This window comes from Mus caroli, unplaced genomic scaffold (genome assembly GCF_978045245.1).
Source record: "Mus caroli unplaced genomic scaffold, Mus_caroli_1 scaffold_6, whole genome shotgun sequence".
NCBI classification, from domain to species: domain Eukaryota; kingdom Metazoa; phylum Chordata; class Mammalia; order Rodentia; family Muridae; genus Mus; species Mus caroli.
The window spans coordinates 108,854,558-108,925,396 of record NW_028227261.1 but is presented as its reverse complement, the minus strand read 5'-3'; the positions used below and the strand labels follow the sequence as shown (position 1 = coordinate 108,925,396).

At 49.4% G+C, this 70,839-nt stretch overlaps 2 protein-coding genes and 1 pseudogene across 2 annotated transcripts; 1 reads left to right on the top strand and 2 right to left on the bottom strand.

The window, feature by feature from the left end:
- Nucleotides 1-21,202: 21,202 nt before the first annotated feature.
- LOC147004328 (large ribosomal subunit protein uL29 pseudogene) lies at nt 21,203-23,230 on the bottom strand (annotated as a pseudogene).
- Nucleotides 23,231-42,515: 19,285 nt separating this feature from the next.
- On the top strand, nt 42,516-48,014 carry Aldh1b1 (aldehyde dehydrogenase 1 family member B1). The gene is made up of 2 exons (XM_021159701.2): nt 42,516-42,621; nt 45,866-48,014. The coding sequence occupies exon 2, from the start codon at nt 45,875-45,877 to the stop codon at nt 47,432-47,434; it is 1,560 nt and encodes a 519-aa protein (XP_021015360.1). The 5' UTR covers nt 42,516-42,621; nt 45,866-45,874; the 3' UTR covers nt 47,435-48,014.
- Nucleotides 48,015-54,603: 6,589 nt separating this feature from the next.
- Nucleotides 54,604-69,985, bottom strand: Igfbpl1 (insulin like growth factor binding protein like 1). The gene is made up of 5 exons (XM_021161612.2): nt 69,550-69,985; nt 59,434-59,543; nt 58,614-58,730; nt 56,518-56,675; nt 54,604-54,688 (listed from the first exon to the last, which is right to left on the bottom strand). The coding sequence occupies exons 1-4, from the start codon at nt 69,983-69,985 to the stop codon at nt 56,526-56,528; spliced, it is 813 nt and encodes a 270-aa protein (XP_021017271.1). The 3' UTR covers nt 54,604-54,688; nt 56,518-56,525.
- Nucleotides 69,986-70,839: the final 854 nt, after the last annotated feature.

Here is a 70,839-nt window from a genome sequence, read left to right as displayed (position 1 = left end):
AGGGAGGGCGGAGGGAGCCGGCCATATGGAGCCGGATGACAGAATTTGGCAGTGGAAGCGGCACAGATGGGTCTGCTTATGTCCAGACACAACCGGAGGCCAAGGCCTGAATCATCTCTCTAGCAATTTCTTGTTTCCAAACACGTCTTTTGAAGAATGTGGGGATGCTCCGAGCAGATATCAGAACCCCTGCTGGGCGTAGAGAGAGGGACAGCGGAAAATAGTGTTGTTTTTGTGCAGGAGTGATGGAGAGAGAAGGGACCAGGCTGCTCGCTGAAGTGAGGTGGGGTCACCCAGACGGTGAAAATGCCTGGTGGCTTGAGAACCATCCGGAGAGTCCAGGTCAAAGGCCTTACTATGTCTTTTTTCGGGGATTCTCAAAGTCCTGTACGGGGTCAGAGCAGTAGCCAGTCCACTGACCAGGATGCAAAACAGGGATCCTGGAGCAGATGATTTCTCTCTTAGCGAGGGCTGAGTCCTGCATGAGGGAGAGCAATTGAGGTAGTCTCATGCCTCTGGTGACCCTCCCCACCAAGAGTTAAGATTCTAGAGAGTGCTGGCCCAGTTCCTTGGCAGGACCTTCCAGTCGTTTACTTGGATCCTGATGAGGGTCACAGGACCCCTCTGCCTTCCGTATGAAGTCAAAGCTCTTCTGCCTGGCATTCAAGGCTCCACCAGGATCTTTTAATTTCTTGAAATAGGATTTCATGTATTCCAGGATGGGCTACATGGCCAAGAATGGTCTGAGCATCTGGTCTTCCTGTAGCTACCTCCCTAGCGCTTGGATTACAACTGCAACCTACCACGCCCACTGCTGTTGTGTTGAGGATCAGAAAAGAGTTTCACACAGGCTCAAGCCACATCCCCACCCTCCAGCCTGTCCAGTGTGCAGCTCCCAAGTGGCTCCTAGCCTCCGCTCCACATGGCTCTGCTCTGCACTGTCTTCCAGTGCCTCTGTCCGGTGGCTTCATCTGCATATCTGCTCTGTGAGGATGCACACCCCTAGCCTGTGCCTCTTCTCAACACCGAAAAGATTGTCCTCCCTTGTGTGTTCCACCTGCAGGCTGGCAGGGAGCTCCCAGATATCACGTGGGACTGTTTAGCTCATTATAAACTGAGGTTACAGACGAAGAGGAAGGAGACGGCCCCACCTTTCACATCTGGCTAATGTGGCAGAGGAGGTTCTTCTGCTCCTGTCAATGGCCCCATTTACAGATGAGGGCCTGAGGACAGACAGGTTCTTTGACTTCTCCAAGGCCATCCAAACCATGTCCTCCCCAGCCCGTCTCTGGAATAATTGCAGCCACAAAACACACCCCATGCGCTTAGCATTTTACATAGGATGCTGCTCTTTCCCTCTGCCTTTGTGTCACCTCCTTTGCACAGTGCTTTGGGCTGAGTATAATCAATCCATTTACTCAGAGAGCAACTCGGAGACTCCCGGCAAGCAGCTGACTGGCTCCGGTCAGCAGGTATGTGAGTTAGTGATTACTGTATAACAAATGACCCCCAAACCTGGTGGCTCATAATGGTACGCATTTCTGATGGTCCAGTTTCTATTCCAAGGACTTGGTATAACTTAGCTGTGCCTCCTGCTACATCTCTTCAGTTCAGGTGCCTACCAGGGGCCTGTGGGCCCATCTGAAAGCTCAACTTATCAGCTCAAAGGATCAGCTTCTCGTCATCCAATCCTCTTGACTATAAGCAACACCCAAGTCCATGGCCTCACTGACTGACCAGATGACCCTGATTTCCTTGCTGTGTAGGTGTCTTGTTTGGCAGTGGTGTGTGAACAGAGACAGAGAGAGAGAGAGAGAGAGAGAGAGAGAGAGAGAGAGAGAGAGAGAGAGAGAGAGAGAGAAATTGAACACTAGCAAGAAAGTCAGTCTTTATAACCCTGGAAGTGGTACGGGTCTCATTTCCTGTACAGTATTAATTAGAAACAAGTCACAAGGTCACCCATCTTTGGATACCTTCAGCCCAGGGAAGAGGCCTACCTACAGCTTGGCTCCCCACAAGGAGACAATTGCCTGACCGAAGTAGGGAGCTGGCCCAGCTGGTTTGTACAGCTCTGGCCTTTGCCTGCCATTCTGAATGCTCCACGGGCCGCTGAGGCAGGAGGCAATCAGCCCCTGCATCCTGTGTTCTAGAAAGGCTCTCAGGAAGAGAGATGGCCCCGTTTTAATTACAGTGCTGGCCCCAGGGAGGACCCGGCTCGTCTTTGGATACTCTTCCTTCACCCCGTTGCTGCCAGTCTTGACTTTAAATCAAACTGTTCTCTGTTCAAGGGCTCTGGGCCCCAGGCAGAAAGAGGATTTATGAGTGGGTGACCGAGAAATGTAATATCAGGGATCGGGACCCAGACAGCAGTGTAAGCTGGGAAGTCCTAGCAAGACGCTAGCTCCCCCACCTCAGCCCTGTGACCTCTCAGGCACAGCAGGCTTTACAGCCTCCATCTTTATGAGAATCTTCCATCATCGTCCTTTCTGCCCATTGCTTTGTCCCTCCTAGCTGCCTGCACTTCAGCCCTCAACCTCACACAGTCCGGGTCCCAGCCACCTATACTTCCTAGATCTGTGTTCTCTATCCCTGTCCATGCTGTCCCTTCCCCTGTCCCCAGTCCTCATGACCTCTACTCTTCATTGGCCAGACTCCTGTCTCCATCTCCATAACTGCAATCTCATTTCCCCAGGTCTCTGTGGTCAAGCCTCACCTGGGATCCCTTCCTTCACTTGCTGTTCTGTCCCCTGCCCAATACATGGAACACTGTGGGCCTTCAGAGCAGAGCCATAGCTTGTGTGCCATTCTCTCCCAACTGGACAGAACCTCTTTAGGACAGGGATGGGTTCTAGCACCACCTGCCATCTCAATGACCACAGTCATCATCCTTACCAAGGGACTTGCCTGATTAAAGACTCTCAGTGGCTTACCATTGCCTGCGGAACCTAACCCACTCCTCAGCCTTCCTCAAACTGGCAGTCAAGCCTCCACCGTCTGACTTGCAAGAGGCCACCCTGGCCTCATCTAGTCTTCCTCTTCCCCTGCATCTCTGCTTCCACTCTTGAGAGCCACTCACACAAGACCACCCCTACCTGCCATCCCAGGGAAACTTTGGCTCAAGAAACGGCCTCTGTCCCTTCCCACCCCTAGGCTTTAGGCAAACCAACTCATGATAGTCCAAAGAAACATCCTCCATGAAACACTCTGACCACCATTCAGGAGGCAACTAACTCAGTCCTCAGCTGCTTGGTCCCAGGCTGGACTGATTCAGGTTTCCAAGGATTAAGGGTAGAAAGGTGCAAGGGAATCTGTTCCAACCACCCCTCCTTCAGTTAGATCTCTCTGGTGCAGAGGTGCCACCTTCCAACCCACCCCTGCAGTTGCCTGCGGGTTCTGGAGACAAAAGACATCCCGAGGGGGGAGGGGCGCTCAGGAAATCTCCAGGAGGCGCCTGACGGTCCTGCTCCCCCTACTCAAGAAAGCACCCAGAAGGCTGCACCCCCCCAGGAGGGTTCTCACCAGAAGGCCCTGCTGGATTGGAGCCAGGAGAGGGGGGTAGGCGCCCAGGGGTGTGTGTGTGTGTGTGTGTGTGTGTTGGATGGAGGCGGAGACTTGTCATCGGCTGGGACAGCTTTTGATGGCTCTTGTTCTAGTTCCCAGTGTCTTTGTTTGGATTCACCAAGACTGAGTGGAGACAGACACGGAAGGGATGAAGGGACCCCAGGAGAGCTGGCTCACTTCTTCGCAGGGAATCCCAGGGATAGGTGGAAGCCTTCTTATAAACAGAAAGCCAGCAGGTGAGAATGCTCTCAGAGAACCTGCAGGCCCTGAGCCAGGCCTCCCCTGCTCTCTGGGAGGAGTTACCTTAACCAAAGCCCTCTCAGGTGAGGTCAGACATGCTCTTTGGGTCTGGCTTGTGGTCTCTAGTGTTTGTTTGTCAGTCTGCTCTGACTCCTCAGTCTCTCCTTCTGGACTCACACCTCTTCAAACAGCTCCCAGAAGCCCCCTTTCTACCTTCTGCTTTCTCATGCTCCTTGTGGTCCCCACAGATGCCCCACCAGGCAGTTCAGTGCTCAAAGTCTTCTCTTTGTCTGAGAACCCAGCTCATCCTCTTGTTCACAACAATCCACTCAAATGTCTCTTGTCCTGGCCAGCAAGCTTAACACATCACAGATTTCAGGCCTACCTCTGCCTCTTCCCTGGAAGGTGTTCTTGGGCAAGTCTCTTCTCCCACTCCACTTCAGCTCTCTACTGTCAAATGTGAGACAGACAGTGCCTGTCCAGGTATGGAAGCAGTGGCTGAGTGTGATCCAGCAAGGCCACACAGGTCCTGTGCTCATGCACAGCCACCGTACAGGCCTTTCCTTACAGTGACACACTTTCCTGTCAGTTCTCCGTGCTCTTCCTGGACTCTTCTTCCTCTACCCATCTTCTATATTCTGGCAACTCTACACCCCAACATACACAGACACATACACACAGACACACACACAAATACAGACACACAAATACACACAGACATACACACAGACACACAAATACACACAGACACACACACAAACACATAGACACATACACACAAATACACATAGACACACACACAAACACATACACACAAATACACATAGACACACACACAAACACATAGACACAGACACACAAATACACACAGACACACACACAAACACATAGACACAGACACACAAATACACACAGACACACACAAACACAAATATATACAGATACACACAAACATAGACAAACACACAGAGTCTCACACACACAAGCACACAAATACACACAGACACATATACATAAACACAGACACATATACACATACATACAAACACCCAGAGACACACACACACCAATACGCTTGTGCACACACACACAGACACCACAGAGATACAAGCACACAGACACACACACTGACATGGCCTTATAGTTATCATTTGGCTTAGGCAGCATTGGGGACAACATTAGATCCTAAGCCCATGGCCCAGCCAATCCTCTTCAAAGTGTCATTGGTCATCTCCCAAGTACTTTCATCCAACACCTTGGAACAATGGCAGGCCTGGGCCAGCAATTCCAAGAGGTCACAAACGGAGCACATAACACCTCTGAGATGGTGGAATGGGGAGATTGATGAGCTGGCTGACAGCTGCTAGCTGAATGCTGGGATGGAGGAAGGGATATACATGGACCTTCAGAGAAGATGAAACTTAGAAAATGTATTCATTTCCAGCTGCGTTTCTAGGAGTTCCCACAGACTCCCTGGTAGGAAACAACACAGATTTATTCTTTCATAGTCTGGGGATCAGACATCCAAAATCAGTGTGAGTAGGGCCAGTGTTAAGGTGTTGATGGAGCTGGTTCCTTTAGAAATTCTGGGAGATGACTCCTTCCTTGCCTCAGTTTCTCCAGGCTGTTTAAATACCTTGACTCATAGTCCTGCTTCCTCCCCGCCCCCCCCCCCCAACTTGGCCTTTTGTGGCCAGCAGCACATGAAACACTAACTAGGTTCACTTCACACTCGTAAGAACCCTTCTACCAAGGCTGTAGAGATGGCCCAGTAAGTAAATAGCATTTGCTCCGCCAGCATGAAAACCTGAGTTTGGAGCCTAAAACCATGTAAAAATCCAGGTATGGTTGGCTGTAAGCCCACCACCGTAGTACGCAGAGACAGGAGGATCACTGGATCTTCCTTGCTGGCAGGTGACTTACCCACAGGTTGTTAGAGATTGTATCTCAGAGGAATAAGGCATCTAATGTCCTCCTCTGGCAGAGACACCCACATCCTCTCAAATGTAAGAATAGCCCCTGCCACAGATGTACTCATGACCACCACCACCCTCGGAATCACGTGTGGGCCCAGCCAGATACTAACAGAATAATGTCGCCATCTTAAGATCCTTTACAATCAGCCTGGCAGTGGTGGTGCACGCCTTTAATCCCAGCACTTAGGAGGCAGAGGCAGGCAGATTTCTGAGTTCAAGGCCAGCCTGGTCTACAGAGTGAGTTCCAAAAAAAAAAAAAAAAAAAAAAACAAACCAAAATCCAAAAACCAAAAACCAAAAAAAACACTTCACAATCTCCTCAGCATAGCATGGTCCCTGTGGTAGTCTGAATGAGAATGTCCCCTAGGCTCATGTGTTTCAATGCTTGGTCCCCAGCTGATGGAACTGTTTGGGAAGGATCAGGAGGTGTGACCTTTGTTGGAGCATGTCTGATCTTGTGGGAGAAGGTGTGTCACTGGGTGGGTGGGTGGGGATTGATGGTTTAAAAGCCCCATGCCCGGCTCAGTCTCTATCCCATATCTCTCTCTCTCTCTCTCTCTCTCTGCACCTATGGATCAGGATGTAAATAAAGGTCCTAGTTATTGCTCCAGCACCATGCCAGTCTACTTATTGCCATGACGACCACAGACACAGACTAGCCCTCTAAAATTGTAAGCAAGCCCCCGATTAAATTCTTTCCTTTATACGAGTTGCCCTGATCATGGTGCCTCGTCATAGCAATGGAACAGTAACTGAGACAGTCCCTAGTGCTACATAAGATCACACCCACAGATTCAGGCCATCAGGAAATGCTTGTCTCGGGGAGTGCTAATGGCAGTGTCATGTAGCCCCCACAGTGGGCAACACAGAGATCTTTGTCACCTTGACTACAGTGTTGGACTCACAGACCCTTCACAGGTGATAGAAGTGCTCAGAGTCCGTGAACACTCACAAATGACTTCAGGGACTCAGGTGAATCTGGTAAGAGCTGGTGGCTGCATCCGGTCAGTGTCCTGGTCATGACATCGTGCCACAGTTTTGGAAAATGTCACCACTGGAAGAAGCTTGTCTAAGAGTTCACTCTGTACTCTGTTAGAGTGTTAGTCTGCAGGTATTATCTCAAAAATGTTCGCATGAAGTGTGTGGCTTGAGTTCAGCTCTCCGTGCCAATATCAGTCAGGCAGCTCCAGGGATCTCACAGCCTCTTCTGGCCTCTGCAGTAGAACATCCCACCACACACACACACACACACACACACACACACTTAAAAATAAGATAAACATATGTTTTAAAGTGGTACTAAGCATGATAGTATGTATGTACCTGTAATCTTACCTCCTTCAAGAGGCTACTGTCCGAGGCCAGCCTGGAATACAGAGCAAAATTTAGCCTCAAAACCACAAGAAAAATGACGGAAAGAGGTAAGCTGAGGCTGTGGCAGAGGCTCACTTGGTTACATTACAGTCTTGCTCAGCACGGTGACAGGTGTCAGGAGGTGAGCTCACTCTCCTGCATTCAGGGGACATGTGAGAGAATTCCACAGCATCTGATAATTAAAAATCAGGACACTAGACAGACCCACCCTGGAGATGGCTGCTCTGTCCCATAACCATGGCACCTGGGCATCTGTATTCTATTTTGCAGAGGGAGAGCCGGCCTTGTGATGTGAGCCCCTGTGCAGAGAGAAGCAGAGAGGGCTGGAAGAGGGCACCTGGCTTCCTGCCAGCTCTCTGCACCTCTCCACAGTTCCTCTCCTTCCAGAGCACTGGGGTGAGCCGGGTCCTGGATTCCAAGAAATTCCTTTTGTCCTTTTTCCAACAATCCCTCTCCCACCTCCGCCCTGTGGCTCTCCAGGAGGGCTTCTGTGATTCGTAGCAAGAGCTCTGCACGCCTTGCCTTCCCCAGCCATGGGGAGGAGAGGGCTTGTGCTGGCTCCCTCCAGGGCCAGAATGGGAATCAAGAGGTCCTTTTTATTTCGGATTTGAACCTCACTCCTACCTCTGCACTCAGGACAAGCTAACACTTGTCAGCCTGTATAAAGGAGGAGGCGGCATGCTTCCCTCAAGCCCTCTCCCCTCTTTGAACTCCACGCGGTGCTGAGCAAGCACTGGGTTGTGGTGCCTGTCCCTGGGACTGAGGACAGGCTGGGGAACTCTTAAGCTCTGCTACATCTTAGAGAAAAGGAGAGGAGAAGAGCACTCAGCTCCCCCAGGCAACCAGGAAACAATTTGCAAGGCGGAATTCAACAAGCAATGCCAACAAGATCATAATGACCATATTTATGGGAGAACGAGGAGGCCTGAGCTCGGGTTTTCATTATCCTGTGTACAAATGTGATCGTCTCTGTGCAGCCTGCCTCCCGAGCCGCTCCGGGCGGCAGCTGTTGGCTGGTGCATGGTAATTTGATGTAAATTGCCCCCAAATATGGTAATTCCCTCCTCTTCCAGGGGAGCTTGAAGTCACAAACCTGGAGAGGTTGGCAGCAGATGTTTTCTTACCGCTCTGTAGGCTGCTGGTGTTGTGGAAAAATGGCAATAGACCCAGAGTCGATGTTGCTTCGGCTACTTCCTGTGTGGGAGGCGCCGTGGGCACTCAGTGTCCACGCCTGTGAAATAGGCGCAGCGATTGTCTCTTCTGCTTGAAGTAGCAGAGAAAATAAGCAAGGCTCCACATGGTATGTTTGGCGCCAAGGACTGTACAGTATCTGGTGTTGTTATTTTGGACCTCAAAGGTGACACTCATAGGGGGTGGCAGTCAATGCCCAGTGCCATCCCTTGGTCCTCAGTGGTGGCTATCCAGGGGCAGCAAATAAAAACAGCACAATTATGGTGAAAGTGACCATCTGGGTGTGGTAGATCACACCTGTAATCCCAGGACTTGGGATGTGGAGACAGGAGGATAGCCATGAGTTGGAGGCCAACATGGGCTAGCTACATTGTGAGTTTCAGGACGGCCTGAGTTACAGGGTGAGGCCCTGTCTTCAAGTAACAAAGACAAAATAATACACTGATAATGACTGTGCAACGGAATGCCTGACGAGAAGCAGACACAGATCTCCCTGGGGTTTTTAAGAAAAAAAAAAAATCAATACTTCAATATGTAGATGAGCAAGCACAGACAATTTCTCCAGAGAAAGACAGTGACAGACTCAAGGAGGTGTTTTCCTCTGGTTTCTTTTCTGTTTTTCTTTAATCAAGAGTGAAAGACGCATTAAAACAACCTTGAGATGGCTTTATTCCAGGAAAACTACAAAAACACAGAATGCCGGGTGTGGGTGGCACTTCCAGGAGAGGTTATCTGCCCTGGAGGGGGTGGTGGGAAGGGATGGCAGTCTGATCTGCCCTGGGGGTTGGGAGAGGGATGGCAGCCTGCCCAGTGTGGACATTACCTGGGAACAACCAACATTGTGTCCCCAAAGCCAAATCAAGATAAATGGTGCAGGTGTCTCGCTAATGGGAATTTATTGCGTGGAAATTGTCCAGTAGCAGGGAAAAGGCACAAAACAAAGATGCTGTGAGGACCTGAGAGAGGCAGGGCAGAGGCTCAGTGCGGCCGACAGCGAGGCGAGCCAGGACACTGCCGCGTGGCACAGACTCCAAAGCTCTCGAACGGGGCTGCGTTGCAGGGTGGGTGTGGGGGTTGGGGGATAAGCCGTGTGGAGTAATGATTAGGGTGTATTCTTAATCCAGGGAAAGGGAACAAAAGCTCCCTCACAACGTGAGGGAAACTATATGCGCGTGTCCTTGCGGGGCTGGGGGAGTGCCTGGATGCCAGAGAGAGGCATAGAGAACAAGGATGCCAGAGAGAACAACGGGTTGTCCCACAGAGAGCTCAGGGGCTCTCCCTGGCTCCTTAAGTGAGCTGGGGGCTGGAGGCATGCACGCACAGGTTGGAACAGTTACGCATGGCTGGGCACTGGGAGTCTCTGTCTCCTAGGATGGCTAGATGATGCTAACAAACTCCTGCCCATCCCAGCCGGTATATCCACACAGCCCCAAAGGAGAAAGAGGCAAACCAGTTTATGAACCATGGGGACAGGGAAGAGAGAGAGAGAAGGAAGGAGAAATAAAAAGAAAATGAGGGGGAGGAGAGGGGAGGGGAGGAAGGAAGAAAGGGAGTGGGGAGGAGGGAGGAGGGAGGAGGAGAGAAGCAGAGGGAGGAGGAAGGAGAGGCGAGCTGAGCGTAATCCCTTTGTAAACACGGGCAGAAACTTGTCTTCCTAATTGAAAAGCCCATGTGGGCCGCTTAATCCAGTCCATGTTAATGAGACCAACCACATTAAAGCAGATATCGACTGCAGCCCTCAGGCGGCCAGGGGGAGGGGACCAGAGGCAACGTCCACAAGAGTGTGGTCTCAGGGACATCAGCTTGTGTGTTCAAACATCCCATGGTGCAGGCAACCCTGTTGTCTCACACAGCAGGGGTCGAAGGAGTTTGAGGGGGGCACCCCCACTTCCACCCCATGACCTCTGTCCTCTTAAAAGGGACAAAGTGACCTGAAATGATATAATATTAAGATGGTGTGATAAAAAACACTCGCTCGCCGGGCGTGGTGGCGCACGCCTTTAATCCCAGCACTCGGGAGGCAGAGGCAGGTGGATTTCTGAGTTCCAGGCCAGCCTGGTCTACAAAGTGAGCTCCAGGACAGCCAGGGCTACACAGAGAAACCCTGTCTCGAAAAACAAAAACAAAAAAACAAAACAACAACAACAACAACAACAACACACTCTCTCACATAGTGTGGCAAGCACAAATGAGCTCTTGGGGTGATTTGTCTTTGGGGTGATCTGTTTGATGACTTCAAAGAAGTCGGGGGGCCCAAGTCAGAGCTGGGCCTCTAGGTGCTGGGGGTGGGGCCGTGCTCAACCAGTTCTTGCAAGAAAAGCTCTTTTCCTGGGCCTTGTCCTCAGTAGAAAGCCTCTGGTAGTGTATGAGATAAACAAGGGAGCCAATGACAGTGACTGTGACCCAGACCCCAGTCACTTGAGGCCTCTTCATCCCCTCACCTAGACCTCACCGACTATGAGTCAGTCTCTTCAGCCTGCCACCCTCCCCTCTGCCCTCCACACAGGCTACCAGGATGCTTTTTCTGATTCATATCTCTGCTTCTGCCATGTTCCCACGCAAACACCTTCCATGTTTTCCCGTCACCCTCTGGACAGAGCCCAGTGACATTTGTCTTCACTTAACATAGGCAGATATCACTACACCCTAACTCTTGCCTCAGATCCCACCCCACCCTAACCCTTGCCTCCCCAGCATATACCCAAAGCCCCTCCCTCATTCAACTCAGGGCTGGACTGTAGCTGCCACTCCCTGGCCAATAGATGTAACTCCATCTTCTGGTTCAAAGGATTCTGCAAGATCTGGTATTCTCCCCACCAAGCTGTACGCCAACCATCTCCGGTTACAAAGCTTTTAACATAAATGATCTCATTTAGCTCTGGCTGTTTTGGGGTGGTTGTTTGACTTCTGGGAAACAGGAGGTCTGCGGCTCAGGAGGCGGGGACTCTGCCGTGTAGAGGCACCACTGGATAGAGGCAACAGTTCCCAGGATCTATGTAATGCCTCTGCTTTTACAAAAGAGGAAGCAGAGGTACAGAGACATCAGGTATCTGCTTGTATCCCAACCTACTGGATGATGGACTAGGTGGATCTAGCGACCTCATTACCAAGCTGAGCCCGCCACACCCAACAGCCAACAGGTAGCCACGCCAATGACTGGGCCCCAGGAATGGGATTTTTCTGGATCATTGTTTAGACTGTAACAGAAAGCTGCTATTAAACCAGACAATGGATGGCCCATGACTGAAGTGACTCCACAGTCCTTGATGGGGGTGTCCATGTTCTGGGAGCAGCTCTGTGGCTTTGTGTACCAGGTCTGTGATAACTAATGGGACCTGGTGGCAGGGAAGGGCTTGAAGCCTAGAATATGCCCTACAGTTCGGCTTTGGTGACGTTGAGGGCTTTCAAAAGGTGCAGGGTGATCCTCCAGTAATGTCTGAAATCACCGGACAGGAGAACAAACGGCACTCTCGGGAATTCACTCCCGTTATTGGAGAAGTTCCCTCACAGCAGAGGTTTGCAGCCCTGTGCAACCCAGCCTTCCATCAGTACCTTTGGTCCAAAGGGAGGGAGATGGCTTTCTATCCAAATCCCATCTATCCTGCACACAGCCGCCAGGCCTGGGGTGGCCTTCCTCGGCTTTCAAAGAAGAGATTTCTGCAATTCTGAGTGTAAGCCAGAGATCTCATCTGGCATGTGTCCAGGCTGAAGGGGTTGAAATTTCTGTTCTCCCCAGGGTAGGCTGGCAGAGCCTTGCCTTTGACAAGGCGGTAAAACATCTGTGTTTACAAGAGAGATAAGGAAGGAGCTGGCAGCGGTGGGCCTCTGCGGCTGTCTCTCAAAGGTGTTGCCTCGAAGCGCTCAGAGGAGAGATGCCCAGGAAGGAGCAGCCTGTGTCTGGTCCAGGGTGATGATCTCCTATTGCTGCCTCCTAGATTCCATTTCCCCTCTCCCACATGATGCAGATTCTGGCAGGGGGTCCAGCCTGGACTTGCTTATCACACTCGGTGTTAGATGAACTGACTTGTCTGTGAACTTCATCCAACACTTAGCTTTCCCTGATGATCAGACTCTAACCCTGCCCTCCTGCTATTTCCCATTCTCTTAACAGTCACGTGATGCCACGCCTCTTCAGCTCATTGCACAGCCTACCTTGACAGCCTGCTCTCACACTCCTCCATCCTAGCTGAATCCAGCTAAAAGTCTCCTGTGTTCCTAAACACGGTCTTTCCCAGGCTTTTCCCACTGGCCAGATGTTCTTCCCATCCTCTGCTGCCTGTCTTTCAAGAGCCATGTGGATGACATCAATGTCTTTGTGTGACTGTTTGTCTCGTGGGCTCTGTCATGACGTAGCCATCAGCGGAAGGGAAACTCATCTTTAGGCATCAGCTTCCCTATCTGTGACAGGGCAGATGAGTTCTATAGGTGACCTATACATTCATTTGGAGTCCCTTGTGCAGGAAGCACCTCTGGACCTAGCACATCGGCTATGAGAGACACTAGAAAACAGATCTCTATACACTAGGTAACCCCCATGCTTCCAGCCAGCCAGGGATATCTATATGGGTCAGCTGGATCCATGGGGTCTTCAGAGGTGCTTCCTGCACAAGGGACTCCAAATGAATGTATAGGTCACGTATAGAACTCATCTGCCCTGTCACAGATAGGGAAGCTAATGCCTAAAGATGAATTTCCCTTCCACTGATGGCTACACTGCTATGAAACTCAGAAAATGCAGGGGAGTCGGAGGTCACCTCCTGGCCTGAAGCCTCCCTTGGCTGTTCGAGGGAAGGCAGGACTGTGGAAATGTGCAGTGTCTTCCTAGCAGGGTTCTGCTGTCTGTGCTCCACGTCCCTGGGTGCTGGCAGAAGAGCTGAAACGTCTCCTGTTAATTGTCAGAGTGAAACAGACAAAGAGAGGTGTAGAGAAAGCATAGTGCTCCACGCAGTCAGTTCCATGACAGAGGAGAATGTTCTCTTCTTCCCAGAGCGGGACACACGGCTCAGCAGACCCTGCGCTTTGCCACTGCAAAAGAGGACCCTAACAACTGCCTGTCCCCTGGATAAAAGCTGGAGTTGCAGTGTAGTGGGCCGGGTGCTTGCCAAGCAGGCATCAAACACACGAACAAACCCAAGGCGCTCATGTTTGTGTTCCTCAGTACCACATAAGCTTGGCATGTCCGATGATGCAAGATCAAAGCCAAGGTCACCCTGGGCTGCATAGTAAGCTCAAGGCCAGCCTTCAGGAGACTTTGTCGTGGAAACAAACACCACATCGAGCAGGCAAGCGAAAACCATGAAGGGGTTGGGGTGAAGCAAGCCATTTTATTATCATTTACAAACTGACTCCACAGTTCAATTTCCCACCCACCGAGCACCTGTTCTCCCTTCTCCAAATCTTGACCCCCATGGCCGTGAGCTCCTGCAAGCTGCAGTCTCTCATCAGGACAGAGAACTCTCCTCTCAGCCCAGAGAGCCACCTGTTACAGGATTCTGGTAATAAAGATGAATGGTCGTGTGCTGTGAGGAGAGAGGAGCTCACACCGCCCAGCCACAAAACCAGCCTGACATGCCAGTCCTGACCACACTGTGGGCCAGAGGGAAAGCCTCTGCGTCCCCAGGAAAAGGTCTCTCCTCACTACAGTGTCAGGAATTTGGTGACACCTCCTGACTTTTAGAGGTAAAGCAAAAAAAAAAAAAAAAAAAAAAAAAGGGACTCAGAAGTGAAGTCACTTGTTCAAGATCACACAGCCAAGCAGTCAGATTTGGTTTCAAAATCAACTTAAATCTATCTGGCTGTTTGAAAGTGCGGCCTTAGGTGGAGGTCTCCCTTCAAGGTCACCTGGGTGGACTCCACTCTGGCAGGGCTAATGGACGATAAACAGAGGTCTGGGAGTGCTGGCAGAACAGAACTCAATTGCATCTGACACTTGAAGGTAGCTGATGGACAGGTGATTCACACCAGAGCCCCAGTTTGCATTGTCCCTGTAGTGGCTTCTGGGGAGTGGGGCAGGCAGTTAGTATGTCCCATTCCCAGCGGGAGGCACAGGGGCAGACTCTTAGAAGGAATTATTAACACCCAAGGAATTCCTTCGGAACAGTAGGGGGGAATAAAGATTCTTCAAAAAAAGGTCTAATAGCAAATTTTCTGGATTTTCCAGCTAATTTGAAGGTACCTACTTGGAACATTTTCTTGTCAGAAAAGATTTTAAAATACATTCATTCAGTGTGACATGATAATTGGGCCTGGCTGTCTGATGAATGCCTTTTATCTCTTCCTGAGCTATTGTTCAGTGGGATGGAGCCGATGGGCTGCAGGCTGCAGCCAGCACTTGGTTAAAAGCACTCACAGAGCCACTTTCGATGATTCTGGTCACAGGAGACAGCGAGACGCGAGATGGAAGCTTATGTGAGCAAGTGTCTGGAAGAGGAGGGCATTAAGTGGTTAGAGAGGGCATTTCCTCACGGCACACATGAGAAGACCAGGGTCCAGGGAGCTGCCAGTGCCACTCAACATAGGGGTTGCATAGATCTGTGTCTCCCGAGCCAGACCCCAGGTCCCTGTACCCTGCCTCATGAGGGGGTCTGTGAAAAAGACGCAGCAGTGGGCAGCTTATGTCTGGGAGACACTGCCCGGGTCAGTCCCCACTTACCCCTGAACCTCCCCTGCACCAGAGACCCCGCCCTCTGGGCTGCACAGCAGGACTGGGTGGCCCCAAGGGCTGTGCTTTCCTGGTTGTGTGTTCTTAGCTCTGCTGCATCTTTATGGAAGCAGCTATCTTCATGGGCCCTTCTTCCTCTCGCCTTTCACATTTTCCTTCCTTTAACCATTTTGTTTTTACAAAGGCAAATTTCCAGACCTGGCCACCTGACAGTCATCTCCACCTTTCTTTATCACCCCTAAGAAAGAGGGGTTTGTTTGGATTTTTTGTTCTTCAACTTTACACCATTTCTCCCCCCATCCATGTTTTTCTGTTGAATTTGCTTCAGAAATTCTTTGTAGGAACCAAAGGCGCTTTAGAGCGTCTCGGAGCTTTCCATATGTTAATAAGGTGTTTGTAGAACTGTAGCTGGGGTTTTCTCCTTGTCAGAGCAGGGCTATCCTTCCTTTTAAGAGACAGCTTGTCCTCAAAAATGCCCTTCATTAACATTTAACGAATAGTACAGTTTCTGTTGGGATTAAGAAGTTGACATTTCCATTGTTTTTCTTAGAAAACAGCACAACATTAGCCGTGCCCTCGAGGGACTGCATTTTCCACCAAAGTGAGATAACAAAGGCCTGGGCAAGGAGTCCTTACCTGGCTGGGTGTGTTGCTATTTAGACATCTGTGTCTGTCTGCTGGCTTTCCCCGTGCATAATCACATCTCTGCATCTGAATGTGTGTTTATGACATTTTAAACATGGCTGTGATTGTCTGCCAATGGGTAATTGGCTATGTATATCTCTGGGCTGGTGTGTGTGTGTGTGTGTGTGTGTGTGCAGATATCTACTATTCACAGTTGTGGATGTGTGCTGTACCTGACTGTGTTCATGCATAAATTTGTCTGCATATGTTCTAGGGTGTCTATGTACATAGAGAGATGTGCAGACTTATGTGGAAGTGGGTCCTCTGGGTCTGTGAGTCTGTGTCCCCAGTGCCTGGGTGTGAGCTCCTGTGTGTACAGAAGTCTTTGTCCTGTTTGCTTAAGTGTTTGGGAGGCCCGAGGATGCCCAGCTTTGTGTTCAGAGCCCCTTATAAACATAGACCCAGCGCCCTCCGGTGGACATTGTTGGAATGCAGCCACAAATAAAACAAACTGGCATGCTCAAAATCATGTCCGATTCAAAATTGAGTTTCTGGTTATGTGTAGGGCAAGCTTCTGGGGTGTTCCTTGAGAAAGGGTGTGTGTGTCCAGGCTTATGCTCCTGGATTAAGGTACACGCTCAACAGAGAATGATGATAGCAGGCTCAACACAGGCAGCTGTCTCATGGTGACATTGTGAAGGGGCTCTTTCTCTGGGGTGGGGACAGGATCACTGGGCTTCCTCTCAGCCAGAAGGGTCAGAAGTGACCTCGTGTGCACACTCCTGAGAGCTTGCATGCTCTGTCAGCCTCCTTGGCACCAGTTCCAGGGTATCTCTAGCCCATTGCCCCTCAGGTACCTTATAAAATCCTCCTAGTCTAGGAAAGGGGACCTTCAGCAGAGATGGTATGTATGTTTGTTTCCTATTGCTGTCAGAAAGTGTGGGTCGTCAACTTAGAGGTGAAAGTAGGTCACCTGTCTAAAACGGAAGAGCAGATGTAGTGGCTCGTATCTACAAATGTATGTTTGGAAGGCAAAGACAGAAGGGCCACAGCCTGGAGACTGACTATGCCTTCAGCATGCTGGCCTTTGAGGGGACAGTCAAGATCAGAACCATAGCAGCAGATTATGTAGTTGTAATAACAATACTTGCCTTATTGGGCCGTTAAAGGGATACCAGGAGACAGGAGAGGGTTTGGTGCAACGACAGGGACATTCCACAACACACATGGGGAAATTACGGGGCTTGTAGTCTCTCCCTCTACCATCCTGGTTCTGAGGACAGAACCTGGGTCATCAGGCTTAGAAGCAAGAACCTTTAGTTGCCAAACTACGTCACAGGTCCTGTCTTTCTATTTTTGTTTTGTTTTGTTTTTGCTTTTCTTCCTGGGTTCCATGAGGTGAGCAGGCTTCTACCACTACGTTCTATGCTGCCAATGCAATAGAGCCAACTGGGGACAAAACCGTGAGCCAGAATGAACCTTCTTGGTAATCCAGACCCTCTGTCACAGGCCCAGAAGCCTGACTAACACCTCTGCCAGCCGGGAATGATACTCTAGCGTCACATACATTACACATCTCCGCAGTAGTGGAGACAGACTTTGAATCCCACATCATCAAATCTCAAAGGCACGCTCTTCTCCACTAAGGGATATTGATATAAGACTCAAATCTCTGTCTTACAGACAAAAAACAAGGCATCTGGGGATAGTCTGACAGGCATCAATCAATGTCTTGAGAAAAATGTGTGCACGTGGTGGGCAGAGCAAGAATGTCCAATCCAGGAATAAAAACATGAAAAAGTCAAGTCTATTAAGGTTTTATAATCATTAAAAACATTCTTTAGGCATAGTCTGGGGACCATAGATAGTCCTGTATCCACCACTGTCCACAGCTGTGGAGGCGCACGCCTTTAACCCCAGCACTCAGGAGGCAGAGGCGGTAGCATCTCTGTAAGTTCAAGGCCAGCCTGGTCTATGGAGTAAGTTCCAGGACAGCCAGGGCTACCTAGTGAGATCCCACCTCAAAAAAAAAAAAAAAAAGTTTTATATTCCCTTACTTCCAAACGCTGCCTGTCTTTGCCCCTGTGTTTTCCAAACCCTCCCTAGAGTCTCACCCTTTACAACCCCAGCCCAGTTTATAGCCATCCCTTCAATCTTGCCTTTTCCAGAATACTACAAATGAAAATACAGATGACCTTTTAATATTTTGGGGGGTTTTAAAAGATATATTTGTTTATTATATGTAAGTACACTGTTGCTGTCTTCAGTTACACCAGAAGAGGGAGTCAGATCTCATTACAGATGGTTGTGAGCCACCATGTGGCTGCTGGGAATTGAACTCAGGACCTCTGGAAGAGCAGTCAGTGCTCTTAACCACAGAGCCATCTCTCCAGCCCCCTTTTAATATTTTAAAAATCCAATTACTATCATTACATAATTCAGTGAGGTGTTGTTTACATATATTTGCACATCATTTACATGTAATTAACATGAGTGGGGGGGTATAGCGTTCCAAGAAGTTCCACACACAGTCATGTGACCACATGCTAGTAAGACCACATTCAAGACTCAGAACTATTCTACTACTTCAAAAAGTTCAGGGCTAGGAGGTAACTCAGTATTTGCCTGGCGTGCACAAAGCTCTGGGTCCAGAAACTGGAAACCTGGTGTGGTGGTACACTCCTGGAATCTAAGCTCTTGGACAGTGGAAGTAGAAGAATCAGAAGTTCAAGGTTGCTGGGCGGTGGTGGCGCACGCCTTTAATCCCAGCATTGGAAGGCAGAGGCAGGTGGATTTCTGAGTTCGAGGCCAGTCTGGTCTACAGAGTGAGTTCCAGGACAGCCAGGGCTATACAGAGAAACCCTGTCTCAAAAAGAAGAAGAAGAAGAAGAAGGAGGAGGAGGAGGAGGAGGAGAAGAGGAAGAAGAAGAAGAAGAAGAAGAAGAAGAAGAAGAAGAAGAAGAAGAAGAAGAAGAAGAAGAAGAAGAAGAAGAAGAAGAAGAAGAAGAAGAAGAAGAAGAAGTTGTTCAAGGTCATCTCAGACTACATAGCAAGTTTGTGACCAACCTGGGATACCTGAGATGGGTATCAAAGAAAAAGCAGTCCCTGGGCTTTGCAACTGTAGCTCCTCTCTCTGTCTTCAGTGTCTGCTCACCGCTTGCTCCCCAGTGTGGCGTTCCCAGTGAGTCGGTTCTGAGCGATCTTTACACACACTGATTTGATAATATTTTCTTGAGGATTTTTTTGCATCTATATTCATGAGGAATTTTAGGCTGTAGCTATCCTTCTGTAAGGACCGTCTTTGTCTGCTCGGAGGGAGGGCGTTAGGCCTCTAAAATGATAGAGAAGTGTTTCCTCCTTTTCTATTTTCTGTAAGAGTTGGTGTGGGATTGGTACTCTTTCTTCCTGAAATCACTCGGTATTAGGCTCGCAGCAAAGCCATTCGAATCTGGGGTTTCCTTTGTTGGAGGGCCTTCAGTTTTGAATTCACTTGTGCAGCCGGTGTAGGGCTTTTCTTCTCGGCTTCTTCAGAGAAGCTTTGGTGGTTTGTGCCTTCCAAAGAATTGGCCCTTTTCATCTACGTTATTAAATTCATGAGAAAAGTTGAGGGGGAGTCAGGGCTGGATTAGCCAAACACACGTGTGAACCCCTCACCTGAGGAGACACTGAGAACAAAGAAGAGAAACCATGGCCCAGGAAATGATCAGAAATTCATGACAAGTGTAAGGAATTTCTGAAAGGAAACAGATTATTAAAGGTACAATTATGCACAAAGACGTGAGGCAACAGAAGCCTGACTCTTAAAAAAAATCAGAAATCGCAGAAATGTCAAGGAGACTGAATGTGCTTATTCTCTTGATCGGAGAGAGATCGTGTGAATAGTGTAAAAACATGCAGAGTGAATCTCGAAAGCAATGCAACAAAGTAACACTTAGTTGTCTATAGAGGATTTTTCTTCTTCTTTTTATCCAAATCTTCGGGGTGTGTGTGTGTGTGTGTGTGTGTGTGTTTGTGTGTATGTGAATATGTGAGTGTGTGTGTGAGAGAGAGTGAGAGAATATATGTGCATGTGTATGTGTTTGAGACAAGGCTTCATGTAACCCAGGCTGTCCTCAAACTTCCCATGTCGCCCTGGATGACCTTGAACTCCCCCCCTTCACTTCCACTTCATACAGGCATAAGCCCCAAGCCTGGTTTCCAGGTCTCCGACCCTTGCAGGGTTTCTATCAGGCCTTGTGGCAACTGACAGGGGGCCACTGGCTAGGCCTTTAATTCTGTCTCCATGAAGAAAAGAGGAGCAGGAATAGGAGGAGGAGAGAGGAGAGGAAAGGAGGAGGAAGGGGGGTGGGCGAAGAGAAGAGAGGGAGAAGAGAAAGGAAAAGGGGAGGGGAGAGAAGAGAAAGGAGAGACTAGGAGAGAAACCAGAAATAACCAGGAGAGGGCTTAAGGACTCAGCTTGGTGGTAGAGTACTTGCTCTCAAAGATGATGCTCTAGGTTCTGAAGTCCCAAGTGACACTGTACGACGGTCTGGTACACCCACTCTCTCCCTTGGAGCAAGAATGACAGCCAGCAGACGGTCTGGGCCCATCTTTCGTCTTAGTCAGCATTGCTATTGCTGTGATGAAACACCATGACTGAGAGCAACTTGGGAGGAAAGGGTTTCTTTCTCTCACAGTTCCACACAACAGTTTATGAGCATCAAAAGAAGTGAGGGCAGGAACCCACGCAGGTCAGGAACCTGGAGGCAGGAGCTGATGAAGAGGCCATGGAGGAGTACTGCCTACTTGCTTAGCATGTTTTCTTATAGCACCCTGGACCACCAGCCCATGGATGGCCCCACCCTCAACGGGCTGGGCCATTCCATGTTAACTGATAATTTTAAAATGTCTTACAGGCTTGCATGCAGCTTTATGGAAGTCTTTTCTTTCTTTCTTTCTTTCTTTCTTTCTTTCTTTCTTTCTTTCTTTCTTTCTTTCTTTCTTTCTTTCTTCCTTCCTTCCTTCCTTCCTGTCTCTCTCTCTCCCTCTCTCTTTTCTTTCTTTCTTTCTTTCTTTCTTTCTTTCTTTCTTTCTTTCTTTCTTTCTTTCTTTCTTTCTTTCTTTCTTTCTGTCTTTCTTCCTTTCCTCCTCCTCCTCCTCCTTCTCCCTCTTTTCTTTATTTTAAGATTTGCTTATTTAATGTATGTGTGTGTACTGTTGCTCCCCTCAGACACACCAGAAGAGGACATTGGACCACATTACAGATGGTTGTGAGCCACCATGTGGCTGCTGGGAATTGAACTCAGGACCTCCAGAAGAGCAGTCAGTGCTCTTAACTGCTAAGCCATCTCTTCAGTCCCCTCTCTCTCTCCCTTCCTTCCTTCCTTCCTTCCTTCCTTCCTTCCTTCCTTCCTTCCTTCCTTCCTTCCTTCCTTCCTTCCTTTCCTTCTTTCTTTCTTTTCTTTCTTCATTTTTTTTCTTTCTTTCCTTTGGTTTGGTTCATTTTGTTGTTGTTGTTGATTGGTTGGGGTTTGTTTGTTTTTGGTTGCTGTTGTTTTGTTTGTTTTCAGTCTTGCACTTTATTGTTGTTGTCGTCTCAGGCCTCGACTGAGTACTTGCGCAGTGGGTACAGCTGCTCCTTCTGCTGCTGTTTCTTGGTCTTCAGCTTCTCCTCATGTCTGGTGAGCCAGCGGCACGTGGCTCTCGTCTTCTTGGGTCACAGGTTCAGGGGCTTGTATTTCTTGCCCTTGTAGAATTTCCTGAGGTTTTCTTTTTGAGTCTGGTTAACAACAGTGAGAACTCGGGCAATGGATTTGCAAACAACTCGTACCTTGGAGAGCTTGGACGCGGCACCGCCTGTCACTTTGGCAACTTGAAGCTGGGACAATTCCACCTTCAGATCGCCCAGTTGTTTCAACAGCTCCCGCTTCTTGCTACACAGGTCACTTAATCTTGGCCATTTCGGCTTTGTTCACGGCTGAGGTTGCCTGGTTCAAGAGCTTGTTTTGGTTTTTTAAAGACAGGGTTTCTCTGTGTAGCCCTAGCTGTTGTGGAACTTACTCTGTAGACCAGGCTGGCCTTGAATTCAGAGATCCACCTGCCTCTGCCTCCCGAGTGCTAGGATTAGAGGTGTGTGTTACCACCACCACTGGAGGCTTTTTCCTAATTGAGATTCTCTCTTCCAAGATGACTTCAGCTTGTGTCAAGTTGATAGGAACCTCTCTAGCACACCTTTCTTCTCAAATTGCCTCTCCTCAAGCCTGCTAGCCACACTGTCAAAGAGAGACCATGGCAGCCATGCCCTCCCCAAACCCCTGTCTCTAGTGTAATGAGGGCCTCTGTTGGGCCTGGCTCCCTACAGGTGGACCTTGGGCTTCTCATGACCTTTCTGATTCACTCTTCATCCTGGGGCAGAGACAGTGACAAAGGCTCCTGTCCTCTGACACGAGGCTCTTCCTGTGGGAGACTCTTCCTCCTACTCCCAAACCAGGGGATCTGGTTCACAAAGATGTCTGTTATAGGCAGTGCATCATAACCCTACCCCAACCTATCCTGCATTGGGAGTCCAAGGCTCAATACAACCTATGGAGCCCAGTGTAACATGGAAATATGGGACAACTAAAAAAAAGAGGAAAATGTGCTGTTCAGGCATAAGATGTAAAATTGTCCCTGTTAAATATTTCATTTTAGGCCAGCAAGATGGCTTATGACCCGAGTTCAATCTCTAAGAAGGAGAGAACAACCTCCTATGAGCTGTTCTCTGACCTCCATTCCAGTCTGCTTCCAGCTCATCTGCCTGCCTGCCTGCCTGCCTGCCTATCTATCTATCTATCTATCTATCTATCTATCTATCTATCTATCTATCTATCTATCCATCCATCCATCCATCCATCCATCCATCCATCCATCCATCCATCCATCTATCTATCTATCTATCTATCTATTCATCTATCTATCTATCTATCTATCTATCTATCTATCCATCTATCTATCTATCTCTTTCCTTCACACCCACCTAGTCCCTTACTCTATACCTAACCTCTGTGGTTCTATGAACTTTAGTCTGCTTATCAAAAACTGCCCCATTATCATCCTGAAACAGTCCATCCAGACAAAAAAATCTAGATGGAGACAGGCTGCAGCTAGCTGACATCACAAATCAACTGGGCCTAGCAGATAGTTATAGAGCATTTCACCCAAACATGAAAGAACATGCCTTCTGCTCAGCAGTTCATAGAACTTTCTCCAAACTGACCATGTACTTGGACACAAAACAAGTCTCAGCGGATACAGGAAAACTAAAACGCCACCCCACATCCTATCCAACCACCATGGATTAAAGCTGAATCTCAGCAGCAACGGAAAACTTACAAACTCATGGAAACTGCACAACTCATTAATGAATGAAAAACGGGGCAAGACAGAAATTAAGAAAGAAATTAGACACTTTTTAGAATTGAATGGAAAGGAAAACATAGCACACCCAAAACTATGGGACACGACGAAGGAGGTCCTATGAATCTAACATCTGAAATAAGCTCAGGGGCTGAAGATACGGCTCGTCATCGTTCAGAGCGCGTGCTGCTCTTCCAGGGAACTCAGGCTCTGCTCTCAGCACCCTCATCTCCAGGAGATCTCCCAGCCCTTGCCTCTCTGGGCACCCGCACGCATGCACATGTCCACGCGTACACCGAGTGGCCTGTGAGGAGTCAGGGTTGCTTTAGGAATGTCACTGGATCCCTGTGCAGATGAAGAAACCGAAGGGCAAGGAATGAAATTATGGCTGTGAAAGAGAATGAACGAGACCCAGGGCCAAATCCCCCTTCCCAGCATGCACCCTTCCCAGGCTTCAAGCTCTCCTCTGAACTCACTTGGTGTCCACTCAGAAAGTGGTTGTTCCCTTCAGGGGAGGGGGGAGCAGAGTTCTTGATTAAAGCAAGCAGCATCCTAGCAGACGGTTAACTCTCTTTGATGAGGACAGGAAGTGACTTCTTGGTACCCACGTAGGCTGTTTCTCAGGATCTGATGTGAAGCTTGTGTCTGCTGTGCTCAACCCAATGGGAATCCCTCCCTGGAATCAGGACCAGAAAACCTGAATTCCATTCCTACTGTTTCCATAGACAAGCCATGTGACTATGAACTGGGGGTGTCCTCTCTATGAGCCTTAAATCTCCTACCTGGCTATTAGGGTGATCTTTTGTGTACTGTGTAAAGACTGTCTTTGTATTATTCAAGTGCAGATTTCTGTGCTTGCTGGGTGCAGTCCCAACTTTGGTATTGCTAGCCATCACCTGCCTTAGTGTTTTGTAAACCTCTTCTCCATCACCTTCTGATTGGTCTAAAATTCGAGCTGAATGGCCTATAGCTGGGCAGGAAGTAGAAGGTGGGACTTCCAGGAAGAGATATGAAGTCTAGGAGAGAGTCAGGTGCAGGAGAATTTGCTAGGGAGCTGGGAGGAAGGAGTAGGTGGGCACTGAAGGAAAGGCAACTAAAGAGTCATGGGGCAGTGTGTGTGTGTGTGTGTGTGTGTGTGTGTGTATCCTTAAGTTAAGTTATAAGAGCTAGTTGGGAATGAGAGTCAACTAAGGCCTAAAGCTACAATTAATAAACATAAGTCTCTGTGTCTTTATTCAGAGCTAGGACAGGCATGGAAAGTCCATATGATTATACTGGACATTGAGACTAACAGTCTCCAAAGTTCCCTGCCCCATGTTAGGTGTTAGGGTAAGTATTATCTATGGCTCCATTTCATAGATGCAGAGACTGAAGACAGTGGTTGGGTGATTGACACTGGCTTGCCAGACAGTGAGCACTGGAAAGTCCCAGGACTGGGAAATGGGTACAACCCTCTGTCCTCACTAAGATCACAGCCAGAGGAATAGATGCTGAGTCCTGGAGGGGATGGGGCTAAGACAGTGACTGGGGACAGAGGGGTCCCTTGTAAGACTTAGGGACATAGAAGCATGCCTCAGGATCTGGCTCCTAGCAAGCAATGGCGATGTGCTCAAAGACCAGTGGGGTGAAGGGCTAGAGGGCGGAGGATTACTTGGCAGGGGTCAGCTGAATAGATTGTGTCCCTCAGAGCTGCTGCTGTGCCTCAGGATTATTGTGTATTTACAGCTCTGCTTCTCTTCAACAGTGATTTAAAGACACTTATCTCCAAAGCCTCGAGGTGCTCAGGGGAGTTAAATCAAGAGGTGAGGTTTGGTTTACAAGCCAGGGGCAAGGATAGCAATTAGAAGCTATCCTTTTCTTGGAGCCTATTGGTGCCCCTAGGTAAAAGAGACCCTGTAAAGACTCCCACTGTCATCCCCAGGGCTCTGTGACTTGAATTCTTTCCACAGGGGAGATTGGAAGTGGAGAAGGTGCTTTGTCTGGCCTACAGAGGGTGGTTACTGTTAATATTTAAGCCCAGGGAGAAAGGAGACCATGAAGTCACACTGCTGTTGGGGTGTAACTGGGTACCTCCCTTCTGAAACACTGATGCTGAAGCCCTGAACACTTCACGTCCATCCAGCAGAAACGTGTGCATGTACGCACCGATGACAAGTACTGACTGATGATGCTGAGATGGCACAATGTGTAATACACCCAAACCAGGAACAACCCACACACCCATCAGCAGCTGAATGGATACATGATTGCAGTGTAGCCATTCCAAAGTTAGATCTACACAGCAGAAAGCAGAAAGTATCAGCAGCCCCTGGAATAAAGCAGATACTACACTTAGTAGAAGAACGAGATTCAGAGCTCTGTGAGTTCCATCAGTTCCATGCTGATAATGTTCATAACCAGGAAAAACTCATATATGGTGTCAGAATTCTGGGCAGTTACCTGCATGTGTGATGGATGTGATTGGAAGGGCACCCCAGACTCCTGGGTACCTAATTCTGCCATGTGACCTTTCTGATGGGTTTTTGCATATTTGAAGAGTCCTTTAGAACAATCACACATTTAAAATGTGTGCCCTTGACTGTAAGGGCTGCTGAGACATCTGTGTCTTCGTTTTTATTGTTGTGATAAAACACCAGGACCAAAAGCAACTTGAGGAAGAAAGAATTTATTTTAGCTTACAATTCTCTAGTCACTATCACCGAGGGGAGTCAGGACAGGAACCTGGAGGCAGGAAGCATCAGAGGGGTGCTGCTTACTGGCTTGCTCCCATGGCTTGCTTAGCCTGCTTTCTTATACAACTTAGGACCACCTTCCCAGGGGCAAAATTACCCACAATGAGCTGGGCCCTAGCCTATCAACCATTAATCAAGAAATTGCCCTAAAGACTTACTTATAGGCTGTAGACTTAAAATTATATGGAAGTCTTTTCTCAGCTGAGGTTCCCTCTTCTCAGATTATGTCAAGTTGACCAAAACCCCCACCTAGGACAGCAGGTAAAGGTGCCTGCCACAAAGACAGAGTGGCCTGAGTTCAATCATGGTGGAAGGAGAAAGCTGACTCCTGCATATTGTCACCACACACACATACAAAAACATACACACACACGTTATTAAACATAAATAAACTTTAAGTGTTTCTTAAGCACATGATAAGGAAGGACTATAGCTAGACAGGGCAATATAGGAGTCCCAGCACAAAAATTCCCAACCTTTTCTTCCCTGGGGAACCAGCCATCACCCAGTCTCTAGGTCTCTCTTATGGCCTCCTTGCCTGCCTCTTTAGTCACAATTATGTGTTCTTGGCTTAAAGAAGATTATTTCCAAGTAACAGAGTCTCAGGAAACATTTTAACTATTGAAAGCTCTGAGAGCCACTGGCGTATGATGGAGGCTGACCTCTAGGAACAAGAAGCCACAGGTTCAAGGTCAGACATGATCCTGGTATAGGAGACACAGCTCCTGAAATCAGTATGTGCCTTGGAACCTAAGGAAAGTGACTCCAGATCCAGGGGTACACAGACAGAGCATGTTTTAGATGGCAACAAGGCAAGGGTTATCCTTTCCCCCCACCATGGTGGGAAGGGATAGGCCCTAGCTGTAAGAATACTTCCTAATCTTTCTAAAAACACTTCTTAATGTGTCTACTATTTATCAGTCCAGTTTCTGACCTACCACAGTTAGTTGCTTGTCTTGATAATGTCATTTGTCCTAACAGGGCTGCGAGGTGCACCAGGGTCTGCTGCTGTTGAGCAAAATAGTGGGTGTGACCAAGATGACCACAGTGTGTCCAGCTGGATGCCCCCTGTGCAAAGCCCTCACAGTCCCCAGCATTCAGATTGTTCTTATTCAGCTTAAATTTTGCAGAGAGTAGATGGGAGTGGGAAATAAAGAGGGGGTAAGCTTTGACAAGTGAGAAGAGACATGAAGGACACCCAGGGAAATCATCACTTCTCAGAGAAAAGGCAGGAAAACTGCGTTCCCGAGCACAAGATAGTCTCGGCTGCTTGAAAGCTTATCTGAGCCTGGAGAGTTCACCTCTGATGCACACATGGATGTTGGCATCCTGGAAGGAGATCTCAGCTGAGGAGCTGAGTGTGCCCAAGGTTCTGGACCCGAAGTGTCTGCTGAGAAGGACAGATGTTCTACACCAAGGCCACAGCACCTTTGTGGAAGCTGATGAATCAGTCTCCTGCAAGTCTTAGGACACCAAGTGGCTCTACCCATTCTGAGTCCCTCATTAGTGCTAGGCTTAGGGGAAGGGATGAAGTAGGTTGAAAGAGAGATGTTGAGTCAAATCGTCCTTCAGGCAAGAAATATACCAACTCAGCAGCAAGCAGGAGGGGAAGGGATCTTAAGTAAGAAGGTTCAGCCCCATTAGACAAAGCAAGGAGTCTATTTTTAAAAGTCCCTGAGATGAGCTAGAGAGATTACTTGGTGGTTTAGAGCACATGCTCTTGTAGAGGACCCAGGTTCTATTCCCGGCACCCACGGGGTGGCTCACAGCCATCTGTGATCCCTGTTCTAGGAGATCTGATGCAGTCCTCTGGCTTCCACAGCACTAGGCATATATATAACACCTATGTAACACACATGCAGGCAAAACACTTGTACATATGAAATTAAATAAATAAATCTAAAAACATAAAAGTAAAATGATCCTGAGGGAAGGGAAATCTTTGCATGTTGGAGATGGAGTCTGTCTTAGTTGGCTTCTCCATTGCTGTAACAAAATACTGTGGCCAAAAGCAACTTAGAGGAGGAGAAAGGGCTTATTTCAGCATATACATCCAGGCCATGGCCCATCATTAAGGAAAGTCAGGGCAGGAACTGAAGCAGAAACCATGAAGGAGTATCACTTACGGCCTTGTTTACTGGCTCACACTCAACTAGATCCTTACCTAGGCCCACTGGTGTAGGGGTGGCACCGCCCACAGTGGGCTCCTCTCATATCAGTCCTCAATAAAGACAGTCTCTTACATGGCCACAGGTTAATCTGATCAAGGCAATTCTCCAATTGAGATGTTCTCTTCCCAAGTGACTCTAGGTCCTGCCACGTTGACAATAAAAACCAACTGTCACAAGCTTACTTAATATGTGGCTTAAATGTCACAAGCCTAATTAATATGTGGCTTATGCTGCATGACCAAGGCAAAGGGGCAGGGCATGTGTAACTTAAGCTACCTGATAGGGGTCACTTTTTTTCTGGATAGGGAAATGGGGCTTCATGCAATGTGACAATAGTCAGGCTGTCACCACCTCTAGGTGGCAGGGGAGCAGTGGCTGGGTTTGTTCTTACTTGCTTTTAGCCCTCTGAGCCTGGTGAAACAGTTACACAACCTCATCATTGCTTTTTCCTCCTCCTTCTTTTCATCCTTCTCCTCTCTCCTCCCCCTCCCCTTCCTCTTCCTCCTCCTCCTTCTTCCCTTCCTCCTTTTTTTGAGACAGGATTTCTCTGGGTAGCCCTGGCCATCCTGGGACTGGCTCTGTAGACCAGGCTGACTTCAAACCTTAGACTCACTTGCTTCTGCCTCCTGAATTCTGGGATTAAAGGCGTGCACCACCACCACCCAGCTACAACTCCATCTTTTTCCTGGCTACAGCTAGACTCTCTGCAGATTCCATCCCTACCCATTGCCAGCTTGCAATGAGAGCCCAGTCAGGTGGTCTGTGTGGGGCTTAGATGCCAATGGCTGGTGTATGTCCTCATGTGATTGTGATGTGCAAGCCAGGCCCTGGGACAACCTGTGTGTCTCTGAATCCCAGCACCTACCTCTAAGATAGAGCTTCTAGGTGGGCCACCATCCATGGAGGTGCAAAGTCTCAAATGAAGTTACCCACTCAAAGTGTTCAGTAGATAGGAAGCCCTCTGGTGAGTATTCCTCAGTACTGGACTTCGGTCCAGGCAGATGGGTCACCTTCCACTTGCCCGTGTTGAATCGTCCCCTTTTAAAAGACTCAGAGTGAAGAGGGGGTCCCATAGGCCACTGACATAGCAACACTTTTTCAGGAACATTGAAACCAAATTTCCCAAACTCTCAGAAGACATAAGACAGAGTTTACTCAGCGGTCTGTGGAGGCTTTGTATGTGGAGTGCTGGTATGTTAGGGTAACAGTTTAGTTCACAGTGTGAAGGTTGTCTCTGTATCATTCAATTGTTAGCTCTGCACCGGCACAGAGTGGACTACTGTCCAGACTTTGGTATTGCTATTCTTAAGGCTCAGCACTGGTATTTTGTAAATGCTCTTCCCCCCTTACCATTTGATTGGCTTAATAAAGAGCTGACAGGACAGTAGCTGAAGCATGAGGGGAGGGCGGGACTTCCTGGCAAAGATAGGGACTCTGGGAGAAGAATTTAGGTGGAATTCACCAGCAGGACACATTGGAGGTTGGACTTCCGGGAGTGGGAAAGTGATAACTGCCATATGGCTGGCATGGACTAGAATACTCGGGTTAATTAAGTTGAATGACTAGCTGAGAGGTAGCATAAACTATAGTGCCTAAACCTTTATAAATAGTAATAAGTCTCTCTGTCCATACTCCAAGCTCAGAGCAGATACCTGGGCCAGTATCACCTTGATGGTTGAGTGTTTTTCTCCTGGTACCACAGGCAGCATCCCCACTTCAGTTTTCTCACAGAGACAAGCCGTTTACCAGGTCACCAGGGCTTCCTGGGCTAGTTCCGAGGTTTTTAAATAATGGCTCGCCTCTTCTGTGCTCAGTGGTGCTGATGTTCTTCTGTCCCAGAGAGAAGTAGATTCGTAGCCCTGGGACATTTCAGGAAGAGGGAGACCACAGAAGCTTTGACCCCAGTGAGCAGGAATTTGGGGGAGCAGCCAGGCCAGTTCAGCTTCCACAGAATTATAAACCCTAACCTGGCGCTCTATGAAGAATGGACAACTGTGGCAGAGCCTCAGACCTTAGTAGGTTCTGTGACCTTAGCCCAACCGACTCCATGATGGAAGCTCCATTTGGGCTGTAAAACTCAGCACATAGACAGAACCACTTACTAAACTAAAACGAAGACCTAATCAATCCAAGTCCACGGCTCTGGGAAAAGCTCTAATGCAGTAACCGTGATTTTTAGCTCTGTGGTTTCACTTCTGGCTAACTGTTCTTGTGAACTAAAGGGTGTCAACCCAGAATGTGGTTTTTGTGCTTAAAAGCTCACCCCGAGAAAGGCTCAGGGCTACACAGTGATCCTGAACACTTAAGAAAGACTAAGAAAGACTTCCTATTGGCTTAATCCATGTCTGAGCAGTCTTCTCTAGTGAAAACCCCACAACACAATGACGGTAAGAAGACAGCATGGGTGAATGCACAACTCTGTTTATTTAGTGAACCTGTGCCCTTCTCCCACTTCTGTGGTCCAGGATGTGTTTTGCCTGAGCATAATCTGGGGTGCCTCCTCCATCAGTCCCAGCCCTCTCTGTACCCTGCCTCTTCCATTTTCCTTGTACTGCAAAACAAGATTGAATGATCCACTCTATCCCTCTGGGCACTGTGAAGCCTGTTAAATAAACATGTCTATTAAAGGCGTTGATCTGTCCCCAGCAGGCAGTAATTGCACCTCCAAGGCTGCAGATGCCTTGGCTTGGCTGTGGATTTACTTTCCTGCCCACCAGGGCTTTCTGCCTGGCCAAGGCCAGGCTTGTTCTTCTTGGCTTCCCTATAATCTGCCATGTTGTGGGGGGGCAGGGAAAGATGGAGAACGGAGGTGGGGTAGGGAGAGGAAGGGATGGGCGTCTTTAATGGTACTGTTAATTTCCCATAACTCCTCTCACCCCTGCAAGGAACCTCTTGGCTCAAGTCACAAATGGCCAGGCAGGGTTTCTTTATAGCTAGAAAAGCCTCTGTCTAGCCAGATAGGTACATTACCATGAAGGATAAGCTGTCGGTGTCTGTGTCCTGAGATGTAGCTCCTCCCTAACTCTGACATCCCAGCACCCTCTCTCTCTACCCCAACCCTCCACTCAACTGGCATGTGAAGGAGTGAAGCCACGGAGCGGCTGAGATGGCGCAGTGGGTAAACTCACTTGTTACCACGTTTGACAACCCGAGTTTGAACCCTGGAACTCACATGGTGGAAGGAGAGAGTTGACTCCTACAAGCTGTTCCCTGGCCTCCACACACCTCTGTGACCCAAATAAATACATTGACATTGAAAAAATAAAAATAAATAAAATAAAGGGCCTGGAGAGGCAGCTCAGAGATTAAAAGCACTTGCAGAGGATCCCCAGTAACCACAAGGTGGCTCACAGCCACCTGTAATGTCACTTCCAGGGAATCTGACAGCATCCTCTGACTCCATTGAGCATCACACACCCACATGGACACACACGAAGGCAAAAACTTCACACACACGAAATGAACAAGTCTAAAAATGTTTAGAACAAACTAAAAAGATAGAGTAAATCCTGGCCCAGTGTGGCAGACAGACACAAGGATCAGGCTCTGTGCTTCTGCTGGCTGACTAGTCGGAGTAGAATATCCCATGATTCAGTGTGTACAGAATCTCACCTGCGTCAGGTACTGGGCCTCCCCAGGCTGGGCTGCCCAGCCTTCCCAGGAGCCTGTTCCTGGGGGCCTGCTCCTCCCAGTAACAGAAGAGCTAGGGATGTTCTAACCCATCAGTGTTCCTCATCGCCTTTCTAGAAAGGAGCTTTGGTTGGAGAAATTGGCCCTGGGGGACAGTTTGGCCCACCTCTGTCCTCCGGCCCATGAACTATTCCCTCCTGACCTGGCACAGGCCTGCCTGGTTTCTTGCCTCCCTGTACATCCCTTCCTCCTCCATGTATCTAGGCTCCCTCAGCCCAGGGGAAGATCTGGGAAGGAGGAGAAACTGAGAGCCCCTTGACCTCTGAGGGTACACCAGGGCATGGCGTCAAGTAGCTCTTGTCTCACCTAGTCTGATGTCAGCCTCCTGGGCAAGATTTTATTTGCATCCGAAATTCATCCCATTGCCTCCCCATGAGAATAGATTGCACAATGAGGCTGATAGCCTGGCATCCAGGTGGCCAGGTTGCCCAGACACCCGACAGTCAACTTTCCTCTGTGGGTCTCTTTCTCCTGCCATGCCCAGTATTCTGTTCTGGGGAAGGAATAGTCCGTGATCCCCAACCTCTGTGAACAAATGAACAACATCAAGGGTGTATGTTATTCTAAACCTGGGGGCAATTCATTCTGTCAACCTGCAGCTGGAGCTTCACCCTGATGCGATGTTTCAAAAGGGTTGTTTAAACATCCCGCCCAGCTACGGGGACTGATCAATAAACTGCACCTGGCATGCACAGTCCAGGCCCTCCTTCCAGGTGCCCCACCCCCACCCTTGAGTGGTGGTCAGTCTTGTCAACTTGATGGGACTTAAAATCACCTTGGAAGCAAAATCTCTGGGCATGCCTGTGAGAGACTTTCTAGATTAGGTTAATTGAGATGGGAAGATTCACCCTAAATGCCGGTGTGAACCAGAAAGAGAGAGTCGACTGAGCATCATCTGCCTCCACCTCTGCTTCCTGACTTGTAGCTACAATGTGACCACTCTTCTCAAGCTCCAGTGGCTACACTTTCCCTGATGTATCACCAGGACGCCCCCCATCACATCGTGAAGCAGAAGACACCATTCCTTCCTGAAGTTGCTTTTGTTGGGGTATTTTGTCACAGCAGCAGGAAAAGTCACTAATTCACTGGGCCTCAGACTCTACATCTCCACCATGGTAGGGTTGGGCCAGAAGACCTCATGGCTCCCTTGTTCCTAGATCCACTTCTGAATCTACAAGGCTATGGGGTCTGTCATCATGAGACTCCTTTAGGGACAGTGTCTCTCCTGGTGAACCCACCTATCCCCGGAGCCTGGCAGTGGGATTTGCTGAGGTGACACTCAGCACTAGGTCAGTGGTCTCCAGAGCTTTCCTGGTGCTTCTAAAGTGTGGCGGGCGGGCAGTACCAAGCGCCTGAGGTACAACTCAAAAACTAACTATCTCCTCTGTGGTCTTCAGTGTCCTTTGCTGGCTGAAGCTGCTAACTCTGGTCCTCAGAACAGAATAGAAAGATCTTTGGCAAACAGAAATGGAAGTCCCAGTGTTTGGGCAACCGTGAATAAAGACCACTAAAGTGGTTAGCCTTCCTTATGGCTATATAGAGACTGTAACTAAGTTCTGGCTAATGAGAACTAAGTAAGAGTGTCTGGGCCATACTTAGTGGTGAGGTCTCCTTTTGCTGGCTTCCCACCCCTCCTGCATCCTGTCTCTGGGGAGGTGAGTATAGCAGCTGTTCTGGATCATGAAGACAGTGCCTGTGACTAAGGACAACAGCACAGGAAGCAGGGGAGGGGACATATGTTTTCTAATCATTCAACTGTGGCTTCTGCCACTTAGGCCTGCTTTGGACTTATTTCAATAAATCACTCCCGTCTGAAGTGAGCCATGGCTACCGGGCTCTCTGATACTTAGAGATGACCCCAACCCTCAACTCCTACCAGTGTGACCCCCAAGCCCCTCAGTTCGACATATCAGACCTTTCATGATCTCCTTTTTACTATCCCAGCCTAGGCACTCTCTCTTCCAAGCCTCTAAGCTCCCTCCTCCCTCTGGCCCTCTGGGTAGCTCTGTCTTCTCCCCCATTGAATTTTCCAGACTCAGTTGCAGCCTCCCTTCCTACAGAAAGCCTTCTCCCTGACTGTGCCAGGTTCCGTTTTAGTGGTTTTGGTCTCACTTCCCAGTTCTCCGCTCTCTTGGCACCACTGGGCTTTCTCACCCAGGGAAAGAAACCTGCTGATTTCCATGTCTGTCTGCCTCCTAATCTGTGAGCCACCTGAGGACGGGCTCCATCTCTGCACAGCCAAGGCCTGGCTTGGGGCCCAGCATAGACACGCCAGCAGTAGTAGGCGCTTTGGGAAGGAAGGAACAGGGGTGGCAGATGCTTGCTAATTTGGAAGCTGCTGGGTCTGGTAGGGGATGGACTGAAGAGACAGTCTTTGAACCAGAAGGAGCTAGTTGGATGCAATGGAGGGGAAGGACGTTCTGAGCTGCCACTTGCGGCTTTCACTGTCACCTCCACTTCAGCTCTGCTGGATCCAAAAAGCCCTGGGAATGTCATTAGAGATAGGGCAGCCTTTCAGGCCAGCTCAATCAGCAGATGTGTGAAGAGAGATACGCTGGGTCCCTGCCAACACTTTGTACTTCAACCATGGCCCTAACAGCCCCTGATAACAGGATGGGAAAGTCAACCGACTGGGTTTCACAAACAGCAGATGTACAGGGTTCAAGGTGTCTGACCCCAGGGCTCAGCCTGCAATGAACATTTGTTAACAGCTTCATTTTGCTGGGCCCCGGGACCTCTGGTGGCCCTTTGTCCCTTGTTTTCACAGTGATAGAGAAGCTGAAGAGAGAGACTGCTTGCGGGGACCAGGGCCCATGCTCTGACATCCAGCTGCCCACCCTTCATACCACCTCTATCTATTCAGCCATTGCTACTCAATATCTTATTTTGGATTTAAATAAAGACTGGACACCCCCACTCCCAAGCACAACCATAGACTCACAAAAGTAACAGATATATTGTGATTATAAAAAGATAAAGAGGTCTAGGAATATGTTCTATGGGGGTGTGGTAAGGTGTGGGGGAAGGGGGTGCCTCAGCGGGCCCATGCCGAGGCATCCCTTCCCACTGAGGGACCAGTCACCCGATGGTATAGTATAGAATAGAGTTTATTTAGGGCATGGGGAGGGGAGTTGAGAGGGTAGTAGAGGCAAAGAGGGAGAGAGAGTAGAAAAGTAGAGGCTGGCCATGACCATGTGGAGAAAGGGGGAAGGGAGAGGATGGGGAGAGAGGAGGAGCAAGAGGGCAAGAGAGCCAGAAGAGAGAGACAAGAGTAAGAGAGAGAGGAGGGGGCAAGCAGCCCCTTTTATAGTGGGCCAGGCCTACCTGACTGTTGCCAGGTAACTGTGGGAGTGGAGTCCAGACAGAATACTAACAAGATCTATGAACAAAGAATACACATTTGGGGGGTAGAAACTTCATTTTTATTTTTTCCTATATCTTGCAAAGAAGTTTAAATGTCCTCACATCTAGAAGCGGTCCATGAGCCCCTCTGTGCCCATCAGCTGCCAGAACCACCAACTCTCCTTGCCTGCTGCCCTGGTGCCATGATAGAATCCCACTTTTGCCTAGAGAGCTAGCAAGAGGCACATTCAGCAACTGGGGTAACTTTTCTAGCTTGCACATGGGATTGGGTTGCCCTGCCTTCCTCCTTTCTGAGACTCTGCGCTCAGAGTTGGGGTGGAGTTTCTGGAGGACCCACCTTTGAACTTCTTCCAAGTGACAGAAAAATGACCATCTTTTTTTGTGACTTTGATCTATGTCAGTAGTTGACAAGCCTAGCTACACCATGGAATCTGTGGAGGGAGGGTTTAACAACATAGCCAGGAAAACAGGTGGCCATGTTTCCAAAAGCTGTCCAGGGCATAGAAACACAGAGTCCAGCAGAGAACTATTGGTTAATGGTGTACATATGAGTGGATTCCAACTGATAGATGGTTCAGCTGAAAGAGCATTGTGTGTATGTGTGTGGTATTTATTATGTACATTATGTACATATGTATTTATTAAAATAATTTACGGGCTGTGGTCCAGATAATCCAACAATGGCTGCCTATGAACGAAAGGCCCAAGAATCTAGCAGTTGTTCAGTCCACGAGGCTGAGTGTCTCGGTTAGTCTTTAGTATACACCAGGATTCTGAAGAAGTGAGCTCTAACAGCTTCCTTCTTCCATACCCTTGTATAGCATAGCTTTCAAGCAGATGGCATAGCCCAGATTAGAGGTGGGTCTTCCCACCTCAAAAGATATGGATTAGAGGTGTGACTTCCCACCCCAGGGATCTAGATTAGAAGTGGATCTTTGCACTTCACACTAAGCAAAGGTCCCTCACAGGAGTGCCCCTCCATTTTAGGGTTTTACCTAATTGCCGATGTAGTCAAGTTGACAACCAGGAGCAGCCATCACAGTCATCGTCACCAAGGAGTCCAGGGAGGGACCGGGTCCTTCTGCTTACACAGAGTGTGGCATTCCTGTCGACTAGATGGAGTGTTCCAATCAGAATATGAAACACAGGCTCATGTGTTTAGATACTCAAAGCTAGACCCTCCCAGTCATGTTGGGCTAAGCCTTCCAGACCATAAGCCAAAACAGACTCCTCTCCTTTGTTGTTTTATTGGGTATTTTGTTACAACAGTGAGCAAGGGAATTAATATGATTTGTCTCATAGATTGTTTCATTTCTTTAGTTTGGATCAGCTTTCCCACTGTCCTTAGGGTTCCTCCAAGATAGAGCCACAAGTCAGAGCTCTGTGTCTCCAGAGCCCTATACGGTTTGGTCCCTTCCTCTTCTATAAGCATTGACCTCTTTCTTCTAGATTCTACTACAACTGTCTTCCTTCAGTTCCATGAACGAAGCTTGGCTCCTCCCACTTCAAGACTTGTACGTCAGATCTCTTCTCCCTCTCTAGCTCCCTGCTTGTCCTTAAGCAATGGCATTGCTGGAGAGTGGGTTATGCATGCAGATGGAAAACTTTAACAAATTACCTGTAATATGTAGGATGTGACATTCTCATCAAATATATGCCTAGGATGTAGGGGAACACTGTTTCCAGAGGAAAAGGGAGATGCTGGGCAATCAAAATAAAGGCTGCCCACCATAGTCATGGTGTGTTCATACAACGGAACTTTGCTGACCATCTGCCTTACTCTGCAGTCAGGCCATGCGCTAAGACGTCTGCAAGCCCTATGGCTCTATCATTGTCTTAGCTTCCTAACAGTGCTGAGAAAATTGCTGCAAAATCAATAGTTTACTATAATGTACCTTGGTTATATTATAGTTCTAGGGCTCCAAAGTTTGGCCAGCTTCTCACTAGGGTGAAATACAGGGTCCACAGAGCCAAGTTTCTTCTGGAGACTCTGGAGGAAAAGCTGGTCCATCTTTCCCAGCTTCTCACACTGAGAGCTTGTGACTGTCCACTCCCATCTCTGCTTCTGTCTCCGAATCACTCTGATCCTGATTCCTCCCCATAGGGGCCCAGGGGACTACCTACACAATCCATAGCCATCCATTCATCTCAAGATCACTAGCTGCAAAGTCCCCTCTAGAGTATGAAGTAATCTACTGGTTGTCAAGGATTAGGGACACCATAGGTGTTTAGGGACTGTTACCCTACCTTCCATATTCAGTGTGGCACAAAAGGCTAGAGGGAGGCCTTCGGCCATCTATAGTGAAGGCTTTATTTAAACCAGGCATCTGAGCTGGGTGTTGTGACAGAACTTAGGAGACAGAAGCAGGAAAATCAGAAGTTCAAGGTCATCCTTAGCTGCATAAGAAGTGGAGCCAGCCTAGGTTACATGAGACCTTGCCTTCAGGATGGGTGGGTGGATGGATGGAGCAGAGGTCAGCTGGTTAGCCACTCCATGTGGGAGTGTATGGACTTGTCCAGAACTTCTGAATTTTCAAGCACAACTACAAGTGTACATTAAACATTTTTTAAATAAAATTTTACATGCTTCTGTAATAGAGCATAGCTCGATTATTTTACAGTTCCAGGGATTCAAAGTTTGGCCAGCGTTCTGTAACTGGAGGTAGGTGTCTGTGAGCACCTGAGTCCTCTGCAAGAACAGCAAGGGCTCTTACCTGAGAGCCATCTCCCCAACCCTAGAACGTATGTTTTAAACATGAGCCATCTTTCATTGTTAAGCTTTAGGAACATATATAGTTTAAACAACAACAAGCTGCACAAGCTTGCTAAGGAGAACGCAAGCATGCGTGCTGGCCAGAGTCTGGCTGTGGCTGGGTGGTAGGTCTTCCCCCTAGGACAACCGAGGCATCAGTGACAGTGGATTTTGTGTTACTAAGCCAGTGGAAGACATGGGCCAGTGTCCGAAGGCCAGTCCCTCTCAAGTCGCAGGGTGCAGTTGGGTATCCTTTCTGTTTATCATACTTTTGTAAGCCTATCCCTTGATCTTTGCTCGAACCCCAGAACAGTTAGACTGTCTTCTGGAAAACAGGACCCAAGATACGCATTTTGACTGAGACAACTCAGGAAATTAGATTAATATACAGAACTCATGGGGAGACTGGGAAATAAAGAACAAGATGTTTCCAGGAAACGCAGAAATTCCAGAATAATAGAGAAGCCATCCCAGTGATCTCTGCTGTCTGTAGTCTGGGACCAGACACTCCTCGGAGGCTCTCAGGGATGAGCATGGAAACCCACATGAACACACATGAACATGGTGAGATTAATTCAGGAACAAGGAACTCATCTATGCAGGTGCCAAGACCTCAAGTAGTTAGAAAATAGAAAAGGTTGGCCAAGAGTCAACCAGCTCTTGTGCCAACAGAATAAATTTTCTTATTTCGGCCATGATTGTACAGGACAGAATTAAAGATACCGTAGGTGTAGACTCAGATAAAAACTTGTCGTAGGTGTTTGAGACACAGTGGGCTAACCACAGTGCTCAGAGAGATGTGCTTAATTATGAGCCCATAAGGTTAAATATCTGCCTGGAGAAAATAAAGGGTGTGAGAAAGAAATTAAAAAAGAAAAAAAAAAAAGAACTTCAGAGAGTTACGGTCTGGTTTCTTGGAACATTTTTGAGGAAATAAAACTGACACTGTATGCTTTATGACTTTGAAATAAAGTAAATACAGATAGGCTTGAGCTATTTGGGGCCATCTCCTGTACAACAGGCTGGTGGTCATCTCCTTCATTGTGCTGACATCACATTGCCCTGGGGGGGGGGCAAGGCTTCATGGGGGGCGGGGCCGGGGCCGGGGCTTTGGACTGGAGCTGGACTCCAGCAATTCACTTTGCCTTCTGATCACACTCCCCCTCCCTCCTCTCCTCCCAGTCCCACCTTCACCCCGCTTCCCTACACACTTCCTCCCCTTCTCTAGGTTTTCAGAACCATTTGTATTTTAAAATGTTCAGTCCCTGCAGAATCCCTTGACCCAGTTGCTCATCCTCATCCCAGCACAGAGAATGAAGATGCTGGTGCGGAATGAGCCACAGCGTTCCGGGCCTTCTTTGGACTCTGATCTGCACACAGTCTGCGGAGCTGGACAGTCTGTGGAGCTGGACTCTTCAGCTTCTTCCTAGACATATAAGGCTCTAAAAGGCTGAGGAAATCGCTCCCCTCCTCCCCTCCCTGCATCAGCCCAGAGCACTCACCCCACCCCCCACCCCTGCAATTATCTTGTGCAATGACTCCCCCAGAGGCTTATGTTAGCTTACTTCCTCCCCAACCCCCAGTCCTGTCAGCCAAACACTGTCGGGTGGCCCCCACTCCAGTACTTGCTTCAGGGTTTTTATTAAAATAAATAAGTAAATAAATCCCTGAAAATGGCCAGTCCTCTACAGAACTAACTCATGGTTTATCTTCAGCCACTTCGAGGTCATCATTTCCACATCAGGAAGTGTAAGTCTGAAAGCCCGCTCCATGAGTGTCTAACAGTGTATGAGAAAGCTTACGATCCGGCCAGGTTGTCAAGAACCTGGGCCTAATCTACTTCTAGATGTGTCTCCTCTCGGTTCACCATGCTACTGAGCATCTTGAGCTATTCTGTTTTGCACATTTTCTTTTTTCGTACAAATCTGGCTCTTTTCATGGCGTTTTATTTTTGATTTTGATCTTGAAGCTGTTCGCCTTTCTTTAGTTCTTTAGTTCTCGTTGTATTAATTTAAATCTAATTTTTAAAAGTAAGGAAATGTTAGATTCCTGTTTTTGAAATGTGTTTAATGCTTTTACAACAGAGCCAACCACCTTGGTGGATTCTGGTACCCACCAGTTTATGAAGTGTTTGGGTTAGGGGTGCTGCATGGAATTTAAACACAAAGTATTCACAGAAGAAGTCTTTTTCTGGAAACATTATGGTGTACTTACAGAGTCCACAAAGAACTCTTAGGCCTGCCCATAATTTCTAAGCATGGGTGCACAGCTGAGCATCAGACATATATGGGGAACTTTAAAAAAAAAAAATCCTTGGCTCTCGCCCACACCCAGTGACCTTGGATCCCTGAAGGAAAGCTTGGGGGATGACAAATGCTCCATTTCCTGACGCAATTCTGACCCTCGGCTGAGTTGGGAGCCCCTTGCCTAGTTGATCATCATTTGATGGTCCCTCCTGTAGGATTCTGGGGAATTAATGCCCATCGGTAGGGATGTCTGTGACTCCTTATTCTCCTCCAGGGTGGAGAGCATCCACCTTTCAAGGCAGCCCTCACAGTCCTTAGCCAGCTCTGTTTGGTTTGGTTGTGTGTGGGGAAGGGGAGAAAGATGGGAAGTTAAGGGAGAGTGACGGGAAGAGGCAGAAGCCGCTCCCCCTGGGATCTAGACTGCAGTCCGGCTGCCGAGAGTCAAGACACAACCTGACAAAAGCCAGACTGCCCACCGAAGAGGTGCCTGTTTTCCTGGACACTCTCAAACAGGATGTTCAAAACAACCAAGAACTCTGCAGGGCCGGGATGTCCATGGCCTTGAGCGTAGCTGTTAGCATACCCTTCTCATCTCTAACTCTGAGCGATGCCTCTTGTAAAACCATCTGACAGCTTCAGTCACAAGGACAGGCTTCAGGTCCAGGCCAATATGTAGACCAGCTCATATTTTAAACTTAAAAAAAAAAAAAAAACAAAAACAAAAACAAACCAAACACAACAAACCCTAAAAACATAATTTTTAATTTTGCTTAGTCTTTTTGCCTTCTTGTAAATTATATATTTTGAACAAGGTAACTTAGAAACCAGAGCCTCTATCTATCTATGTATCTATCTATCTATCATCTATCTATCCACCCATCTATCTAGAGCCATAGTAAAGACACCTAACTAAGCCAGACTCTTCCTTGAGAAGCCCATATCCACACTTGGGTATATTTGATCCTTTTCCTGTGCGTGTGGAGTGTCTCACTCGCTTAGATAAAGAGCAAATTCTAACCCTTACCGCCTTAAAGTCCTCCTCTGCTGCATCGTTAAGGGCCCAGCTTTAACTGAGTAGAGCTCCCTGAGGAGGGGACATTTCTGGGTTATGTCTCCTCACTGGGGATTGTATTCAAACTTCACAAGTACTGGGTGAACTACATACCCAGTACCTACTATGCTCTGCCAGGATATTTTTCTTGGGGTGCCCCATAACCCCCCCCACACACACACACACACACACTGGTCTGGCTTTGCCCTCTGGCACTCCACAGATCCTGCCTGATCTGGACTTTCAGAGACTTGGTGTACATATTTTGTTCCTTGAGTTCTAAAGGGAGAATACTCCAGATTTTTCAGTCACCCAGATCTTGTGCCAGCCTTCCTTAGTAACTCCCTAGTTCTGTGACTTCCATGGAAAGGTCTAGAAGAGACGCACAGAGTGTAGGTGGAGGGTAGGTAGAATTTATCACCGAGCAGTAGGGGATTGCACAATAGCCAAAGGGACCACGTGAGAGCAGACAGCGGTCAGAGACCACTGCCACTGTGCTGACCACCTCTGGGTGGGCTTTTTCTAGAGCAGGTAGCTGTTTCTAAGGAATGTTTTCTGTCTGGGTGATGGACAGGTCTATTTGGATTCACTCTTAAAGTAAGGAAGAATTGTATGTCTTGTTTTTTTTTTTACCAGGAAGCTTGAAGGGAGGCAATAATCTTGCTAGAGGGTTGTTTAGATAGTTATCTATTAATGACACCTCCACCCAAGACAGTACAGCATGTTATCTCTCTACCCAGGATAAGAGCTATGACAAGATCACACTCCTTTGACCAGTAATAAAGTCCTGCGGTTTCAGATTCAATCCTATAAGCCATTGGTTATGAGGGTGGTGTCCTTCAAATCCACTAATCTGTAACTAGCTACCTAACACCGCCAGGATTCTTCACACAATATAGCAGCCAACCTAATCCCCGTGTAACTCACTTCCACTGTCTTTCTGACTGCATTTTAGGCTGTTTTTAAAAAATGCATGTTATTTTAAAATCTTCAGTTCCTACAACCCGGCCCCCTCCAGTGTCTTGGCTCAACTGTCCACCCTCAGCTCAAAAGCGGAGACCAATGGTCAATGTAGACTTTATAAACAACGTAGCCCATTTTGTTTGTAATGTATCCGATCTGCTCAAGATTCTCGGAACAAGAATTTTCAGTACTGTCTTAGTAAAACAGGCTCAGGAATGCTGATCCGTGGCACTCTATCAACAAGGTCTGTCAATGGTATTTAAGGAGGGGTCCCAGGATAGAGCTGGGCATGTGATCCTAGGAAAACCCCGCCTCTCTCTGGGTCCCTCTTTTGATTGTCAAAGGAGTGTCCTTAGGCTCTCAGACTTGAGATGTCTACTCCAGAGAAGCCAAATCAGAAACCTCTGGAAGGTGCCTGATGCTGGACCTAAGATGGTAGGCTAGGGGAAATCAGGGTGTTGAGCCAAGATCCCTCAGTGGTGGGCGGTGCCGGGAGCAGGCGGAGCTTAGCTGGTGACGGAACCACATTGGCTGGCTAGCGGCTGAGCGAGGCGGGTCCGCGCGGCTGCTGAACTGACCGGAGAACGGAGAACGCTGATACTAGAATTTGAGCCTGAGCGCGATTCGGAGCCTGAGCCCCAGACCACCGCAGGTAGCTACCGCCGCCCTCCCTCCGCACTGGGGCACGCTACCCCTTCGGTCCCCGAATGGCAGGTCTTCCGGGTGCACTGCTGGATTCTTTCCACGCCGCTTCCTATCGGGGAGACACTGGATGGGCTGGAAGAACACAGAACCACCCAAACCTTCTCATCTTGGTTCCCATCTGGGGCTAGAGCCACTGGCCTTAGTGGACAGGCTAGGACCCGAGCTCTAAGTGTGTGTTCCGGGGTCCTGACTTCAGGCCTTTCACTCGGTGGACACTGAGTATCTGATATTGGGAGGAACCACAAAGCTAGGCCTTTGGGAATCCAAGGATGAGAGAGTAGTGTCCCCGAACCTCTGTGGTTCCCTCTAGAGTAGCCATCAAAATCTGTTCTACTAAACCTGACGGGGACAGGGAGGATGCTGAATTTACAGTGAGAAGATGAACTGCAAACTGTAAAGCCGGATAACCTGTGACCAGAGCTTTTTCTTTTCTTTTACTTTCTCTCTCATTCTCTCTCTCTCTCTCTCTCTCTCTCTCTCTCTCTCTCTCTCTCTCTCTCTCTCTCTCTCTCCCTCTTTCCCTCTCTCTCTTTCTTCCTTCCTTCTTTTCTTCTTTCCTTTCTTTCTTCCTTCCTTTCTTTCTTTCTTTCAAGATTTATTTCATTTATGTGAGTACACTGTATCTGTCTCAGACACACCAGAAGAGGGCGTCAGATCTCATTACAGGTGGTTATGAGCCACCATGTGGTTGCTGGGAATTGAACTCCGAACCTCTGGAAGAGCAGTCAGTGCTCTTAACTGCTTAGCCAGCTCTCCAGCCCAACCAGAGACTTTTCTATGTGCAAAATGAAAGCAACCACTTGGACCCACTTGGACAAGATTCTGAGCAGCAGAGTCTTGGTGTGACCTAAGAGCAATTTGCTACCTAGTTAGATGGGACCACCGTCCTTCCTGCTGGCTTAACTACTCTAACCTGAACACACACACACACACACACACACACACACACACACACACACACACAGAGAGAGAGAGAGAGAGAGAGAGAGAGAGAGAGAGAGAGAGAGAGAGAGATCCTGGTCTTTTGGTTACAAGGACAAAGCAGATGTCCCTGATGGGCCTGCTGGCTCAGGTTCCCCTGGGAGGGCTTTTTTCTGGTCAGCATTGATTTCTGTATGGCTAAGGACCTGGCTGGATCCTTGCTTTTCTGGATGAGGTTTTTGTTTTTTTCCCTGCACTTGGGGCAGAGGGTTGAAGGGGCCAGGGATGGGAGTGGGGGTGGGGGTGGGGGTGGAGGTCAAGGATCTGGGTTGGTGCAATTACACTTTACTGCTGGGTGGAGCAAGCCTCTGAGTGAGACAGAAAAGGCACAAGGTTTCTATTCCTAGCCAGAGATTAACTGTGTAACCAATCTAGGAAGTAGAAACATAGTCTAACAGTCGTTTATGCAATTTTAGATACGTTTAAATTTCATCCTGTTATGTTGTTTTAGTAAAGAAAGTCACTGCTGTTTTAGGCAACAATAAGCAGACCTACCTCAGCTGGTGTTTGACTTGCACCCCAGAAAACTAAGCCCTGTCCCACTGTTCTGGGGTTGGGGGGCTCTGCCAGGTTGGTTTCTGAGACCTTGAGTGTTCTGATATCTGCCAGAGTGGAGTGTCTCTGGTTTTAGACATGTAAGACCCCACTCAACACCCACCACCCCAGGGAACTCTACATTTGAGGGAACTGGGCTCCCAAGTCTCTAGGGTTCTTGCTCAGATCTCAGGGCAGTTCCTCGGTGGCCTTTGTGGGAATCTTAGTGTGCCTAAGTATGCCTGTTGAGTACCTATTGTGCCTCAGCAATATGTCTACTCTAGGACCGGACATGACCATAGAGGTGACTCTGATGAAAGAGCAGAATTAATAATTATGTGTGGTGTTTGCGTTGTTGAGGCGGGGTCTCACGCTGTAGACCAGGTTGACCTTGGACTCCCAAGGGCTTGTTGGGTTGTTTCTGTGGGTGAGAGCATCCAGCTGGAGGAGAGTGAGGAGGGCTTTATGTGTGGTTTAGGCCAGAACTAGGCAAAGAAAGGTTCTTGGTTCTTAGTTTCTTAGTTCTTGGTTCGAGTTTCCTGTAGCCACACGAAAATCTTATTAAAAAGATAAAATTCAAGCCAGGAGGTGTCACAGTGCAAATTTTAGCTGTGACACAAATGATTGGATTGGCTAGTATCTCCTGGCGCTCCAGGGTATTGTCACTCTCAGAAGGGGGGCTTCCTGGAGAAATTCTGATCCCTCAGAGTCCCTTCCCTCGAGGTCTGCCACGCTAGTGAGGGCATAGAATGACAGCAACAAAAATCCCTGCCTCAGAGGAGCTCACCCTACTAACATGCTTAGGGACAACGATCCACAGGCGTGTAAGATCAGTACAAGGCGAATGAGACTGAGAACCATACTTTGGAGGTTCGGAGGTCAGCTCCAGAGGTGTCCCAGGGTTGCGTTGCTGCTGCTGTTGTTTGTTGAGACAGAGTGTGTTATGTATCCGAGTTTGTCTTCAAACTCACTGTGGAGCCAATGATGGCCTTGAACTCCCGATCCTCCTCCCTCCACCTCCTAAGTACTAGGGTCACGGGGATGAGCCCCATATATGGTTTATGTCATGGGGTGATTGAACCCAGGGCTTCGAATGTGCTGATCAAGCACTTTTATCAGCTGGGCTACATCGCCAGTTATCGCAGCTCCCGGACTCTGGTATTCTGGTGTTCGCAGATAGGGAACTAAGCAGAAACACGTATTTGTAGCAGACACAGAGGCAGGTTATTAAAGGTCAGGTCATTTCCAATGGGGAGGGAGCAGGGCTGGAGAGGAGTTTAGCTGCTCAAACATTACAAATTCACAGAGGACCAGGCTTCTGTTACACAGACTGGGCTTTCCACCTCAGTTTCACGGTGTGGGCTTTTACTCAAATGCACAACTTCATGCCTGGTGTGTCTCATTAGCACCTTAAATTTTCATCCAGAAATGTGGACTTTAGCGTGGTGATGAGCCATTGGTTCCTTTCAAACACTGCAACAGGAGGACCAAGAAGGGCTATGCAGAGCCGGTAATATTTGATAGAGACCCAAAAGAGGTGAAAGAGTGGGCCAGATTTGAAGGGGACATGATGGGTGGATTTTGTACCCCACAACCTATGCTTTTGGAGGCCTCTGGGTAACCCTGTTCACTCCTACCTGCTCAGCTTGCTTTTTTTTTTTCCTATCTGCTCCAAGGTCCTCAGGATGCTGAGTGCCCGACTCTTGCTGCCCCGGCTCCTCTGCCTCCAGGGCAGGACTACCTCATACTCTACAGCAGCTGCTCTCCCGAACCCAATCCCAAACCCAGAGATTCGCTACAACAAGCTGTTCATCAACAACGAGTGGCATGATGCGGTCAGCAAAAAGACCTTCCCCACAGTGAACCCCACTACAGGTGAGGTCATCGGGCACGTGGCCGAAGGTGACCGGGCAGATGTGGATCTGGCTGTAAAAGCAGCCCGAGAAGCCTTCCGCCTGGGGTCCCCATGGCGCAGGATGGATGCCTCAGAGCGGGGCCGGCTGCTGAACCGCCTAGCTGATCTTGTGGAACGAGATCGAGTGTACTTGGCTTCACTGGAGACGCTAGATAACGGGAAACCTTTCCAGGAGTCTTATGTCTTGGATCTGGATGAAGTTATCAAGGTGTACCGTTACTTCGCCGGCTGGGCTGACAAGTGGCATGGTAAGACCATCCCTATGGACGGTGAGCATTTCTGCTTCACCCGACACGAGCCAGTGGGTGTATGTGGACAGATAATTCCTTGGAACTTCCCACTGGTTATGCAGGGCTGGAAGCTGGCCCCGGCACTTGCCACAGGCAACACTGTGGTCATGAAGGTGGCAGAGCAGACCCCACTCTCTGCTCTGTACTTGGCCTCCCTCATCAAAGAGGCGGGGTTTCCCCCAGGAGTGGTGAACATCATCACTGGCTACGGCCCCACGGCGGGAGCTGCCATCGCTCAGCACATGGATGTGGATAAAGTAGCCTTCACGGGCTCCACCGAGGTGGGCCACCTGATTCAGAAGGCGGCTGGCGATTCCAACCTCAAGAGAGTCACCCTGGAGCTGGGTGGGAAGAGCCCCAGCATTGTGCTGGCAGACGCTGACATGGAGCATGCCGTAGATCAGTGTCACGAAGCCCTTTTCTTCAACATGGGCCAGTGCTGCTGTGCAGGCTCCCGGACATTCGTGGAAGAGTCCATCTACGGTGAGTTTCTCGAGAGAACTGTGGAGAAGGCCAAGCAGAGGAAAGTGGGGAACCCCTTTGAGTTGGACACCCAGCAGGGACCTCAGGTGGACAAGGAGCAGTTTGAACGAATCCTGGGCTACATCCGGCTGGGACAGAAGGAAGGGGCAAAGCTTCTCTGTGGTGGGGAGCGTTTGGGGGAGCGCGGCTTCTTCATCAAACCCACAGTCTTTGGGGACGTTCAGGATGACATGAGGATCGCCAAGGAGGAGATCTTTGGGCCCGTGCAGCCTCTGTTCAAGTTCAAGAAGATCGAGGAAGTAATCCAGAGAGCCAACAACACCAGGTATGGCCTGGCTGCAGCTGTGTTCACCCGAGACCTGGACAAGGCCATCTACTTCACGCAGGCCCTGCAAGCCGGGACGGTGTGGGTGAACACCTATAACATTGTCACCTGCCACACGCCATTCGGAGGCTTTAAGGAATCTGGCAATGGCAGGGAGCTGGGGGAGGATGGGCTCAGAGCCTACACAGAGGTGAAGACTGTCACCATCAAGGTTCCCGAGAAGAATTCCTGAGATTGGCCATCTTAGAGGCCCAGCCCTGTCCTGCAGCTCCGTGACATCTAGCCAGTGGAGGGCAAAATCTGATTTCAGCCTGAGTTCCCAGTGAAGTGTTACAAGAAGTGTCAACCAATAAAGTAGTCCAGCCAGAGCTTTTCTACTTAAAGCAGAGACGGTGGCTGGGCCCAGAGTGCAGCCCATCTCATCCCTCAGTCCCCCCTCTCTGCTGAGTTATAGCCAAGAAGCCTTAGGAGTCTCCATAAGGCATATTCGAAACCACTGACTGGCCATAAAAAGGAGTGATGGGCTGATCCCAGGGCCACATGAACGATCCTCAAAAACAGAACGATCAGTGAAGGACACCGGTCCTACGTCGATCAGTGTTTGGCTGGGACCCGGGGGAGGGGGATAGGGGAAGGACCACTCGTGGATGTGGGGCTCCTCTTGGGGGAGGTTTTGAAAATGTTGTGGAATTGGGCAATGGACACAGTTGGACAACTTTGCAGTCATACTGATTTACTATCAAATTATGCACTTAATTAGGGTATGGGAATTAATTTCGTTTGAAAATTAAAATAAGCTCAGTGTCCTAAAATCTGTATCACTGTTTTCCTTTGCGCTGAACACTTTACTTTCTCTGGCCCAGACAGGACCCAGCGAGTAATCGCTACCTCCTCCCCACCCCCGCCCCTGTCCCCAACCCCCTCCCATGTTTCCAGGTTTCTTTTTGATTTCTCTTGGCTGATGACTAAGTACAAAGATCCATGGGAAATGCTATACTTCCTGCCCAGGGGAAGTCTGTATGTGTCATTTAGGGACTTCCACTGTCACCCTCCTGACCTCTACTGAATCACCTCATCAGGAGGCCTTTGCCAGCTTTGAACCTCAGAGTACACACACTCACACAGACACACACACACACTCACTCACACAGACACACACACACTCACTCACACATACTCACATACACTCACATACACACACACTACATCACACACACTCACTCACACATACTCACATACACACACACACACACACTCACATACACACTCACACACACACACACACACAGAAAATCCAAGCCTGCAGGTGGACAAGGTCAGAAGCTCAAGCCCAGCTGTGTCCTTGTCCTCTACGGCGACAGATCATGGTGCTTACAGATTAGACTGCTCATTGTGAATGCTACACCCAGTGAAGCCTGCCTGCGAATGCTACACCTTGTGAACACTATGCCCTGGTCATCTTTTCAATAACCTGGCATCAAAACGACTTTGTTTTTCAGAACTTCCTATGTAGCCAAGGATGACCTTGAACTTCGGATACTCCTGCTTCCGCCTCCTGAGTTCGGAGATTACAGGTCTGCACCTCCGCACCCACTCAGCTCTATGAAGTGCTGTGGGTCACACTCAGGGCTCTGTGAATGCTAAGCAGTCTCTCTCCCAGCTGAACTCTATCTCCAGCCTTCCTTCACTATTGTCACAATGGCCATGACTTGGGTTTGGTCTGAAGCGACTTCTTAGGGGTTGTAGTTTTGTTTGGGTCCCTTCTCCTTGTCTAGGACACCATGCCTGTGAGACTTTTCTAAGGCTGATGTGACCCTGACTCCACGCCCTTCTCTTAAGAGGCTATTGCAAACCTCTCTCCCATGGCACAGTAGTGAAGGTTTCTTGGTAGGATGGCTAATTCTCACTGTCAACTTGACTGGCTTGTCTCAGCTTCCCAGAATTTAGCCAAATTGGGAAAACCTACCCTAAACATAGCTGGTGCCATGCCATGCCCTGGGCATCCAGACTGAATTAGAGAGAGAAAAAGAAGCCTGGTGTACATTATTATTCATTTCTTCCTGACTGTGGACACAGGGTGACAGGAACTCCACATCCCACTGCCATGCCTTCCCTGCCACAGTAGACTGTATCCCCTCAAACGAGGAAGGGAGGTGCCCCTGGGCATCGGCAAAGTGTAGCATGTCTGCACTGCAAGTCTGAGCTGTGGTAGATACTAAGGTTTGGAGGCCACCCAGGCGTCCATTCTTCCTGTTTACAGACTCCCACCAAGCTCATACTAACTTGGTCAAACGCAGTACCAGGTTTCTTTACATACCACTTCATACAGTCTTCATACAGTATGGTGAAACAAGGGTGTTGATTTTTATTCATTGATTCTTCCAGTCAGCAAGTAGAAACTAAGAGGTTTACTTTTTTCAATTAAAAATGCATTTGTGTGTATGCACGGGTCCCTGGGTGTGCATGCCTTGTACGTATGGATGTGGACAGAAGCCAGGAGATGGCATCAGATGCCCTGCGGCTGGAGTTTCAGGTGTCTGTGAGCTGCCTGACATGGGTGCTGGGAACTGAACTCAGGTCCTTTGGAAGAATAGCAAGTGCTCCTAACCACAGACCCATCCCTTTAGCTCTGAGAGGTTAAATAGACAGCTTATTTGGGCCAGTTTTCCATGAGCATACCTGAAAGGCCAGACGAGGGACTATACGTAGGAGCCCACCTAATCAAGCCTCTATGCCGAAGTCCGAGGCCCCCAATCCTCAATGGTGCTTGAGACTCAGCCACACCTGCCCTTATCATCTCTGATACCACCTAGGGACTTTTATTTGGACTGACACCATTACAGGTATGAGGCTAATCTCTGGTGGTCCCCCACTTTTACTAATTCGCTCAGATCATTCGTTGATCTGAACGAGAGAGAAAAAAAAGACCTGATTGTAGATGGACCGTTGGGAGAAAGCGAATCAGACAGACGGCCCTGCAGGGCTCACACTCCATAAGCAAGACAATTGCGGAACAGGATGACATGCGCAGTGGGAAGTTCCCACAAGGCACCAGCTCACCCAGAGCTCCCATCTGCCCTCTGGTATTCCATAGAGATGCTGTCAACGTCTGTTAAGCAGCTAAGTAGAGCAGACACAACCTGGACCTTCCTCTCTCTGCTTGCTCCACTCTGCTCATCCCAAGGGCAAGGCCGAGCAGGAATGGGGCACAGGATCCTGACAAGGAGGTGACAAGACCATTGGTAAGGTGTGTAGGCCTTCTGGAAGAGGGAAGGGCAGAGCTTGAGAGATGGAGAGACAGGTCAGCTGTTCCCACAGGAGCAGGGAGGCTGGGAAGCTAGGTAGTCAGGGGTTGGAGCACTCCGGCTGGCACCCTTAGGAAGCCATGCCCCACAGTAGGAAGCCCTGACAGGCATAGGCTCATATTCAATTTCAAAGGGTCACTCTGCTTCCACGTGGACAGTGAACTTGGGGCAGACTGTGTAGGACACTGTTGCTCTGTCCACTGCGACATTAGCTTGACCAGGATGTGGCATAGTAGGGGGATCCTGGCCAATCGTGAAGCAGGGTAATGTAACAGGGGGCTTGGTGCAAGAGGAGAGTCAAAGGTAGTTCTTCTAGTTGGAGTGTGTATGGGGTGCCAGCTCCTGTCAAGGGGAGCCTTGGAACTGGGGAGACAGCTCAGCAAATACTTGCTTAGCATGCATGACACACTGGGGTTGTTCTCCAGTACCACATATAATGAGGCATGGCGACAGACACCTGGAATCTAACACTCTAGAGGCAGAGGCAGGAGGACCAGGAGTTCAGTCATTTTTGGCACTATTTCAAGTTTGAGGCTACACTAGACTACATGAGAACCTGTCTCAGGAAACACACACACACACACACAGGGAAGCTTGCTGGAGGAGCAGGCTTAAGGGCAAGGGGAAGGTGGGTCAGTTGTCTATTTATTTAACACCTTTTCTTAACTGTTTCACTGTGTGCTGGGAATTGTGCTCAGTGCTGGGAACTGGACAAAAACTGTTTGAGTCTCAATTGACGGAGGAGGGAGACTGTAAGCAAAATACACACAATGCAGCCATCCTTCGATAACCAGAGCACTGGTTCCAGGACCCTAGCAGACATATTCATAAGTCTCTCCTATTGAATGGTGCTGTGTCTGCATCTAGCTAAATACATCCTTCCAGACCCTTTACAGTCAGCCACAGTGGTGGATGGGTATTGTGAGAACTCTATCTGCCAAGGAGTGGGGGTGGAGAATAAGGGTGGGGGTGAGGTGGAGATGACCAAGCACCTCTCAGTTAGGGGGCCACCAAAATAGAGCTCATGGGCAGCCTTATAATTGCGTTCACACTGCAGGAGAGCATTGGGCTCTACTGAGCCACTGTGGCAAGTGTGGTGCAGGGCTCCACGTCCTGAATTCATTAAGCTGCAGACACCAGAGCAACGTGGTTTCCCTTAATTAATTAAAATATCACGTAATAAGTCTCTCTGATTTAACGTTCATGAGTTCCCAGTGAAGCCCAAGAATGAGGAAAGTCATTAGAGGGGACAGTTCCCTGCTGCATGGCTCTGATTGTCTGCCCTACATCCTCAATCCTGGGAGACAGGAGAGTGGCATTTTCTAAAGATAGGAATTAATTTCATTGCAAAACCTGTAGGAAAACTATGCCTTACTAAGAGCCAGCTCTGTGGTGTCTAGGATCGTAGGGAACAAGCACTTCTGGGGTTGAGCGCAGGCTTTATAATCACTGTGGTGCCCCTTACCTGTAGAGAAGACATTCCAAGACTCCTCAGAGACAATGCTCAGACTGTGTTTCATGTGTATGCGTGTCCACGTTAGTGCAGATAAACAGGTGTATGCGGGCACATGAGCATGCAGGTGCACACGAGTGTGTGTATCTGTGGAAGGCAGAGGATCTCAGATGTCATTCTTTAGAAGTGACCTTATTTTTTGAGCCAGGGTCTCTTGTTGGCTGGTAGCTTGCTGATTAGGCTAGGCTGTCTAGACCGTGAGCCCCAGGGATCTAGCTATCTTTACTTCCCAGTTCTGGGATTGAAGGTTTGCACCACTGTGCCCTGCTGCTGCTGCTGCTGCTGCTGCCGCCTCCTCCTCCTCTTCCTCCTCCTCCTCTTTGAGTACACACCAGAAGAAGGCATCAGATCCCATTACAGATGGCTGTGAGCCACCATGTGGTTGCTGGGATTTGAACTCAGGACCTCTGGAAGAGCAGTCAGTATTCTTAACCACTGAGCTATCTCTCCAGCCCCATGCCCAGCTTCTTATGTGGGCTTTGTGGCTCAAGCCCAGGTCCATGACTTGTGTGGAAAGCACTTTTCCTATATTCTGTGTATTTTTTCCTATACATGCCTACGATAAGCTGAGTTTATGGATTAGACATGGTGAGCATAAACAACAATAATAAAGATTATAAGAGCTTAAATATGGTGTAATTAACATTATATGGATGTTTCTGCTTTCTCTCTAAACTTCTTCTGGGCAGCTGGTGGCTCAGCCTTCAGCAGGCTCTCGCTTTATTCCCCCACCTAATGACAGTCACAGCCTATGTTCTGGGTCTCAGCAAGGCCCCTTGAGGCTTTCCCCAGAGTGAAAAGCCACTAGGCTGAACAACCATGTTGATCCACGTTTTTATTTGTTTTTGGTTTTTTTGACATTGGTGAACATTTCAGACAATGCATCACGCATTGTTTACCCATGACACTCATAAGTGTGACACACAACCCAGTCCCAGAAGGTCTCAGCACTTCCACTGGGGCCTCCTGCATCCAGGGCAGTTCTGTGAGTCAGACCCAAGTAAGTGTTGTTGTTGTTGGTTTTATAAGAGTTGCCTTGGTCACCGTGTCTGTTCAGAACAGTAAAACCCTAACTAAGGCATCCCCATTTCTGATTTTATACACAGAGAAAGGCTTTCAACATATTCACTTGAGGACACAGAGGCCCACAAGGGAAGGGGACTTGCCCAGGGTCATACAGTCAATATGCCCCTGGGCACCAAGTTCCAGATTCTCAGGCTTGTCTCCCTCAGCGTGTGCAGTACACAGGGGGCGACCACATCCCAGCATTTCAGACTCAGATCTGCTAGGGTTAAAGGAAGAAAGTTCAGTTCTAATGAGAACTCCAATACACAATGGCAGTCGTGAGCAGCAACTGGGACCAGAAGCCGAGATGTGCTTAGGACCAGGTGGGTATGGAAAATCTCCTCTCCCTGGTTCAGGGTCATCCTGGGTCAAGGGAGGCAGGGAGGCAGCTCTCAGTTCTGTCCTGCTCTAAGGCCTTCACACGGGCAGGGCACCTACTTCCTGAGCCTGCTCGCCTGGTCAGTGGAGACTGGGAAGGCAAAAGTCCCTGCTCTTCCAGCCATGGCTGGGCTCATGGATGGGACAGTGCCTCGAGAACTTTCAGGTCTGGTCACACTGAGGGACCCCAACCCAGATGTTAAGAACCTGCAGTCAGCCGGGCACACATCTTTAATCCCAGTACTTTGGGAGCAGAGGCAGGTAGTTATTCCATGAGCTGAGGTCAGCTGGGTCTACAGAGTGAGTTCCAGGGCAGCCAGGGATATACAGTGAAACCCTGTCTCAAAAAACAAAAACAAAAACAAAACAAAACCTAAAAGCGGGGAGAGGGTAGGAACCTGCTTTTCAGAAAGCAAATATTCTCCTGTTTAACTTTCCTCATTAAGGCAGGGAGGAGAGCCTTCTGCCTGGGTAAGAACAAATGCACCGTGCTGCAGTGTGATTCCACCACCTACAGATGACACCTGGTGTCCTGTAAAGATCAAGTGTCTCCAGTTTATCTGTTGGGAGAGTGCTAGGTTAGCAGGTGCACAGCTGGTCAATGGGTCCCACCTACAGTTAGAGCTCCTTGTCATTGGGAGAAGGTAGGAGCAGAAGAGCCGCCCGAGCTATTCATGCTGTTCATGCGAGGTGATGACTTTAAAAAGAATGCCAGGGCTATCTCACTCTAGGTGGGCTATAGTTCCCCCAGGGCCATCTCATCCTAGGTAGGTTGGGCTACAGAGAAGGAAAAACACCCATTCCAGTCTCCAAGGATAGGGGTACAGGGACCCCCTCCCTTCATAACACGCACCAAATCAGAGCACCATTAAGCAGTCACAGACACCAAGTCACGAGTCAGCTGGCCTGTGCCTTGTTTTGAGCCCTTTAGAATTACAAACAGACAGTGTGTGGCCTTTCTTGGAGAGAAGAGTTAAAAAAGAATTGTTCTAAAAAACCTGATTCACTCCAAAAGTGTAAAAAAGCTGCATGCAAGACCGCCCCCCCCCACCCCCACCCCAAGGTCTGCCCTGCTAAAAACTACATCTGCATAAGAATCTAGTTTGCATTCCCTTAAAAAAAACATACAAAAGCAGCCATCTACAGGCAGTTTCCCCAAATTTTCACAGAGCAAAATGATCCATTCCTTGACCGGCATCGTCTTGTTACCAGTGTCTCTGGAAGCCTGGGAAGAAAAGGGAGTGGGGGGAGGGAGACATTAGCGGCGCGAGCTTGCAGTGTTGTAATGACCTCTGTGTTCAATGGGAGGCAGAGGGTGTGGTGCTGAGGTTCAAGTCCCTCCTCAGTGAGGGATGCAGCCATCCCGGTTGCCTGCCGGGAAGTGGGTCCCGGGTCAGTGAGAATACTCAAGACCAAAGACTGGATATTCCAAACAAGGGGACTGCGTTCTAGGAAAGCACTTCTCAAGCCCCAAAACTCCCCAGTATGGCTGGCTGGTGGGAGTAAGCATCCCTGAGGGACGCGACCAAGAGCTGGTCGACCGCAGATGCTGTAGAGGGAGCTCAAAACACGGATGTAGATAATATTATAAGCTACGTAAAACAATTCAAATGATCATATCTATCAGCTGGTTGTAGCTCTGACTGCTAAGCAGCCTCCAAGACTGGCTGATTCCTTCAGTTTCTCCAGTGTCCGGAAGTTTCTCCTGCCTCAACCTGACTGCACCCCTTGAATTGTGGTTTCTCATTTCTCCATATATTCCTTACAGGACAGATGGATGGCAGTCCAAGAAAAGTGGCCAAGAGGATCATGGGATTAAAACAACAGCAAAATCCTGCTTTTAAAGTGTTTATCACAGATGGCTCAGCAGCTGAGAGCACTGGCTGCTCCTGCAGAGGACCTGGGTCCAGCTCCCAGCATCTGTCCACAGAGTAGCTCACAATCATCTGTGAATTCAGTTCCAGGGGATCTAATGCCCTCTGTGGTCTCCACAGGTATTAGGCATACACATGGCACATACACGTGCCTGCGGGCAAAATCTCATACACATAAAAATTTTAAATAAATAAAAATAAAAGAAAGTCAATTATACTTATTTCTAATTTTTCCTGCTTCTAATTGACCAGAGCTTGCTGGTCAGTCTTGACAATAGTTCATGATGGCAACTCCCACCCCAGGGAGAGGTTCATGCCTTCTTGCCCTTTGGCTCCAGGGGGTGGAGTGTGTGTAAATGTGTGTGTGTGTGTGTGTGTGTTGTGTGTGTGTTTGGTGTGTGTCCCACTTCATCCATCTAGCCCAGCTGTGTGTGACTCACTATGACCAGTGACCCATCAGCAATGGACAAGGCCCACACTGGGGCTGCTGCTGCTGCTGCCTGGTTTGGGTTGAGAAAAGAGTGGAGCAGTGTCACAGTCACCTTGTCGCATGTCACTTGGATGTGAACAAGAGAGCAACTGTCTGTGGCTGTGAACCAGTGAGTCTCTAAGGCTGCTGAGTTGTCAGAGCTGGCTGAGAAAGGATTTCTTTCCCAAGTTCCCAATCACCCATGGGTGGGGACAACAGTAGCCAGCTGTCATCTAAGTGATGATGAGGACAAAAGACAGAGATGTGCCTTTCCCCTCCCCAGGTATGTTGCCGGGTAGTACAGAGGACTTGGAGTCGGTCAGGGGTAGAGGGCTGCCCAGGAGGGGATGGGACAAATACACAGCCTGGGGTTCCCTGTGGGGACAATTCCATAATGTCCACAGTGACACTGTCGGCCTTTTCTCATTACCATAGGAAGTAATTCCAGCCATGGAAACAGAAACAATCTGGCTTTTTCAGCGTGTGGGCCTTCATGCTCACAGCCCTTAGCTTTGCATTCTGGGAAACTCAGGAGATGCCTGTATGGTACACAGTTGAGCTTCCACTTGCCAGCCTTCAGACTGCCCGCTCTCTGCCCTCCCTCAGGTTCCCAGACTTACATCTTTCTCTTCTTTCTTACAGGCCCTCTAATAAACCACCTATGTCCTCTTATGCTATGGCTGAGAGAGATGGCTTTGGCTGTGAATGTACCATGTTCGTCACAGGAGGTCACCCGGAACTGAGGAGTAGAGGCTTTTGTATCTGTTCAGATCGAGGACCGTCACCGTGCCGTGGGACTGAGTCTCTCCAACGGCGTTGGCTGCATGGCAGTGGTACACTCCCTCATCTTCCTTCCTCAGAGGGTTGATCTGGAAATACAACAGGCAAGTTTATATGACTGCACACGTCACACTCAAAACCGACGACCTTAGTCAGCGTTTGTTCCTGTTAGGCTGCGTCTCTTGTTGCTCTCAGCCGCACTGCGTAGCTGAGGAGGATCTTGGCCTCCTGATCTTCCTGTTTCCACTTCCAGAGAGCCAGGGTGAGAGGCCCCTGTCACCATGCATGGCTCGTGTGGCACAGGGGATCGAACGCAGGGCTTCCTGGACTCAGTCCACAAGGACAGACATGCACGCTTGTTCCTTGTCAGAATCTGACGAGTCGCCTGGTTTCTCGTCTTGCCATGGAGGGCCTGTTGCTCCTGTGTCTGTGTTTTCTCTGACTTCTGTCTTTACTGTGAGCTGCCCGGTCCTTTCATTAAAGGCGACAAGGGCTGATTTTGAGGCAAAGGGCAAACATCTACCCACCAGAGAAGGTCTCCAAATGCTCTTTATGGGACAGCCTTTCTTTACAAGATAACACCAAGAGACCTTTTTCTTAACTTTCCTCACACACAAAAAAGAGGGAATGTGCTGATTTGAGAAGGTCACACGCTCTACAGCGTTCCAAGTCCCTCTCCTGGAAGACATGTTGAAGGGACATGGTATTCGGCTCAAGACACTGTAAGAGTAAGTTCTCAGCAAAAAGGAGATTTCTTTGCCCCAGAGGGTCAAAGAGACAGAGGAGATAGAGGACGAGGGGGAAAGGGGAAAAGAACAAGGGAAAGGGGGAAGGGGTTTTTGTTCTTGGGCAGGGGGAGGGTTGTAAGTCACCTCTGGATAGAGAGGAGACATACAGGAAAATGGCAGCTTGAGAAGGTAAAGATTCCCTGGGTGTGGTGGGTTGTAGATGCTTGGCCCAGGGAGTGGTACTATTAGGAGGTGTGGCCTTGTCGGAGTGGGTGTGGCCTTGTTGGAGGAAGTATGTCACTGTAGGGGTGGGCTTTAAGACTCTTCTCCTGGTTGCCTTCAAATCAAGATATAGAACTCTTGGCTCCTCCAGCATCATGCCTGCCCACACAATGCCACACTTCTCACCATGATGATAATAGACTGAACTTCAGAACCTGTAAGCCAGCTCCAATTAAGTGTTTTCCTTTATAAGAGCTGCCTTGGTCACGGTGTCTCTTCACAGCAATGGAAATCCTAAGACAGAAGTTGGTACCAGGGTCTGGGATATTGCTGTGATAGGTCTGACCGTGCTTTTGTTTGGAAGAATGTGGATTTGGGGACTTTGGATTTGGAAAGCCATGGAATACTTCAAGTGGGGCTTAACGGGCTATGCTAGTAGGAAAATGGAAGACATTGGTGCTGAGGTATACTCCCTCATCTTCCTTACCTGTGAGTCTCCTTGGACAGCTCCATCTTAAAGTTTTAACCTTCCTTACCATGAAACAGCTCAGCCACAGCTGAGCATTGGGACATCTTTTGGATCCCCTGTAGCGGATTGCTTATGCTCTTGGGAGCTATCTAACCTGCCCCACCTACTCCAGAGGGTCCCGAGGGAAACAGATGGGGCAAACTGGGTCTGGTGGCCAATGGAAATGACTCAGAGGGCTAAGGCAACAGGTTAAAAAGTCTTTGAGGTCAGCCTGGGCAACTTAGCAACACCTTGTCTCAAAATAAAATGTTTAATGTTTATATTTATTTTATTTTATTTTATTTTTTTGCATATATGTGTCTATATACACACACGTGTATGTAGATCAGAGGACACCTTGCAGAAGTCAGTCCTCTCAATCCACCCTGGGGATCCTGGAGAGTGAACTCAGGTCAAGCACCCACACCCACTGAGCCAGTGAGGTCCTGAGTTCAATCCCCAGCAGAACCCAAAGAAAAGGACAAGAAACAGCTTTAGAAGTGTAACCTGTCGTGGGAAGACAAAGGGTGGTGGTTTATTGATAATTTCCAATAATCTGAAGCACTCACCAAAATCCAGGATGTGGTCTCATGGTCAGAAGGGCCCCCTCGCACCTGGACAGCTATATTGACATGGTCTCCGGGCAACTCCTCCAATCCCTCGGTGCCCTCTGGAGAGTGCTTGACCTGTTCCGTGCAGAGAAAGCTTGCACTGTGAGGCAAAAGAATTCTGAGCCGGGATGACCTCCCCCAAGACCTCGGGCCACCTGCTTCCTCCCTGGGTGTCCAAGGGAGACGTCCAAATGCCTCTCATTCTTATGCAAATAACTCCGCCTTCCTTTAAATCCGTATCTATTCGGACAGTGCCCCCTGCTGGAAATTTTGCCAAAGGGTGGAGGAGGGTGGGAACAGCTTGGCATTCATTTCACAGCCCTTATTAGGGCTTTTGGGGCAAGGGGCCACTGAAAGTTGTGACTGCCAGTCTCTCAGAATTGGTCTTCAGTGTTCAGAACAGGATTGAGTCTCGGTCACCAACCAGGTGTGTCTACAGCTCCGTGCCACAGCAAAGCAGGCTCTGATGACAGAGCGGCTGATAGTATATGGGCTAGCAGAGCTTTCTAGACACCTAAGTGGCCAAATGAACAAAAGGTATGGGAAGGAATGCAAACCCCTCCCTGGGGGAGCATTCTGGGGTGCCAGTTTTGAGGCACAGCGCTGGTGTATCTTTGTTTAATCCTCTGGCCCCCACACAAAAGACACCCAAGCAAACACACCTAAGGGAAACTGTTTACCACCCACAGGCCCCTTCTGATGCTGTCTTTCTCTCCCATGTTCACAGCACATGTGCACATGCACACAGACAAATGTATGCATTCTTGGAGACGACTACCTTCTTCCAGGTGATGACCGGGGTGGGCACAGCCTTCACCTCACAGGAAAGGAATACTTGAGTCCCAGTGACATTGTGAATATCTCGAGGGGGCATGAGGACCACGGGAGCTGGAAGACAAAGGAACAACCCTGTGATGGTTTGCATATGCTCAGCCCAGGGCTTTAAGACGCTCCTCCTGGCTGCCTGGAGTTAGTATCCCCCTAACAGCCTGCAGATGAAGATGTAGAACTCTCAGCTCCTCCTGCACCATGCCTCCCTGGATGCTGCCATGCTCCCACCTTGATAATAATGGACTGAACCTCTGAACCTGTGAACAATTAAATGCTGTCCTTATAAGAGTTGCCTTGGTCATGGTGTCTGTTCTCAGCAGTGAAACCCTAACTAAGACAAACCCTTTACCTGACAGGTCAGGAGCCCAACCCTGGCCTCTGAGGGCCTGCAGGAAGCCCTGCGAGGAGGCCGCCAAAGGAATGGGAAAAGCCATTTCCAGTGGTCAGTGGCAGAGCTGGGGTCTCAGCACACCCTCTCTCTCTGAGTGCCCCCCACTCCCCCGCACCTCGGCTACCGTCGAGCATTTATTCCTGGCCTCCTAGAATCTGGCTCTGTGAGTCACATAAGTACCTGTGGGGGCGGGGTTCAGAAAAATCTAGCCACAGTCAAAGATTTCCAAACACACAGTGACCAAAATTTAATTCAAAGTCAAACGAGGAGGGCTCTGGTAGTATTCACGTGTCGCGCCATGTAACTTCACGGTGGTCCTGGCTTCAGAGATTAGAGCTTTACACCGTACTCGGCCATCATACCACACTCTGACGCCCCGCAGACCTCAGCTCAGACTCTAGACAGCCGTGGGACGAGCTGCGGGGTTTGTGGAGGGTTTTTTTGCTAGCTTTCTTTTCATTGTACGCGCTTCTTGCTCTTACAGAAAACATGACTGAATTGCAGAAGACAAAGACTTTTTTTTTTTTTTCTAAACCACTGGGTCTCCTTAGCCCAGGCTGACCTCAAACTCTCCACGCTGCCAAGGATAACTTCAAACCTCCCATTCTTCTGCCTCCAAGTCCCGAGGGCTGGGATTAGAGCTGTGTGACACCCGCTGGTTTATGTAATGCTGAGCGGGTTTTATACACACTAAGCAAGTGCTCCACCCACTGAGACACACCCCAACCCTCTTCTGACATTTGGTAGTATATATTTATATGAAGGGGTGTTATAAAAATAAAAATGTCAATCAACTTTGAAAATTGTTGAGGATACTCTAAATCCTGGAATTCTGATGCCAGGCAAGGTTTCATTCTTTTAAAACATTTTTTAAAATGTTTAATTTTATGTATATGTGTGTTGTTCACATGTATGTCTGTGTATCCCGTGTTTGCAGAGGCCAGAAGAGAGCATCAGATCCCCTGGAACTGGAGTTGCAGACGGTTGTGAGCTACCATGCGGTTGCTGGGAATTGAACCTTGGCTCTCTGGAAGAGCAGCCAGTGCCCTTAACCATTGAGCCATCCCTCCAGCCCCCCACGACTGAGTTCTTTATGTGAAGACAAACAAGCACAGCTATCTCATTAGGACTCAGCATTGTTCTTATCCTCAACGGGTGGTAAGAATCATACACACATCAAAGAACTGTCTAAAGTACTATTTCATTATGATTTATTATCAGTAAGTGTTTGATGCTTATTTTATATACTCCACACACAGGGTTACAGAAGGATTTTTCTAAAGAAAAGGTTTAAGAACCCTGAGGGTTAGTGTTAAGTTACCAAGGTCGGAGCCACTTTCAGGTGCTTTTCTGCCTCTGAGTACAAAGGGTTCAGAGAAGAGAGGTGTGAGGTTTTGTTTAAGAGGACCTGAGACCCTGCAGCACAGGCTAGACTCTTAGTTCCCCCTTGACACTCTGCTTCTTTCTGCATCAGGGATCTGTTAGGCACCAAGTCTCATCCAGGGGTACCTTGATGCTCAGAGTTTGGAGGTGAGACAGGGTTTCTTTGTGTTGTCTTGGAAATCGCTCTGTAGACCAGGCTGGCCTTGAACTCACTGAGATTAGCCTGCATCTGTCTGTCTGTCTCTCTCTCTTTCTCTCTTGGGTTTTTCCAGACAGGGTTTATCTCTGTGTAGCCCCAGCTGTCCTGGAACTCACTCTGCAGACCAGGCTGGCCTCGAACTCATTGAGATCGGCCTGCGTCTGCCTCTCAAGTGCTGGGATTAAAGGTGCGAGCCCCCACTGCCCAGCCTGTGCTCAGGAGTTATTATCCTTACTCTGACCCCAGCTCCACCGGGGTGGGGGGTGTACTACCAATCCTGCAGGCCTAGCTATACAGTCAAGTCCTAAACAAGGGGTCTGTTTGTCTCTGACCATCTGCGTCACAGCTGGCCTTAGGGCCAGGTGTCTACCGAGTCTCCCCTGTGCCAGAGTCCAAGTCCAGCCATGAGGTTTGGCAAGACAGAGGTCTGACCAAGGGAAGGTCCGTTCTTGTCTCTTCACTGGTGACTTGGGGAGGACAGCCTGCTTCTCCTGGTTGTAGAGTGACCAGCCATGGAAGGAAAAAGCAGCTACTGTGGTAGCCTGAGGCGTGAGCAAGAGTCAGGGGCAGGTGTGGCAGACAGACATCTAGATGAAGAAAGCAGGAAAGAGAAATACCACCATTCTGGGGCCAGCAAACCAAACAGTACCAAAGGGCCTGTGCCCACGAGGACACAGCTGCAGTAAAATCAGAGAACAAAGGGAGAGAGACCAGAGAGGGACAAGGTTGGTCACACTATAGAATCCAGCGGCAGAAGGCCACAGAGAGGAATTACAGGCGGTATGAGCAGCCCAGGAGGAATCAAACTCAGGCCCCTCCAGACACAATGAAACAGACCTTGTCCAGCTAGTGTCTGAGCACCAACAAGAACATCCGGCCTCATTTGCATACCTCCTTGAATGGAGAGCTCACTGCCTGCAGAGCTCCGCCCCCCCCTCCCGCCAGGGCTCTGCGGTGAGCTCCTTCTCAAGGCAGCTGCTTCTGTCCTCTGTCCTTCAGCACCTGATAACAGGGCTGGAACCCCTGGCGCAATGGCTCTCCAGTGAGCTGAGTATAGCCTGCTTGGCCCGTGCTAGGCATCTGCTCCTTCCAATCAGCTACACTTTCAGCTCTGCCCACATGACTGCTCTTCAAAGTGATGTCCAAACCCATATCCTAGAGTGCAGCCAGCGCTCTGGTAAAGCCCCCTAACTTCCAACATGCCCTGAACAGAGCCCCGAGACTTCCAGCACTCCCCGCAGCCACCAACCCACACAAGGAGTTGTCTGGCAGAAGCCCCATCTGCCACAACAAAGAGGGGCTAATTTATTCACATTCTCCTCCTGCCAACACCTCCTCAGTGACACAGGCACTCTCACAGGCAAGCCTGTCCCCAAACAGCTGTGGGACGGTCATACCACCTCTGATTCCAGGGCCTTCAATGGGTTCCAGGGGGACGCTTCGTCAACGCGTTTCACTTTTCTTCAAGTCAAGTCATAAATTTTAAATGAGACCTCATCGCTCCCTTTCAAACCTAAATGAATAAACCAGTAAATTACATTTCCTGCGTGCTCCCCGAGAGCCTCCCGCTCCCTCTCTTTCAATAACTACAATTAAGAAGGGCTGTCTGGGGGAGGCTGCCTCTGCCAGGGCTTTCCCGGCAGGAAATGCCATTTCTTTTACAAAAGAATCCTTCTGCTTTCGGTGTTAAAGGGACCTTTCCCAGTGCATGTAGTTATCTATAAATTTGCATGCTGCACAACTCATTCTGGTGCGCAGATCCATGTTGGACGGATGCAAACCTTTGGCATACAGTTGGGAAGTCACCGTTGGCACGGGGCAGTTCTGTGACCTTGGACGATTTCCTCAGGCTGTGGGTGTCAGTCATCTTCTTTTGATTTGAATATATCTGGCATTAAATTTGCGTTCTTATCCGTAACAGCTCTGCACAGTCAACAACCACCATGAATAGTTACATTGTTGCTGGCTGCTTACAGCTGGCAACTCCTCCCTTTCCAGCAATATTATCGGATGCCAGCAGGGGGCGCTGCTCCAGCTCAATGGTGGAGGAGGTATGCTCTCTTTTTGGTTCTCCAGAACAACCGGCTTAACTTCTCTATCTTAACACTATCCTGCCTTTACAGGGGGGGGGGGGGGGGGGGAGCTCTTCTGTACCCTCACACCAGCCCTGAAAGGTAAATGTTCTAACTCCCATTTTATATGAGAAAGTAAAGCTTAGAAAGGCGAAAGACCTGGAGGAACTGGGACTCAAATTCATGCCATGGTTCCATAATATCCAATATTATGTTAAAAACATTGTTATCTTGGTGGCTCCATCCTAGAAGAAGGGTTCCCAGGCAGGGTGGTTTGCTGGGAGGCCTCACGGCTCACAGGGTACAGTCACACGGTGGTCATGACCTATGTCAAGAGGACACAGAGCAAACTCAATAGAGAGGAATGTCAGGGAGCAGAGACAGGCACCAAACCAGCTCCTGGGGAAAGGACACAGGGTACAGCCATGTCCAGAGGCACAACGGTGAAGAAGCGCTGTCTAATGGAGAAGCTCACGGGAGGTCAGGGCCAATCACACAGGTACTGAATTCCGAACCTAAGTCTCAAATTCCTAGATGGCTGGATAAGTAGCCCCTAACACTCGTGTGCTGGAGGCTGAGTTCACAGGCTGTATGACAGTGGGGTGACAGTCTCTTCAGGAAGCAGAGCCCAGCATGAGGTCTTTAGGTCACCAGAGGTGCGATCTCAGAGGGGACAGTAGGGGTCTGGTAGCTTCTCTCTTCTGCTTGCTGGCCTGGGGGTGGGGTGGGGTAAGCCGTGTGCTCCACCACACATGCCTGCCAGGCTGTGCTGTTCTTGCCAGGGGGCTGAAAGAGAACATGAGGCTGTAGATTTCTGACCCGGATCCCTCAGAACCATGAGCCAAAGCAGGGCCACTCTGTCATGCTCACTGCAGGTATTGCTCGGTGATGAAATGTGGACACAGGTGTAGACCACATTCCGCAGTGTAGGAAGTGCCCCCCCCCTTCTCGGAATGGTTCAACTTTCAGAAGTCTGGGTCCCTGGAAGCCAGCCACAGGCCAACCTTGCCAGTTGATCATTCTGAAGTGACAGTCTCAGGCCAGTTACTTAGGCTCTGTTCTGCACAGGGAGAGAACACTCCACACATCACTTCCCAGTGAGGCCTACCAGTGACAGCCCATAACCCTTGCAGGACAGACATCTCCAGTCCTCACAGTGCTCTAGTGTGACAGCAGGCTGCGCAGGGACTACCAGAGGCAGGATAGCTGGTATGATGGGCGTGGTCAAGGAAACCCACTTAGGGTTCTGTGTATGCTGTGTACCCAGTGCTAAGCTTTAGTCCCAGCTCTGGCTTTTTTTTTCCCTCAAGACAGGATTTCTCTGTGTAGACCAGGCTGGCCTCGAACTCAGAAATCTGCCTGCCTCTGCCTCCCAAGTTCTGGGATTAAAGGTGTGCGCCACCACTGTCCGGCTCAGCTATGGTTTCTTCAGATTGGGTACAGGTGCCCATCCTCCTCAGAACCTGAGTCAGTCCTTGACTGGCTGGCTCTGTGGACTTGGTCTGTGGCAAGACAGAGTCTTCATAGTAGAAGGGTAGAGTACAAGAAAGCTGTTCACCTAATGGCTGTTAGGAAGCAGAGGGAAGATGAAAGGCGGCTCCTGGGACAAGACTTCCCCCGCCAGGGCATGGCTGCCCACTAACGTCCTCTAGTCAGGCCCTACCTCCTGAAGATTCCACCACTCCCAACAGTGCCACAGCTGGGGATTAAAGCTTTAACACACAAGTCTTCCAGCCATGGCATCCCCGCCCCTGCCTGCCCTCCACAGGCAGATGTAAGGAACACTTGAAGAGCCCTTGCAATCTGCCAAGCTGTCCTAAGGAGGGACCCAGGGACACAGCAGCTCATGTTACCTAGACTGGGCCTTCCCATTGTGCTGTATCTGCTTGCTTGAAGCCCTCTGCTGACAGGGCCTATCTGGTGATGCCAGAGGCCATGACCCTTAACCCTCAGAATCACCATCGCTCAGAGAAACTGCAGTGGCTCAACGCCCTGCAGGCTGGAGATGGATGAAAGCCATCTTCAAAGAGCCCAGGACCTAGCATCTCACTTTAGTGTTGTTAGGCCTGTCATCATGCTAGAAGGAGCAGGTTTTCCTTCCAGTCTACCTTTGACTGGAATAAAGTGGCTTTCCTGGAAGGCCAGCTCTCGACCAGTCCAGTCTGTTTGTTTGGTTTTGGTTTTTTTTTGTTTTTGTTTTTGTTTTTGAGACAGGGTTTCTCTGTGTAGCCCTGGCTATCCTGGAGTTCACTCTGTAGACCAGACTGGCCTCAAACTCAGAGATCTGCCTGCCTCTGCCTCGCAAGTGCTGGGATTAAAGGCATGCGCCGCCACCACCACCCGGCCCAGTCCAGTCTTCTAAATGGATCATTTCCATCTTTCTAACTCTGTCCTATTCAGTGCTTGCTCTCTTCTGCTCACACTCAGCCCAGGAAATTCACAATGGTACAAACCCATCCATCCCAGGGCAAGACAGCAGGTCACGGTCACTCAGCTCTGTGTGGTCAGAGTGGTCCTAGTGACCTGGTACTACTGGGTAGGCAAAATCATACCAGGGAGCCTCAGCTGCCTGGGGGTCTAAGTGCTGTCCACCGGTGCTTAGGTGGCTTATGAACCACTGTCTGCTTGGGAAGAGAACACTGCCCTATACCCTCTGGGATGCGGGAACATAATGATGGTGTCTGTGTTAGCTCTATGGGTCTGCACAGATCAAAGGATCTGTGTTATTGTTCCTGCATGTAGTGATCTGCCTCCCTACCCCTTTCATTAAATGGGTCCTCAGTGGCTCAAATGAAAGATCGTCCCACATGCCTCAGAGATTTCAGTTAATAGTGCCAAAGTCACCCCCCAGGAGACTCTCTGCTTGTATTAAGACACACACAAGCAAAGACTTTAATGATCAACGTGCCGAACAGGCTTGATAATTTATGCTCATAATCACGGGCTGGATGTGGAAGGAGCTCTGGTTTAATCCCACTGCCTGCAGCCTGTGACTCAAATCCCCTCCCTCCACATTCATGAAAGGCTTTGGAACACGAGGCCCCTTTCTTTGTCCCTTTCACAAAGTGGCATTCGCTGCCTCTCCTGGTTACCTGGTAACACGTACCTCAGGCTTCTAAATGGAGCGGGAATTCCAACCAAGGTGAATTTCTAAGACTCTAAGACTCTCAGAGAAGCTGCTGGGGCTCAAAGGCCTGAGACTGGGGGATGACAGCGATCTGCCAAGAGTCAGGAAAACCGACCTGCGGCCCTGCCTCAGCTGGGGTCAGCCCTGCAGCTCCAGGAAATCCCCTTGGGTGTCCCTCAATGTTCCCTTCTATTAAGGCAGTGGTTCTCAACCTGTGGGATGAAACCCATTTGGGGATCAAATGAACCTTTCACAGGCATCGCCCAAAACCATTGGAAAACACCGATATTTACATTACGATTCATAACAGTAGCACAATTACAGTTGTGAAGTAGCGACAAAATAATTTTATGAGGGGGGGGGTGTCACTACCACATGAAGAACTATATTAAAGGGTTGCAGCGTTAGGAAGGTCTAGGAACTCTGCCTTAAGATGGGTAAGATCCCCTCCCTCTGGTGGCTGCAAAAATAAAGGACAACAATAGGTACAAAGGCGATGTCTAACAATAAAATATTCACACACAGGCCCTCCAGGTACAAAGGTCAAAGGGTGCTCTAATATTAGGTAGTGGGCAGCTCTGAGCAAAGGCTTCTGGGAAGGGCAGTTTGCCACCACTGTCTCAGGGAAGCATCACAGAGGCACTGTCACCACTCGGAAGGAGATAATCAATACTCCGAACCATCACTCCATTAAAGTGGAGGTGCCTGGGAGGAGCTGAGGAATGACTGTCACCAGCACTCAAGTAAAACTGTCTGTTTCCCTTCAAACAGGGTCCCCTGGGGCTTTGTTAAAAGTGCTCCCGCTGTGTCTTTTGAATTAAAGATGGCTTTAGGGCAGCCCAGAATGAGGTGCAGCTAGAGTAGGGAAAACAGTTCCCTGTGCACGGGTGCCCATACCTCCCTGAGACACAAGGACAAGGACCACACAAGCTTGTGAAGACAAGAGGTGACAGGGAGACATCATCAGGTCTGAGGTGGGTGACAGAAACCGGGTGGAAAGGACAGCTGGGTTCAGGAGTGCGGAGGCCTGCCACTAATGAGGTCCAGGAGAGTGCCTTCTGAATTGCTCCCATTGGCTCTGAGGACCCTTTATTCTCCAGGCTGGAGCCCAGGGCGGGCCTCAGAGCCCGCAGAGTCCGGGAGGTGGGGGGGGGGGCCCGCTGGCACATTTACTTGTCATTTGGTAATTTTCAGTGAATTAGGGGTGTGGGCTTTCCATCTGCCATCTGTCTGTACTCTGGTAACCATAGCAACCGCCATCTGCCTGACTTAATATTATCAAGTCCAGTCCCGAAAGAGTGCTGGACAAGGGGTTGGGACCTGGAAGGTGGCAGCCTTAAGTGGACATCATGGACAAGTCCCCTGCTTTTTCTGGGTCTGGGTCTCCTCTGTACAACAGCAGCTTTGAGTTATATGCCTCGAAGGGCTCTTTTTCCTAGAAACAGAATGTCGCTCCAGGAAAAAAAAAAAACCCACCCAAGCCCATCAGCACAGGGAAGCTTTGGGGAGCCTGGTCAGCATTTCTTCTGTGTCCTGTGTGTGCCATTAGTGCTACCTGTATCAGACAAAGGGAGCTGCGCGAGAACCAACTGCTGAGGAGGCAGATTGTAAAAACAGTGACAGAGGGGGAAAGACGGGACTCTGTCAGCGCACCGGGTAGACACAAGCATTCCAAGCAGAGTGGGCACCACAATGGCTCCCCTGGAGCTGCGGTGGCTGGGCAGGGAAATAGACCTGGCTGAGTGTCACTGAAGAAGCCAGGAACTACCCAGGAGTACCCCCAGCCAGCACTGTCCCCCACTGGAGCCTGGACTGGGAAAGAGCTATGGTGAATTTTCCGTGTTACTCAGCCTGCTTCAGCCCGTCACTGAGAGGCACATAGTCAGGGTCTCTGTGTATAGTGGACTTCCTGCCTCATGGCCAGCGGTCCACCAGAATCCTGGACGTGAGCACGTGTCCATGAGATGTTTGGAGGGAGAGGAGATGAGCTGGAAGAGGAGCCCCCAGGTGTCTTTCTTGAAGTGTTACCTTGGGCATCTGGCTTAGACATCCTCTCCCAGCTCAGGCCAGAAATCTCCAGAAGCCCGAAACATGGGACACTTACCATGCTGAGCTCCCCACTACCCTATCCAGATGGAACAAACACATTGTTCTCTCAGAGCTCGTGACCAAGTCAAACCCCACACACAGGCAAAGTAGGCTAGCTTCTCTGGACATCCATAGACACTGCTGTTTTGGGTTTTTTGTTTTCTTTTTTGACACAGGACCGTGATCAGTTAGGGCACTAGGGCACTTACAATGTGGTGTTAAAAAAACAGTTAACCTTTGACATCCCTAGCAGTTGGTAGTTTTCTATTGATTTCCTTAAAGCAGGACCCTTCAGATTACGTGCCCTTTAGACTGGATCAGCATCTCTGGTCCCACAATCTTTTCAGAGCTCACGTTTCCAAAGGTCTTGCCCTTTGTGGATGGAAGCTCCTCGAAGCCCTTGGTCTGAGACTCACTGGATAGCCAGGATTCTGATGCTCTCTGTCTTGGTGCTTCTTGAATCCCGTGTGGGACCCCTGCACTCTGGGAATCCTCACATTCCTTTCTCCATTCAACCTATCCACCTGGACCCGGACCCACTTCAATCCTCATTTTCAAGTAACTGCAATAGCAAGTTCTTAAGCATTCACATTCCTGTTTGTTCTAGGGCTGAAGTCTGCACGCAGTGGGTAAGGCAGCAGGCAGGCTGTAGAAAGATGCGAAACACTGCTCCTGAAGGGGAAACTGAGGCCCAGGCTGTGTTGTCCACTTTTGTACAATGAAATTCTCTGTCCCACACCCAAGAGCATTGGGGTCCCGCTCTTCCCATTCGCCTGGGTCTTTCTAGGTCAAACCCCACTCACCGAACTCGCAGGGCCCATCGCGAGCCTTGTGCAGGTGGCCATGGTGCGCGCGGGGTGCATGTCGGGCGCGCAGACGTAGCGCGCAGATGCTGGAGTAGGAGCGGCCGTCAGAGCCGCAGACCGCGCCGCGTTGCGCGCACACGCAGAGCCCGGTGCCCTCGGGCGCCGTCTCCGAGGCGCGACTAGCACACACCAGGCCAGGGCCGCAGCGTGAGCCCACGGGTCCCCCGCAACTCGCGCCCTCGGCGCCCAGGCAGCGCGCGCAGCAGCCGCACTCGTCGCGCGCGGAGATCCAAGGCGCTGGGCAAGGCGAGGGCGCTGGGCAGCGATCCTGCTGGCACGGGCTGCACTCGGGGTGTCGTCTACCCGCGTCGCGGAGTCCGAGACCCCGGGCCAGTGATGGCAGGAGCAGGAGCAGCAGCGGCAGACGCGGCATGGCCGGCTCCTAGACGGACGGCAGCAGCGCCTCTGCTCCGCTTAGCGCTCGGTGCGTGCAAAGCCACCGCGCCCGCCCCGCGCCCGCTGATTGGCCCGGCCCGCACCGCGGGGCGCCTCTCGGCCCGGGACCAGCGCGGCGCGGCCCTACTGGCTCACTGAACTGCAGAGAAGTCTCCAGAACAGCTCTGCCACCTCCGATTGAGCGCTGGGGGAGACTCAGCGTGGTCCAAAAGGCAACTTGTCCACCGGCCTTAAAATGTTATGACTCTCAGTCTTCCCACCAGGACGCCTTATTTTACTTTGCTATCTTTCTAGTTTTGTTTAGCAAAGGAAATCTCTAGTTTAAGATGCCAGATTGTATAAATGGATGGATTTCTTTCCCTGATCGAATACTCAGTTCCCCAGTCCCGTTTCCAGTGGCCGCTCTGGCTATTGGGTTCTTGGGTGTGTTTTCAGGCATCTTCTCTGCCTGTACAAGCGTGCGTGAGCACATAGCCCAGACCCCTCATATAAAACATCCACTGACTGAGTGCACTTTTGCACTTGGTCTTTTCTACTTACAGAATTTCCGGTTTCCCACCTTTTATCACCTCTGGAACCCAACTCTCTTTCAAACAATGGGTGCACAGGTGAAAAGGCTGCGCTCTCTCAGTGGTCTTTCTTTCTCTCTTTCAAAAAAAATTCATTTAATTTAGGTGCACTGGTGAGAAGGTGTCAGATCCCCTGGAACTGGAGTTACAGACAGTTGTGAACTGCTTTGTGGGTGCTGAGAATTGAACCCAGGTCCCCTGGAAGAGGAATCCAGTGCTCTTAAGCACTGCACCAAGACTCCAGCCCCTCATGGGTATTTCT

Excerpts from the sequence above, each read along its gene's own strand:
- Aldh1b1 (XM_021159701.2), top strand. The coding sequence starts at position 45,875 with ATGCTGAGTGCCCGACTCTTGCTGCCCCGGCTCCTCTGCCTCCAGGGC.
- Igfbpl1 (XM_021161612.2), bottom strand. The coding sequence starts at position 69,985 with ATGCCGCGTCTGCCGCTGCTGCTCCTGCTCCTGCCATCACTGGCCCGG. Across the intron at positions 59,544-69,549 it reads CGATGGGCCCTGCGAGTTCG|CTCCCGTGGTCCTCATGCCC; the intron begins GTGAGTGGGGTT and ends TTTGTCTTCCAG. Across the intron at positions 58,731-59,433 it reads CGGTCATCACCTGGAAGAAG|GTCAAGCACTCTCCAGAGGG; the intron begins GTAGTCGTCTCC and ends TGCACGGAACAG.